We start from the raw sequence: 72,089 nt of genomic DNA, 5'->3' as shown, positions 1-72,089 counted from the left end.
TGATTTTAACAGAAGTTATTCACATTTTATTTTTAGTATCTTCCAGCCGGGTCAGGACTGAGCAGGGTCATGCTCTTGTGTTGTCTAGGGAGGAGGAGTGGTTGCTGCTGCATAAAGTGTGCATGCCCTGGTCACTCACCAGTAATCTTCATTACTCTGAGTATTGTCTTCCTTGCCACATGAGTTACATAGTGAGCTTTAGATCCACACCAGAACCCTCTAAAGCAAATTAGTATCCCATGCTTCCCATCCCTCTCCAACATGGCCGACCACCGTCACCCTTGACCCAGTAAAAGGGGAGGGTCGACCCATCCCACTTCATGTAGAACTACTAAGCCCCAAGAACCACATGAAGCCGATAGTCAAACAGGGAGGGAGGGATGGAAACTCATGTGGTGAGGAAGACAATACTCGGAGTAATGAAGATTACAGGTAAGTAACATTATCTGAGACTGCGAAGACAAATTTATTGAAGTATAGTCCATGCTTTTCGTACTAAAAAAAATCAATCATTATGGTAACCATAGAGGTATATGTTGAGCAATGCAAATTGCCCACTGTCAAGCTATGAACGAATTTCTACAGAATGAAACATTTATAGTACATTTTCTGTGATTGCCTGCAGCAGAATGTCAAGACTGTTTTAAATTGATGATGCAAAATAAGGTTCATCTTTATCATTATGCAGTATTAACTTGAGTCTGCCAATACTCCTTTTGCCTGTGATGGCTCTTCTGTTAAGGTGGAGGAGCATCTCCCTGCTGCTCTCGAAACAGTGTTAAAGGAAAAATAAAATGATTTTAACAGAAGTTATTCACATTTTATTTTTAGTATCTTCCAGCCGGGTCAGGACTGAGCAGGGCCAGGCTCTTGTGATGTCTAGGGAGGAGGAGTGGTTGCTGCTGCATAAAGTGTGTATGCCCTGGTCACTCACCTGTAATCTTCATTACTCTGAGTATTGTCTTCCTTGCCACATGAGTTACATAGTGAGCTTTAGATCCACACCAGAACCCTCTAAAGCAAATTAGTATCCCATGCTTCCCATCCCTCTCCAACATGGCCGACCACCGTCACCCTTGACCCAGTAAAAGGGGAGGGTCGACCCATCCCACTTCATGTAGAACTACTAAGCCCCAAGAACCACATGAAGCCGATAGCCAAACAGGGAGGGAGGGATGGAAACTCATGTGGTGAGGAAGACAATACTCGGAGTAATGAAGATTACAGGTAAGTAACCGGGGCATTACCTCCTCGCAAGTCTTTCTCGCCACCAGAGTTACATAGTGAGCACATACCCAAGCCAAGAAACTTCATAGAAACTCACATGAAATCACGGACAATGGGATAAGGCAAAACAAGTAGGCACCATCCAAAAATGAAACAGACGGACAACAACCAAGAAGAAGCACAGAAGGTGAGATCCACAAGTGCTGGAAGACCTAGCCCAGAGAACCACCCAGTAAAGTCTCCTGCAGAAGGAGATCCAAGAACCGGTGCGGGGAAGACCAGGAAGCGGACCCACAGACACCAGCAGTGGAGACCCCCTCGAAACACTCCCAAGAGACAGACAGACCCCCAGGAGACTGACCCACACTGGTGCAGACCCTACCGAACCCTGCGCAACCTATGACAGCAAGAGAGGCCGCATAACCCACCAACACTGGGAGGAGAGAGAAAGCAAAAGACCAGAACAGACAGGACCAAAAGTGACAAACCAGCTCACACAGCAGAAAAAAGATGTCTGCTCCAAACACAGCAACACCGCTCCATGGTCATCCAACAGCCTTTTGGGAATGGGGACAAGCGAGGGGACCCTGATTAGGATCCTAACACAAAAAATACAGACTGACATGACCTGCAAGAACGGAGGAGAGCACAGCAGGAACCTAGCTCCCGAAGCCAACAGACAAGAAGGCCACCAAAATCATCACCACTAGGGTGGGGCATATGATGGCCCGGGACCCCAGAGGCACACACGGACCCTCCTGAAGGGCCCGCAATACCAACGGATAACCCAGGAAGGCAAATGCCCCTGGGACGCGGCAGAAAACAACGTTGAGGCAACCAGGCCTCCAAGGAACCAAACCCTAGACAGAGGACAGCGGTATGCCCGAGAGGTCGCCCACTGAGCCTGAAGAGCAGAAGGGACCAGGCTCAAGGCCAAGCTATCAGAAAGTAAATCAAACACCCAAAATGGAAACACAGAACAGAGTTGAATCCAGTAGAAATACACTAACAAGAAAAAATAAACGAAAGGTGAGAAAACAAGACAGAAGAGCCGCTGGGAAATGGGAGCCAAGAAGCAACTCCACAACCCACAAGCCAGTAGATGACACAGAACCCCCACTGGAAGAGGAGGGCCAAGTAATGGGCAAACAAGAACCAGGAACACCCAGCACTGCCGGACAGACATGCCCTGCAGCAGTAGAACCCAAGGGCAGTGCCCACAGCCGAGTAACTACCAACAGAACCAACACCCTGTCCTGGCGAATCGTGCACAGACTTGTGGAAACAAAGGAATCAAAGAAAAAAGAGAAGCAGGCAGCCCGGCCAATGGAACAGCAGTACACCCAGCCAGCAGGCCTCCCCATATGGGAGGAGAGGATTGAAGTGAGGCAGGTCAGCAAACAGAACCACAGTTGGGCACCCAAACCGGTCTGGCAACAGACGGAACACTGCCCCCATCAGGGAGAGGTAAGCCACGGAAGTAAAAAAACCTGAGCAGGGAATCCGCTACGCAGCTCTCCCATCCCGGGAGATAAACCACCCTGAATGACAACACCGTCACCCCTGACCCAGACAGAATCACTTGAGCAAGTAGCCAAAATGAGCGAACCCAGGAACCCCCTCAGAAAACGAGACAGTCCAACACGATAAGTTGACAGCTTCATTAAATCACAGACGGACCTTAATCCAGGTCCGACACAGCAGAATTGCAGAGAACAGAAGAGAGCAGGTGCTGTCAGTGTCAGGTTGGGATGGAAGTAGGCCCAGAATGTCCAACCAGACCAGAACATGATGAACCAAAAGAGCGGGGCAACACCCTTGAGGAGCCAAACAAAGGACCACAATACCTGGAAATCCAGTAACACTCGTGCCAGGGACATCACCGACCCAGCACAGATAAGGAATCCAACGTCACCGGCCCAGCGCCATAGGCCGGCATCTGAAGAAACCACCCGTAAAGGGGACACTATAAAAGGAAGACTCATGGAGAGAAAGGACTCCACCAACCAACCCAGAGTGGACCCAATCACAGAGACACCACCGCCGGCAAAATACAAACCATGGACAAGGAGCCCACGGGGCAAGAGAAGGCACACCAAAGGTCACAGATGCAGACAAGCCCAGGGAAGCACAAGGAAAGTCGCAGACCACAACTCTTGCACCAACAAACTCTGAAGGACTGGGGCAAGAAAAACAGCAGCAGAAAATGTGCACCCAGTGCCACATGCGCAGCACGCAAGAGGCGTCTTCAACTCAGACCCACGAAACACCCACAAAATGCACCTGGCCATTCCGGGGCACAGAAACACCAACAGGGATGAACAGGTTCCTCATGCCTCAGACCAAGAAGTCCATGAACATGTCACACAGTAGAGAGCAACGCCCCAGATAAGAGAAATGCTAATAAAACAAACGAGGAAAGATGGCAACATCCCAGACCACCTGGGCACCCGAGCACATGGCACGTTCGGAATACAAACACCAAAAGAATGCTGAAAAATAAAGGCTATGAGGTGGCACCCCAGATAAAACAAGCTCCAACAACCCAGACTGAGGATGCCAGAGCCAAAAACAAGGTTACTGAGGCCAACAGAGTGAAGAAAAGCACATGCCGGATGCTGTGGTATGCAGGAGACAAGGCTCGGATTATAGTGAAAGTTTGCGCTTACCCACCCACAACGCTAACAGACAAATATCACTCACAGTCATGCACAGGTGAATGCAAGCATAAAAAGCAAACACAAATAATGGACAGCTTTACAGTCCAGAAGAAAACCAAGTCCAGATACCCAGACGGTAGGCAAAAAAGTTACGAATGAATGCAGAAGGTGTATCTAGCGGGCAGAGTGTGACGAAGCCAAAGGCATGTGAAAACCAAAAAGCGGACAACCACAGCCGTAAATGGCCGAAACCACACACCAGACATCTGAGAAACACATTTTTCAACCACTGAATCACCAAGATTGGAACACAGAACCCCTGGCGGAAGATTCAGAGACTGTAACCGGGGAGGACAATACCACTAGGCCCCAAGGACTCATTCACACACGCAAAAACGGAGAGTATTATAGCATCAGCTGCCCATCCAGAGTGAAGAAATATAGAGTGGGTATCTGTAATGACTGGATTCTCAGACCAATTCTATAGCTCACCATCCATAGGCTACCCAGTCACCACGTACCACCACCCTTCCCAGGCCCTATAGGACATATCACACAAAACACCTACCTGAGAATGGGGAGATGACTATCTACAAGGTTATATAGTCAAAGATACTACTAATATCTAGGGATTTCCACATCACATCCTATGATAAATCACATTTATAGTCTTACGACTTAACAGCAATCACTATTGGTGATCTCATTAACACCAATCACTATTGATGATCTCACTAACACCAATCACTATTGGTGATCTCATTAACGCCAATCACTATTGATGATCTCACTAACACCAATCACTATTGGTGATCTCATTCACGTTTATAGTCTTACGACTTAACACCAATCACTATTGGTGATCTCATTAACGCCAATCACTATTGACGATCTCACTAACACCAATCACTATTGGTGATCTCATTAACACCAATCACTATTGGCGATCTCTTTGCTCTTCCTATATTATACACTGGAGTGGAAACCCAATCACACCACACAGAAATGATGCCTGCACACACTTTGAAGCTATTCCCCAATATGATCAACACTCTCCCCTATTATCAGTTGTCTTCCCAGAGGGGAATTAAGCATCCCTCTGTACATCAACACCTGGCTAGAAAGAAAGGTTAACCCTATCACAGAAACAACTTCCAAATGTATTCATTCAACACCTCTTTCTTAACAAACAGGGGAAAAGAATATGGTTAAACATTTATGAATGCCCAAAGAATAAAGAAAAGAAAAAGAATAAACAGTTACACTACACTAGCTTAGAACGCCTCACCTTAGGTGTGCGCATCCTTGTATGGGGCATTTAGACCGGTTCCTCTCTCCCTCTTCTCTGGCTTCGGTTTTCTCAGGACTCTGCTCTGCTCTGCCCTCACGAATGTATGTCTGCACCGCTACGCCTCGTCTGGTCTGCTACTGCTCCAAGATACTTGAATCCTTCGCTGGTCCTCAGCTACACCAACCCTGTACGATGTCATTACAGGATTCTCAATCACTCTCCTTCAACCTCCAACTCTCCGCATCACAAGTCAAGACTTCTGACTCAGGCTGTAGCTGACTTCTTTCTGCCCCTCTGCTCTCTTGCTCTTTGATAATATAGAACAATCTCTCCTTCTGGAAATTTCCAGTAGCAGGCTGACTCCCACCGAATTCCTGTGCCAGCTCCCAGGCTCTCCGTGAACCCACAGAGGCCACCTGCGTGTTGCATCTGAGGCCCAGGAGACAAACACATTCATAGCACTACGCTAAGATGGCTGCGGATCATAGTCACTACTAGCCAGAATAGAACAAATTATCCTGTCACTACATTCCACCCTTGACTATGTCTACTAACATCGAAATTAAAAACAAAAAGGGTGGGGGGGCTCAAACAGTACATCAGTAGAAGAATAATAGGAAACCATACTAAAAGATCTAGACATAACTCGTGGACGGAACACATGGAAAAAGGATGGTATACACTGAATACAACAACACATAGCAACTAAAAAACTAATTCCTAAAAGAATTCCACCTAATACTTGACGTAGGGAATGCAAATCTGGCAACCAATTGAAAAACCAATCAAACCACCCTTGATCTAGATGTTTTCGAACTTCTTGGGTCAGTTCATGTAATTTATTAATGTGAGATCTAATTGATTGGGAATGATCTGATAGATTAAAGCAACAAAGTCCCTCAAAGTCTGAACAGCCGTGGTCATGCTTTAACAATAGATAATCGATGGCGGCTCTGTTTTGTAAAATAGCATGGCGCTCACCTTGAGCATCTAATAACAGGTCAGAAAGAACTGCAGAAGTATTGCTAAGCGATTTCACCATCCAGCAGGCAATTTTGCCTATAGTATTGGCATTATAAACAGACAATGCAGGAACACCTACAATAGAAGAAGCTAAAGTAAGATATTCAGTTTTGGAGAATAACTGCAATGAGGAATCGCAATTCTCTGCTATCATTGGAGCACTGCGTACTGTACGGGATAATGCACTAGCATTGGAGGAAAACATTAACAAACTAAGTCGTGTTAGGGCACATGGGCCCCCAGAAATATTAGCTGGAATGTAGGACCAAGAAACATTGCCACATGAGAAGAGCCAGCCAGGCGGCAGCAATACAGTATGATAATGGCTGGCAGTCACACACAAGACGTTTACAACTCATATGATTTGTAACTGAGATGCAAGCAGCAGGAGTCCTTGTAATACATAAAAGTTTTTCATGGGTAGATAATGAACTAATATTGTTTAGCCGGAGTTGAACACATATACCAGAATATCTAGGGTTACAGGTCATATCGTAGCATATTTCTCGTTCGGTTATATTATATGTTGAAATTTTAAAAGTTGATGGGGGTTCCGAATCAGCTGAAACAGTGCATAGGGCGCAGAAATCGTATGCCGAAAAGTCAGTAAATATAAACTCAGGGCGAGTTTCGGACACATTAAAAAAATGTATCAATGACATTTCAGATATGGGAACGGCCACAAGACATGTGGTAAGAAGATCAGTAACTGATTTCATAGAAGCTAGACAAAAGTGCGAAGCATTTGCGATGGAGCGTGCTAGGTCAGTCTAAAAATTGGTGGCAGTGTTCCACGATGCAAAGGAACAGAGTCCTCTGTTCAAATAATCAGTCTGATTCTGTGTATCCTCTTGACTCTCGACGCAGCAAGCCGAAGGGGTTCCAACTGCGACACATCCGGCAGCAGCAATCCATATGATGATCTAAAGAAAGTATTCAAAAACAGGCATTATTCATTCTCGCAAGTAACATTTATCTGCTGGGACTACATCCCAGCTGTCCTGCCCTGGTCTCATCACCAAGATAGTATTATCGGATCCTGTTGCTATAATTTCATCCTGTTCAGGGGGACTGTTAGGCGACTGAACCCACACTTTAGCTCCTGGGTTATCCGAAGAACCAAAGCCACCGGTCCCACGCATCGTTAACAAGGTCGGGGCAGTGCCTTTTTGAATTTCACCACTGAAAACAGGCATAATGACCAATTGAGCGACTCGATCTGACTTTCGAACCGTTATGTCAGAATCACCACTATTCAACAGGATGATCTTTATCTCTCCCTGATAATCACTGTCAATCACGCCACTGAGCCCCTGGATGCCTTTTAAAGCTAAACCAGATCTCGGGACGATTAGGCCAAAGTGTTCTACTGGTATTTGAACACCAATTCTTGTCTCCACTATAGCAATGTCTCTTGTATTGAGGACAAATTCTTTTAAAGAGTGCAGATCTAAACCTGCAGATCCTGAGGTAGCTCTGCATGGAGCCAAGGCTCCGGGGCTGATTTTCCAACATGACACTGTACTTTTAACACTGTTGGGTTTACTTTCAACTGTAGGAGGGAATAAACGCATTAATAGTGAATTAGCATGCAAATACGGTCTATTATTTAAAATTAGCAGTGCCTCAAACAGGTGGTCTCTCCAATTCTTTAGGGTGCCGTCCGACAACTTGCGTAGTTGGTCCTTTAACAGAGCGTTCATTCTTTCAATCAAACCCGCAGCTCGTGGGTAATAGGGTATATGAAACACCCATTCAATATTGTTTTCTGAGCAATATTCCTGTACCAATCTCCCTTTGAAGTGTGATGCGTTGTCAGATTGCACCTGAAGTGGAGTACCATAATACAACGTTATCAAATCCAATGTCTTGATGGTATTATGCTGAGTAGCTACTTTGCAAGGGAATGCAACTAAAAGACCGCTATATATATCAAAAGCTGTACAAACATATTGGCACTTTCTGCTCATAGACAAGGGACCAATGCAATCTATTTGCCATATCTGTGCTGGAGATTTACCTCGATGCAATTGACCTTTCACTATGTGGGGCACCTCTCTCTGTCGAGAGTGCTGACATATGGGACAATGAAGTATAGCTGTTTTAATCAAGATCAAGGGGAATATAAATACCCCTATCGGTAGCCCACCTGCTAGTGGCTCTCTCTCCAAAATGTCCTGCTTTCTGATGTGCCCATTTCGCCAATCCCGCCAAATCCGAATTTTGGTAGCCCACCACCGCCTCAGAGATTTTGGATTCCCCATCTGTAAGATGTTAAAAAATGTATCAAGGGAATCAATGGACGAATAAGCGTCCACATGAAAGACTGTCACCTTACTTTGAGGAAGTAATTCCCAAATTTCCTGCCACAACTCTTTACCCCAAATCTCTTTTGTGTGAACCTTCCAATTATGGGAATGACATGTAGGCAACCAAACTGCCAAACCATTAGAAGTTGACCATGAATCAGTGAATATATGACATGTTCCTGGCAATTCTTGTTTTAAAACTTGGTACACAGCATACAATTCAGCAAATTGACTACTTTTTCTTCTCCAGTGGTGCTCAACAATTTCTGTGTAATGGGATTATACGAAACCGCTTTCCAGTGTCTCTTCTCTCCTATGTACCTCGCAGAACCAGCCGTAAACCATGCATGTTTTCTATCCTCCGTGGACAGATCATCGAACGGTTTACCCCACCCAACCGGGGATTCCTGTACTATACGTACGGCAAACTCTTTCTCTCCCTCACTCACTGGCGCCAGTGCCACTTGCTCATGCAACATTGCAACTCCCTTCGGACCCACACGAGCCCGGTCTTGTATATACCATTTCCACTTAATGATACTCACTTCTTGAGCATGGCCAATTCTATGAGTTTTTGGCGAACTCAAAGCCCACTGCATGACAGGAATTTCAGGTCTCAAAATCACATCATGTCCTAATGTTAACTGCTCGGTGTCAACCAGAGCCCAATAACATGCAAGCAACTGTTTCTCGAAAGGCGCGTAGCGTTTACCAGCATCAGGTAACTTTTTAGTCCAAAATCCCAAAGGAACCTTAGTCTTGCCCTGCTTTTGCCATAGGCTCCAATTTGCATACAAACCTTGTACGGACACATTCAAATCCACCTCACCATCACGCACAGGCCACAAATATAAAGCATATTGAATCGCTTGTTTTGCCAAATCAAACGCATCTTGCTGTTGTTTATTCCATTCAAACTCATTCTTTTTGCGTGTAACTTTGTACAATGGGGCCAAAATCTGACTTAAATGGGGAATATGTTGGCGCCAGAAGCTGAATAAACCAATAAATCTTTGGGCTTCTTTTCTATTTCTAGGAACTGCAAACTCTGCAATTTTCTGCTTCACTTGTGGGATCACTTCTCGATTTCCCTCGTGCCAATAAATGCCTAGAAATTTTACTCTTTGTTCTGGGCCCTGTAACTTGTCAGGATTAATCTCCCAGCCTTTGCTCTGTAAATGCATGACAATTCGATCTAACTGAGTCTGAACCTGGTCCTGGGTTTCACCTTATATCAATATGTCATCAATGTAATGACATACTTGAATCTTTGGATCTATCATTACCTCATCCAAATGTTCTGCCACCAGCCGATGACAGATTGTTGGACTGTGTACATAGCCCTGGGGAAGACTTCTGAACGTCATCTGACGGCCATTCCATGTAAAACTGAATTGTTCCTGACATTCGGGGGCAATTGGAATGGAAAAGAAAGCATTAGCAATGTCAATGGACGCATACCATGTTCCTGAATGTTTCTGAATTCTCTCAATCAGAGTAATAATGTCAGGTACTGCAGCAGTCAAGGGGGGTGTATATTTGTTTAATTCGCGATAATCAACTGTCATGCGCCAGGAGTTGTCACTCTTACGCACGGGCCACACAGGATTGTTCCAAGCCAAGGTAATTGGAATCACAACTCCAGCATCCATCAAATCCTGAATAGTGGCACTAATTTCTTCGTGTCCACCTGGAATATGATATTGTTTCATCAAAATCACTGTTGTAGCTTGGGGAATTGTAACCGGAGGCATCTTTAAGCGTCCAACTCTTACAGATTTTGACGATATGTCATTTCTGCTTCCGAACTTGTAACACCCGTCATCTAAATGCAATGTCATGCCTTTTAGAATATCAATGCCAATTATGTATTCATCAAGGGGTACCACTAATACAGAATATTCTTTTCGGGGAATCCTACCTATTTTTAATTCGAGTTTAGTTTGTACTGCGGGGTTTCTTTACCACCTAAGCCTGTAGTAGTAAAATGCTGTCCTCTAAACTTCTTGGGGCTTGCATATATCAAAGTGGCCTCCGCTCCGGTATCTACTAATGCTCGGGCCGTTTGCACATTACGATGTCTCCAAAAAATTTCAAAGTCTATATAGGGTCTGTAATCTCTGCGGGCCCAATTATATACTGGAGCTTGACCTATTTCCTAGTAATTTTTACTGCCTTCGGATGCCCAAGACAAATCAGGATAAAGACTCTCATATCTTTTTGGCAGTGTCATCTCTTGCTCAAACTTTCTCCCCTCGCGAAAAGGATTTTTGTCATCTGAAAAATATTGTGATTTTCGATCAGGGGATCATTGTCGTCTATCTCTCAACCTCACCTCAGGAGATCGATTTCTTCCATCTCTGTCTCTATATTCAGTATATTCTCCTTCATCTTTTTCTCTCTCTCTCCTACTCTCTCTTCTAGAATGAGAAGATTCCTCTCTTGGTCTATCCCACTCTCCCCCCCCCTCTCTCTCTCTCTCTCTCTCGTCCTCTCTTCGAGGAATAGTCATCCTCACTATCATCAGAGAATCTACGGTCATGGTCTTATTTATGGACTTTCCTAGCCCCTTCTTTCCTGTCCAACCCCCGTTTGCGGAACAAAGCCCACAACTTCGCATTTGATTCACCATCAATCTCGTCTCGATTCACACCATCCTTGATAAGGGCAAGAAACATGTCACGTCTAGTGAATTTGTAGTCATTAGTACGACCCTCGGGTCTAGATTGTCTCTCAGGTTTAATCCATTCACCCAACTCACCCAGTTCAAGCACAGCTTCAATCACCTCAGACAAAGGATTACCAGTCTGATTGATCAGCAAAGTCATCATCACCTGTTTGTAAGCAGAAGGGGCAGTACGAATAATCCTATTCCTCACAGAAGCATTAAGCAAACCATCCATCAATCTATCGGCCGTATCCAAAAAGATAGCAGTTTTCATCACTTCTTCCTTCAATCTCTGTGAGGCATCTCTCAAGGTGTACCAAGGCTTTTCATTAATAGGCCAATCAGATTCAGTAGGATATTTATGACTACAACCATCCACCGCCAACTGTAACAAAGTGACCTGAGCAGCATTAGCGTAGTTTCGAAAATGTTCCTGTACTGTAGGATCAGAACTCAGCGTGCAAAACTTCACAGAATCACCCTGGTCTAACATGATCCCTGCAGCACCCAAATCAAAGATACGAACCATCCTTGTGAGTAAGGACTCACCCGACTTCTGTCGAAACCTGTCCAATATGTCATTGATTTCCTGTTGTGTAAAGTCCTCTAAACTGTCAAGCGGAATCCCTTGGGGATTGTTAGGATTACCCTGCAATTTCCGACATACAGTCATGCCCAGTCCGGAAAGATTCACGTTTACCATTCTCTTCAGCCGAAGAAAATGAATCAGACGAATTCCAGATGTCACCATCCCACTCATCAGGGTTCCAATCGATCCCTGCTTTCGCAACAACCATGCGCACCTTTCTCATGCTAACTCTCCATCGTCGATGTTTGTATTTGTATTTAGCAATGCGTACCGCAGCTCTTTCTGAAACAGTCTGGTACGTTTCCAACTTATCAGATAGTAATTTATTCTGATACATCAAAAGGGTATTAGAATTTTGCATTTCAACAAACTGTTCTTCCGATTCTTTGCAGGCACGCTGCAATTTAGCATATTTTTCATGTATAACCCTGTACGCATTCAATAAAATCCAACCCCTTCGTCCTAATATAGGAAGCTCATCACCTTTTAAAACCGGCACTTTCTGCAAGCATGAAACCACTCGAGCCGGTTCTGCATCTTCCAAACATGAATTCCAGTTCTCACTCAAACCCGTAGAATCAGCCCACTCATAAGCCAGCGCCCCATAAGCGGTCAATTCCCACCCTGGAATCTCCAAAGGCAATTTAAAACTCTGTTTCTGTTTTTTCGAAAACATAATGAAACGGACAAGCGTCGAACAAAAAGGCGCTCAAAAACAGAAAAGAAAGAAGAGAAAAAGTAAAAAGCTGAAATATCTACAAACCACCTTCACTGCACTAAAAGTCAACGTATCACGACGACAAAGCACAAGAAACACACCCGGTATGTGACGCCAAATGTAATGACTGGATTCTCAGACCAATTCTATAGCTCACCATCCATAGGCTACCCAGTCACCACGTACTACCACCCTTCCCAGGCCCTATAGGACATATCACACAAAACACCTACCTGAGAATGTGGAGATGACTATTTACAAGGTTATATAGTCAAAGGTACTACTAATATCTAGAGATTTCCACATCACATCCTATGATAAATCACGTTTATAGTCTTACGACTTAACACCAATCACTATTGGTGATCTCATTAACGCCAATCACTATTGACGATCTCACTAACACCAATCACTATTGGTGATCTCATTAATGCCAATCACTATTGACGATCTCACTAACACCAATCTCTATTGGTGATCTCATTCACGTTTATAGTCTTACGGCTTAACACCAATCACTATTGGTGATCTCATTAACGCCAATCCCTATTGACGATCTCACTAACACCAATCACTATTGGTGATCTCATTAACGCCAATCACTATTGACGATCTCACTAACACCAATCTCTATTGGTGATCTCATTCACGTTTATAGTCTTACGGCTTAACACCAATCACTATTGGTGATCTCATTAACGCCAATCACTATTGACAATCTCACTAACACCAATCACTATTGGTGATCTCATTAACGCCAATCACTATTGACGATCTCACTAACACCTATCAATATTGGTGATCTCATTAACGCCAATCACTATTGGCGATCTCTTTGCTCTTCCTATATTATACATTGGAGTGGAAACCCAATCACACCACACAGAAATGATGCCTGCACACACTTTGAAGCTATTCCCCAAAATGATCAACACTCTCCCCTGTCATCAGTTGTCTTCCCAGAGGGGAATTAAGCGTTCCTCTGTACATCAACACCTGGCTAGAAAGAAAGGTTAACCCTATCACAGAAACAACATCCAAATGTATTCATTCAACACCTCTTTATTAACAAACAGGGGAAAAGAATATGGTTAAACATTTATGAATGCCCAAAGAATAAAGAAAAGAAAATGAATAAACAGTTACACTATACTAGCTTAGAACGCCTCACCTTAGGCGTGCGCATCCTTGTATGGGGCAGTCAGACAGGTTCCTCTCTCCCTCTTCTCTGGCTTCGGTTCTCTCAGGACTCTGCTCTGCTCTGCCCTCACGAATGTATGTCTGCACCGCTACGCCTCGTCTGGTCTGCTACTGCTCCAAGATACTTGAATCCTTCTCTGGTCCTCAGCTACACCAACCCTGTACGATGTCATTACAGGATTCTCAATCACTATCCTTCAACCTCCAACTCTCCGCATCACGAGTCAAGACTTCTGACTCGGGCTGTAGCTGACTTCTTTCTCCCCCTCTGCTCTCTTGCTCTTTGATAATATAGAACACTCTCTCCTTCTGGAAATTTCCAGTAGCAGGCTGACTCCCACCGAATTCCTGTGCCAGCTCCCAGGCCCTCCCCGCACCCACAGTGGCCACCTATTTGTTGCGTCTGAGGCCCAGGAGACAAACACATTCCTTCGATAAGAACCAGTCTTCACCGACTCCTCACTAGCAAATAACAGGCTAAAACCTAAACATTACCTCTAACCTACAAGCGCCTCAGACAGCCGAGGCGAGAATCAAGATGGCTGCTCTCTAGCTTTAGGCCCTTAGGCCCGAAAATGGGTAAAGAAGGCACGAAACCCTGTCAAAACATATAAATGAACCCTACAAATAAGCGCAAATAGGACTAACATAAGGGATTCATAGCACTACGCTAAGATGGCAGTGGATCATAGTCACTACTAGTCAGAATAGAACAAATTATCCTGTCACTACAGCATCCCAAAGCCCAGTTGAAATAAAAAGGCCAAAGCAACCCCATAGTAGCCAACACTAAGGGGCACAATCATGGAGGGTGATCCAAAAATGAGGAACTCTGCGTCACTGTACGACGTCTTCCACTACCAACCTGACACCAGAAGCCCATAGTGTGCCGGGTGCCCACAGGCCGAACCATATGCACCCACACCAGACACGCACCACGGACGGAGGAGCAGGCGTAGGGTGCAGTCCTCATGTCTGCAGTGAGGGGAAAGGAGGGCACCTCCGGCAACAGAGACGTGTGACAGGGAGAATCTTAAACAGAAGGGAAGTAGCCAGGAACAGTGCCAAAAAAAAAACATGCGCCCAGTCAGTATGCATGGGCAACTGGGAAGCCACACTGTGTGTGTATACCCACCATTCCAGAGCCAGTACCGTTACCCGGGGCCAAAGACTGGCTTAGAAACTCCCCCATGGCAAGGAAGTGGCTACTGAGCGACGTGGAGAAAATCCTAGTCACGGGACCTCCAGCCACCAAACTCCAGCAGAGATGTGGGAGGAGGAAAGGAGGGGCTGGTGTATGATGTGGAAGCGAATCAGCAGGTAAAGGGAAGGGGAAGCACCCGAGCCACCGCTACGCCCGCAGACCCCAAACAGGGAGATCAGCCTGCATTGCTCCCACAGCAAAAGTTAACCTGATGGGAGCACCATACGACTGCTGCTTGGCCTGCCTGCCGCCACCAGGAACACAGCTCCCAACCCTGCCACTGCCTCTGCACAGAAGAGAGCCAGTTGCACCTAACTGGCACGAGAGCCAGGCAACGGCTGCTGCCCAACCTGTGCACAGGCCTGTGACACCCCTGTGATGCAGGCTCAGCTGTCAGGAGGCTGCCGTCAAACCCGTACCAGTGCCCATGCTCATAGAGGAGCCCCGACACAGTCACAGGTACCACCCGAGCATCGGGAAGAAGCCCATGGTACTAAGTGCCGGAAGGAAGTGGGGAGACAAACAGCTGAAAGCCCAATTTACCAGGCAACACCCAAACCAAGGGGGAAGCTGGTCTTGGGAGGGGCCGCCAACTGTGAGGGAGGACAGGCACGAAGACCGGAGGTCAAAAACTTCCGATCGCATCGGAAAAAGAGACACATGGGAGAACGTTTGCGCCCCACCTCTCTAACAGTGCAGGGCATAAACACTGCTGCAGTCCATGTCCCGACATTGGAGCAGAAATAAAAGAGGTGAGTCCTCTAGTGCAGGGCCATACTAACACCAAAGAGCCCACAACCACCAAAGCCCGCTAGTGCAGGGCTTCAAAAATAAACAAGCGCAAGGGCTGCAATCCTCATGGTGGGGGAGAAACCCAGTGAATTAGCCCGCTCGTGCAGGTCCTCCTCCCCAGGGATGTGGGACGTGCTAGAGCAAGACCTCACCCTCATTTACCTGAAACACGGTATGGAGAATTTTCAGCCCAGAACAAAAGACACAGGAAGTGGGATGGGTCGACTCTCCCCTTATACTCGGTAATGGCTGATGGTGGTCAGCCATGTTAGGGAGGGATGGGATGCATGGGATGCTAATTTGCTTTGGAGAGTTATGGTGCGGAGCTAAAGCTCACTATGTAACCCTGGTGGCGAGGAAGACTTATGAGGAGGTAATGAAGGTTTTGCCTGCTGTATTGGGCTGACCAAACAGTCATGTGCACTTTGCATGGTCTCCACTTGGCTGTTATGCACAGCCTGGATGTGGAAAATGCACAAGCTATCAGTATCTGAAAGCCAAACTATGGTGCTCAGGCCAATCACAAGGCTGCTAACAAAGCTGACGAAACGAGCAATGAAACGGGATTGGTATACCCCAAGAGGTGCCAAAACAAAAAATGAAAGAAATGCCATTGGTTTGCTTCACCAAATTTTCTGGAATAACTAATGTAGTGAAGAAAATCGTTAAAAGAAACTGACACACCGTGAAAGGTCTAGAATGTAAAGAGCCTCCAGTTTTTGCCCTTAAAAAGAACAAAAGTATCAAAGACCAACTGGTAAGGGCAAACACCAAAGAAAAAAATAACCCTGTCACAATACAATATATGATGTCTCTTCCCCCCATAAAAGGGCACCGCCGCTGTGGGAATTTCACCTCATGTGCCAGTACCATTGAAAGAGGTCAATTTGAATATGACAATAAAAACATCCACCATAAAGAATTCACCAACTGCAACACGTCTAATGTTAAGTGTGTTGTTTGCCCCTATAAAATGGCTTACATTGGTAAAACCACTCAACCAATCAAAAGAAAAATCACCCAACACAGATCCTGAATAAAGTGCAAAGTTCCAAATGCGCCTATGATCCAACATTGTGTAGAAAAGGGACATGGTCCGCAAGACATCAAATGAACAGTGTTAAAACATGTGAGAGGCAGGGGTTCCAACTCACTCCTATTTAGATTCAAAGCCAAATTTATTCTGCGCCTGGGCACGACTGTAAGTGGTCTTAATGAAATGACAGAGATTATGCACTGTATATAATATCCCAAGTGCACACAAGGAAAAGCAAAGACAACTTGGATCATGCACAGAAATACGTCCTAGCTAGATAACCCTCACAAGAACTGTGCCTTCCAATAGATCGTAAATCTAAAGTTGGCACGCCATAATAGGGTATCTTAAGAAAATCTTCCAACACACAGAAACTGTGTGCATAACCACAAAAAACAACGAAGAAACATTTCTTGTTCCCATGACGACAGTAAACTACAAGCCTAATGGGAAATCAGGCGCGAGTCAGCTAACGCGGCCAGACGCGTCATTACGTTGCGCGCACGTCCGAATTCCAAGAAACTATTAATGCGGAAGTGCAAGCCACCCGAATACCTCTCTTGACTGGAATCCATTCCATAGAAGAAGGAAAAAGTTGAGGAAGAACTGTATCCGAAGGACAAAACGTTAAACAAACACCACCAGATAAATCAAAAACGGGTATAGCAAATCTGTTTTGAGCTCCAAAGGCACCACACAAGGGGGTCACTCATTAGCGACGATACCACAAGTCAGTCTGCATGCCGGAAGTCACAAATTACTACATAAACAGCACAACGATTGTGAAATAGCCACTCTAGCTGCATTATTACCGGCATTTTACTAACAACGAGCTCCATAACGAGGGTAACACGCTAGCCTCACTAAAACCGTCACAGGTTCCCCTCCCGAAAAAATGTACAAGCAAAGCATATAGAACTGCTGTCCCTCACTGTGGTTCATACCAATGTTTATTCTTCAACCTCTAGAGACAATACCTAAAAAGAGAAAAACAGGACAATACAGAACCCGCCACCTTGATGAACTAGCATCCCCCTTTTGTTCCCCAACATATGGCTTAAGACTATTATGCCATAAATGCGGTATGTATATGTAAACTACATGAAGCGTAACAAAAATCATACATATCAGTATAATACCCTCATGCTGCCTATTTTATAATTATAGTGCCCTACACCAAAGCCCCTTTAGCCCCGAAAATACTAACGGTCCCATCAAGAAGGTTGAAACGCATCAGCACATCCGGCATTGAGGCCAAGAGTAGCCCCCACTTTCAAATAGTGGCTCATAGGACAGAAAGTCTAATCCAGAATAACCTGGTATAGTTAAATACTAAATTGAACATTACTCTCACCTCATTTGGACCTCTGATTGAGTTAGTGTCGAGGAGATCAAGGAGAAAGATCCTGATACAATAGAATAAAATTGGATAGATGAAACTCTTACCAGCCTATCGAACATATGTTTGTCCTGTTTGATTTGTTAGTAGTATGTTGTATTGTTTACAATGTGTTATGTTTAGCATCTGTTAATCAGTCTTTCCGTGTATGGGTCACATCAGTTGTTTTTTCATTTATGTAAATGTATTGGTGTGCTTCTATTAATGTCTGGTCTAAGAATGTAAACGATCAATAAAGTAAATGTACATGTGATATAGTAAATGTATATGAAATAGAAAGAATATTTGATACTAAATTTCACTTGTTGTACCTTGTGAATTTTGAGATGGAAAAACAATGGCTTGATGATAAGAAAATAATAAAAGCAATCTATGTTCATTAATTGAACAGACGAGGGACGAGCAAAAGACCTCCAAGTTTAAAAGTCTGAGAATCCATGGTCTGAGAGGCACCCACTAGATGAAACGTATACTTGATTCCAGCCTCCTAAGTCCTAAACAGATTCACTCCCATTTTTCTTAAGCTTATATGAGTGTAGGCACCTGCCTACGAGGGAGGCCCCTGAGAAAGAATATCTTAGAGGCAGCAGCCTTTTTTCAAGTGGTTCTTGAATCCACTATAAGTTTGTTTTTCCATACACCGCCTCTCTGTTGGTAAATTCAAGAAGACTCCCAACAGATATTACGTACATACCGCCCAAAAACAACCCTGTAATCAGAACCAAAAACTCTAAGCTATAGAGAAGAAGATATAGAAGAGCTACTAAAAAGACCATCCACACTCAATATTGGGAACACTACCACCAACCCACAACAACAGTCAGAATTAGAGAAAATAACAAGGCTCAAGAATAAACAAATTTGTACAACTTTACACGGTGAGGTTCTACTGGAACATCTACGAGCAGGAACAATCCCTGTTGGACTACAGGTAAAAAATGTCCCGGTCATCTTCGTAGACCTGCCAGAGTACTTTGGACATTTTAGTCATACAAGAACAAAAAGTTTGCGTGATTGGATGTCTCTCTCCATTAAAACAGCCGAACGTCTCAGCCAAGAAAAACTGGAGTTAATAAAACAGCTAGAAGAAGCCCTCATGACCAAGGAAGCCATTGAGAATATACAAGCATTGTTAACTAAGTTGGAAAAGGAAAACATCCCATTTAAGAAAAACACAGAGGATTTTAAAAGTGCGAAGTAGCAAAAAGATATCCTCTAGTTCTGCGAGAAAAGGACTTCCCTATATCTGGAGAAGGAATATTATAAACAACCCATCAACACATGAGTACTGAGAACATACAGCGGCAGGAGTAAAAGACAATTCACTACCTTTTCGGATGCATCATCATACTCCGATAGCTCAAGAAACACTGCACCATCAACCAGTGCAAGGGGCAACCAACAAGTACATTTCTATCAAGGCCAAGAACCTTTTTTAAACATAGGCAACAGACGCTCCAGAGTAAGAAATCGAGCAAGACAATGGTACAACTCCAACCTCTACCAATACCAGGGAGAAACAGTGACGCGGAGGAACATATACAGATGGTAAGGAGTGAAGCAAGTCCTATTTACAACTTAACTAACTGCAACCTAATGCCAGATGAAATGCAAGTACTGACCAAAGACTTTTCCTTTATACCTTCAACAACGCTAGATACGAGCCAAACAAAATTGGAAATGATGCAACTATTTTGAAAGATGCGCTTGAAGTCTTTCTTTGCGGAAAAACCTAACATTCAGGAAAGGAATTACTCAGGCCTAAAAGAACAGTCCATGTTTTTCCTACCAACTGCAAGTATACTGATGGAAATCCTCATTTTTTTGTAAAAAAAATCATGAGAAATCTGGATGTCCTAGAAGGAAAGCACAAACATATGAAGTGGAACATGACCAAGAACGAAAAGACTTCCCTTGAAAGTCTTAAAAGCAATCAAGAGATCATAATAAAGCCGGTCGACAAAGGCAGAGCTATTGTGATTATGGAGAGAGGGATATATGAGGCCGAAATTAAACGACAACTTGGTAATCAAGACCACTACCGCAAACTGGATGAAGACTGTTCTAAAATGGTACAAAACAAATTGACTAAACTGATACAAACAGTAGAAGAATATGGATGGATATCCAAAAAAGAAGCCAAATATCTCTTCAACAACAACCCAAGGATGCTACTAATGTACGTCCTTCCCAAGATCCATAAGGACCCAGTCAACCCCCCCGGGAGACCCCTCATTTCTGGGGTGAATTCCATTCTGGAGAGACCAGCGAAATACATAGATATTTTTCTTAAAACTCTGGTCGGATTACCAACAAGCTATCTCAGAGATACCATGCAAGCGATTACGATCTTGGAAGGTCAGTCCTTCCAGCCAGAAACAGAGCTCTCGGTTACTCTAGATATAGTTAGCTTATATACGAACATCCCACAAGAAGCTGGACTGGAAGCTTTATACTATTTTCTTGAAAAACGAACCAGACCCCATAATGTACCAACTGGGTATATTGCTGAAATAGCAGAAGTGTGCCTTAAGTATAACTTCTTTCAATTCAATGAAGAACAAATTTCACAAAAAAAAGGGACCGCAATGGGGTGTCCATTTAACCCAGAAATGGTGGTGATGTTTATGGCCCTGTATGAGGAACTATCGGTATATAACAACAACCCATTGATGGGCACATTAAGATCTGGTGTCGATACATTGACAACGTCTTTATGCTCTGGAGGGGTACTTTGGAAAAGCTAGAGAAGATCCACGCATGGCAGAACCGGAGGAATCCAAATATCCAGTTCACACTTAACTCTAGCAATGTCGAAATAATTTTCTTAGATCTTTTGGTGAAACATGATGAAGGAACGATATTCACCACCCTCTACACCAAGCAAACTGATAGAAACATGCTGCCACACTTTTCCAGCTTCCATCAATGCAATCTGAGTGAGAATCTACCCAACAGTCAGTTTCTTACTATCAGGTGCAACTGCACCAAAAAAGAAGACTACTTTCAAAACGCCAAGATCCTTCTAGAGAAACTAGTGGAAAGAAATTACCCTCGAAAGCTGTCGAAAAGAGCAATGAAATGGGCTTGGTATACCCCAAGAGAGACACTATTAATGCCAAAACAAAACATAAAAGAAATACCATTGGTTTGCATCACCACATTTTCTGAAATCACTAATGAAGTGAAGAAAATTGTTAAAAGAATCTGGCACATAGTGAAAGGTCTACGTATATTTAAATAGCCTCCAGTTTTTGCCCTTAAAAAGAACAAAGTATCAAAGACCATCTGGTACGGGCAAACACGAAATAAAAAAATAACCCAGTCACAATGCAATCTATGAATTCTCTTCCCCCCATAAAAGGACACCATCACTGAGGGAATTGCACATCATGTTCCAGTACCATTGAAGGAAGTCAATTTGAATATGGCAATAAAAATATCCACCATGAAGAAATCACCAACTGCAACACCTCTAGTGCTGTTTGTCCCTGTAAAATGGCTTACATCGGTAAAATCACTCAAACAATCAAAAAAAAAATCACTCAACACAGACCCCGATTAAAGTGCAAATATCCAAATGTGCCTATGGTCCAACATTGTGTAGAAAAGGGACATGGTCCGCAAGACATCAGGTGGACAGTGTGAGAGGCAGAGGTTCCGACTCACTCCTGTCTAGACTCAAAGTCACATTTATTCTGCCGTTGGCACGACTTTAAATGGTCTATGAAATGACAGAGAGTATGCACTGTATAAACAGCACAAGTTCACACAAGGAAAAGCAAAGACATCTTTGATTATGCACAGAAATACGTCCTAGATATTTAACCCTCACAAGACTTGTGCCTTCCAATAGATCGTAAATCTAAAGTTGTCACGCCGTAATAGGGTATCTCCGAAAAATCTTCCAACACACGGAAACCGGTGCATAACCACAAAACAATAACGAAGAAACATTTCTTGTTCCCATGGCAACAGTAAACTACATGCCTAACGTGAAGTAAGGCTCGAGTTAGGCAACGCAACCAGACGCGCCATTATGTTCCTGCGCACGTCCGAATTCAAATAAACTATTACCGCGGAAATGCTAGCCACCCGATTGCCTCTCTCGACTGGCATCCATTCTCGAGAAGAAGGAAAATGTTGAGGAAGAACTGTATCCGGGTGACGAAACGTTAAAGAAAGGAAAGGCGGGGCCGACATCGGCCCCGCTGTAGGTATGGCGGGGTGCACAGGCCCCCACCCGCTACCCGCTCTCGATGTTGGGGCGGGCCCCCATCGTGTCACCATGACGCAGCGGGTACGCCTTAACAGGGATTGGACTCCGGGTCCCCTAGTGACCCGGAAGCAATCGAATCACTTCCGGGTCACTATTGGAACAAAGGCCAGGCCGGTTAGATCCGGCCTGGCGGATGAGGGGTTAAAAGGCCAGGGAGCGCGGGAGTCTGCCTCTTTGACTCCACGCTCCACGGCCTGCCCCTCTAGCCTCTAGTAGGCTGTAATTCTTTTTCGGGTCCGGGCCACCGGAGGCCCGTAACTAAGTTTTCTCTTTGTTTTGCAGTTCGTCGGACGCTGGAGGACTTTATACAGCAGCTGTTGAGAGTGTGGATTAGTAAGCGAGCCTGAAAGGAGAGATCAGTTTTCTGAGGGAAGTGCATGATTTGCCAACTGGAGCAGAGAGCAGAGTGGTCCCGGTGTTATCACCGACCACAGCATGGACGATCGGCGCAGCGGGGCAAAGACTCGTGGCTCCTGCATTGGCTGGGTACGTAGTGCTTGAGCGGTGTGGGGAGCCCATTCGGGGTTGCATCATGTGGTGCAGTGCGGGGTGAACCCTTCCCCTTTCCAAGCCTTTTACCATGCTCAGTTATACTCCATAGTAGCATTGGCGTTAGATAAGTAAGTGTTTCAGGTGTTGTGTCGAGACTGCTCATGATAAAAGCACACAAACAGCCACCGCCATCTCACCGTCAATGTAAGCGCTGGAAAACATTAATATGAGCAAATGGATGTGCGAGTGGCATCTTGCTTAGAGGGCTACCAGGATCCTTGGTCGCGAAAAGCGCTCTCTTTTCGCCACATGGCCTCAACTGAGTTGCAGTGGGCCCTATGAACTCACAGCACAACCGCAAGGACTCCTCAAATTTGTTTGAGTCATTTCAGAATTACAACTTGAATCTTAAAATTGCCCCTTTTAAAAGGCACGTTGGTTGATGAATTTGTGCCTGGACCTGTGACCTTGCACATAGTGTAGGATGACAGAATCCGTGTTTCAGAGGCTTTACCGATGACTACAAAGGCTGCCCCTTGGCAGCCGTGAGTGTGCCCATGAGTTTAGACCTCTGTTGGAGGCCCTGGTTGATTGTGGTTAATATGCGTCTGTGGTATCTCTTGTAAGGAAGCTCCGTGGGCATATCTTACTTAATATGGCCTGACAACAACTCCTGCAACTTGGAAACGTGGTGGCTGACATGGCAATAAGCACGCTATTTAGGAAATGTGGAGAATGGTTTGCAATCTGTGATGTACCTATTGACTGGGTCAATGTAGAAACAGATCAGGTGTATGTGGCATAGCCTAGTGTGGCAACTTGAGAGGTGGTATGGCAAAGCAGGTTTTTCATACTGGCATAGTGCAGAAAGTAGCATGACTACATGTGGAATGTGGCATGGCAATGCGTGCTTCATATACTGAGGTAGTGTACAAATTGACACGGTAGAGTCTGCGTCATTTATTTAAGTTACATGTACACTGGCATGATTGTCTGTGCTTTGACTACTGGAGCAGGAGAGAGTCAGTGTCACTTGCTGCACTCACATGATTGGTGCAACATGGGTGTTTTAAATTATTGTACAGGCCTCCTTTAACTTCCATGTGCATGCAATCCAGTTGCTACCATTCCGGTTTAAGACACGGATTCCTAAAGATGGGGCAATCCATTCTCTAAACAAACTATGTGTAGCTAGGAGGCCTTAAAAAAGTGTATTGTATTCTCATAGAAATGGGGAAAACATTTAACAATCTTCCTCAATTTAATTGTCTCTACACATTGGTAGCACCCTTCCCACAATAGGGCTGAGCAAACCAAGCAATTGATAGGGAGAGATTACACTGAGCCGAGCCAGGTATTTGGCTTGTCTTTAAGGCCCGTGCAGGAACAGGCCTTGAGAATCTTTGTCATGAAGTTCCTGCAAAAAACATTATGTATTGATATGACAACTTCTCTTCAAAAAGTATTTAACATGCATAAATGACTACATGGGTGAGACAGACACGAATGTTAGGTGAGTTTGCTGCACGGTGTAATGAACACAGGACAGGCACAAACTATAATTTCCAGTGTCCTTGTATATTTTTGACACTGGATACACACAACACATTATGCTTACTACGTCTGTGGGTGCCCGGCTGGTGTCGCTATTGAGACAAAATGCCTGTCGACTGGTGACGTTCTTTTACTAATGGCTCAGGCGGCATTGCCCCCAGTAAGCGATATTGGAAACTGGTTGACTTGATGACAGTTTCTAATTACATTGTAGATTTGTAAATGCAATCAGGATACAGACCCTATGGTTATCATATATGATTGAGCTACCTCCATTTACATGTCCTTATGCACAGGATGTAACAAACTATAGATAGAGATAATATTGTGTGAAATTAGGAATAGAATGAAATTACATTGTATACTGCATTGCAGAAGCGTGTACGCAATGGGGAACACAGAAGGGTTAGACATGTAAGCCAGTACTCGGCACCTTTAGATACAGCATATACATTTGCCCCATTCCAAAAAATGCATTAGTTGGCTAAAGCAACCCCTTGGACGGTAGTATAAATAGTGGAGTACCACTGTAGGAAGCCGGGTTGAGGGAGGTTAAGGGCATTTGCATGAAATATTGACGAATAAAGTATGCAGTGATGGGAACAGTGTATTATAAGTCAGTTTTGCTTCATGGTTTTCAGCAACAGCATCCATATAAAGCGGAACAACATGGCCTAAATGTCCATAGGTGGATGTATCTGATTTACTGGAACTATATGGGTGGGTGGCATGGCCTATAAGTCAAATGCTGCTAGTGGGCTGGCACCTCGGTGGGGCCACCCGTGGGGGTAGCCCCGTAAATGTATTTCAGACCTATCACTGTAGGGTCAAGTTACGCAGTTGGTGAATTGACAATATGGTCTAAACCTTCCTTTTATTCGTTACATATAAGTTACCTCTAGGGAAGGCTCCAGGAATCTACATTGGGAACATTACTTACTGGGTGAAGTATGCGTGGCATATTACACCGATTTCTTTACATGGTGGGGAGGTCAGGCCTACTTGGCGATGGCCTCGGGGTCAGTATCGCTGGTATACTCCAAACACTTATGTCAAAACAGTACACCCCAGGCCCTTTTGCCACACCTTCAGGGGTATTACCGGCGCGCAGTGTGGTGGTACATAGGAATTAGGTGCCTGTGTCAAAGCCCTAGGCACTAGGTGGAGGTACACGTTGGTTTTGGGGGGCGTTATGTCACGTGGGGCCTCTGCACTTGTCCGCTCTTACACAGATGCGTTGTATGCCGGTGTCATCCACACAGTATCTATACACCCTCGAGCGTACACGTAGGCACAAGGATGTATCATATCACACGATGTCTCTCCACCCATGTAACTATCCTGTGAGATCCGGGGGTGGCACATGGTGCAGTCGCACCCTTAGTACAGGGAGGTGTGTCTGGAGTCACTACTTTGCTGACGATTTTAGGCCTCAAAAACCAAGCAGGTATTCATGTGGTGTCCTACGAGAACACCATCCCCTGGGGCCCGGTACACACTAGGAATATTTGGGGGCCTAAGTGATCAAATTGATTGGATGCAGGTGCATTAAGCGCAGCATCAATGCATCTGTTGGCCGGCGAAGTTTACAACACACCTTTGTCGTTAAACAGTAATTTTTTATCATTGTGGCACCTGTGCTCGCAGGTGCTATCATAGTAGCAATAGGAGCTGCCACCGAAGCAGCAGCTAGTGGTTCACGGACTTCATGATATGCTCGTAAGAATTATTGGGGCCTGTGGTGCCCTGGCTAGACTTCCAATTGCACCAACCTTTAGTGTCAGCATCCAGGGTACCGTGGCTTACCGGGCACAGCGTGATGCCATCAGTTGAGCCCATCTAGTGGCCCCATGGCGGCGGGTTACTTTCCCTGAGTCAGCCAGCCCTAGCATATCTCTCCCGCACTTGGGAGGGGTTGGGGAAGGACTGGGTACGCCTGGGTAGGAGGGTGGGTCAACATGTCTGTGCCCAGGGTACACCCAGACATTCCAGAAGCTTCAAAAAGGGTGGGAGGGTGTCTGTGAGGCCATGTGGCCACTGGAAACATCTACCTTGTAACAAACTACTGAGGCTAGCTAGGGCTTGACACTTTCAGACTATAGCTCAGGGGTGAATCTGGGGGAGTCGTGCTTCTTAAATAACGGCGTCCATTCGTCCACACCTAGGGGTGAAATTGTTGCAGGGAATCTTCTTGCCTAGTTAGTGGGGTATAGGGACAGGGCATGACCTTGTAGTGTGTTGGGTAGGTTTGTGAATGTTAAGGACAAGGCATGACCTTTCAGTATAGGGAGGATAGGGGGGCCAGATAGTCGGTTAACTACGCTGGCCTGTGGCGGAAAGGTCATGATTGGTGAGCAGTAAATTTAAGGTCCTTAGAAGGCGGCGCCATTCTTGAATGGGGTCGCCCAAGGGGAGGGACAAATGGTCTCTCCTAGAACTCCAGGGGCAGGTACAACCTTTTGGCTACCTGGGTGCGGGGGAGGGGGGAGTCACGCTTTCTCTAGGCTTGTTGGTCACCCTGCACGTGCACAATGACGCCAGTAAACGGCGTCGAGATGCAAGGGCCCCCTTTAATGGAGTTAATAGAGCGTATGGGGGTAACCGGGGGGCGGAAGTACCCTCACGGTAAGCGGGCCCTCTGCGCATGCGCACTTCGATGGAAGGGCATGGCTAATAGGGCGTACGGGGGTAACCGGAGGGGGAAATACCCTCACGGTAAACGGGCCTTCTGCGCATGCACACTTCGATGGAAGGGCGTGGTTAATAGGGCATACGGGGGTAACCGGAGGGGGAAGTACCCCCATGGTAAACGGGCCCTCTGTGCATGCGCACTCTGACAGGAGGGTCTGGTTTAAGTGATAAGGATCTGACACCAGTTAGTGACCTTGCCATAGGCCCAAATAGGATACGCAGAAAATAAATATTGTATAATATGATTGATACGTTAGATTCGGATAGGCAATACCTTGTACTAGAGTTATGTTCAGGTTAGCCATCTGATATCTGTATATATCAATTGTAATCAAATGTTGTTTAACGTTTTCTGCGTAATTGTGTAAATATTATTTATTTCAAATTTTGATTTATTTTTATGTTTTAAATACGGCGGGGGTTGGACGACCCCCGCCCCCAAAGAAAAGAAATCCCTCTCATGTCCTTTTAATAATGTTTGTTAATGAAATGGGGGGGGGGTCCTCCGGCAGTCCCTGGCCATAAGGAAAGGCGGCCCGACATCGGCCCGCCGCAGGTATGGCGGGGCACACCGGCCCCCACCCGCTACCCGCTCTTGATGTTGGGGTGCGCCCCCATCGCGTCACCATGACGCGGCGGGCGCGCCTCAACAGGTATTGGACCCCAGGTTACCTAGTGACCCGGAAGTGATCCAATCATGAGAGGTTAAAATGCCGGGGAGCGCGGGAGTCTGCCTCTTTGACTCCGCGCTCCACGGCCTGCCCCTCCAGCCTCTAGGAGGCTGTAATTCTTTTTCCCCACCCACCATCCCCTGAAGCAGATGATTGTTATTGTGTTTTATGAAGGTTTCACAGGTTTGTTCCAAATGCATATAGATGACAGGTGTGTCGTACTAATATGTTTTGTTCCTTAGAACTTTATCCCGTTTACAGGTCATCAATCGTCATATTTATTGCTATTCCTTGGTCAGGCGGTAAGGTCAAGATTGGTGAGCAGAAAATGTAAGGTCCTTAGAGGACGGCCCCATTCTTGAATGGGGTCTCCCAAGGGGAGGGACAAGTGGTCTCTCCTAGAACTCCAGGGGCAGGTACAGCCTGTTGGCTACCTGGGTGCGGGGGAGGGCGGAGTCATGCGTTCTCTAGGGTGGCTGGCGACCCCGCACGTGCTCAATGACGCCAGTATACGGCGCAGAGATGCAAGGGCCCCCTTTAATGGAGTTAATAGAGCGTACGGGGTTAACCGGGGACGGAAGTACCCTCACGGGAAGCAGGCCCTCTGCGCATGTGCACTTCGACAGAAGGGCGTGGTTAATAGGGCGTATGGGGGTAACCGGAGGGGGAAGTACCCTCATGGTAAACGGGCCCTCTGCGCATGCGCACTCCGACAGGAGGGTGTGGTTTAAGTGATAAGGATCTGACACCAGTTAGTGACCTTGCCGTAGGCCCAAATAGGATACGCAAAAAGAAATGTTGTATAATATGATTGATATGTTAGATTCGGATAGGAAATACCTTGTACTAGAGTTATGTTAAGGTTAGCCATCTGATATCTGTATATATCAATTGTAATCAAATGTTGTGTAACGTTTTCTGCGTAATTGTGTAAATATTGTTTATTTCAAATTTTGATTTAGTTTTATGTTTTAATAAATACGGCTGGGGGTTGTACGACCCCTTCTTCCAAAGAAAAGAAATCCCTCTCATGTCCTTCAAATAATGTTTGTTAACGGAATGGGAGGGGGTGGGTCCTCCAGCAGTCCCTGGCCATATCACCACCAGGTAAATCAAGAACAGGTTATAGCAAATCTGTTTCGAGCTCCGAAGGCACCACACAAGGGGGTCCACGAGTCAGTCTGCATGCCTGGAGTCACAAATGACTACCTAAACAGCGCAACAATTGCCAAATAGGCTCTCTGGCTGCATTATTACTGCCATTTTAATAAAAACGATCTCCCTAACGAGGGTAACACACTAGCCTCACTAAAACCGTCACAGGTTCACCTCCCGAAAAAAATATTATGTTTAGCAAGTGTTGATCAGTCTTTCCGTGTATGAGTCACATCAGTTGTTTTGTCATTTATGTAAATTTATTGTGCTTCTATTAATGTCTGGTCTAAGAGTTTAAACGATCGATACAGTAAATGTACATGAGAAATAGTAAATGTATATTAAATAAACGAAAATTTGATGCTAAATTTCACTTGTTGTACCTTGTGAATTTTGAGACGGAAAAACATTAGATTGATGATAAGAAAAAAATAAAAGTAATCTATGTTCATTAATTGAGCAGATTTAGAGGGAGGAGCAGGAGACCTCCAAGTTTAAAAGTCTGAGAATCCATGGTCTGAGAGACACCCACTAGATGAAAGGTCATGGTGACAACAGCATTGTGATTGGATTAGGGGAACCTTGGTGCTGCCTGGAGCCAGCAGAACACTGAGGACTAAGAAGAGTCTGCAGCTGGGTACCGGCAAGGTGACTAGCAGGTAAGTTTTTTTTTCCACCCTCCTTCCCCACTACAAGTTGCCACTGGCTTTTGTAGGTGTTGATTTTTTTTTTAAGCTTTGAGGTGATCAGGCCTTTGAGTGTAGACAACCAGATGAATAGAATTTTCGGAAAAGACTGCTGGTGTTGAGAAGATGTTAACAGAAGATATTTTATGTCGCTGGTCAACAGCATTGAAAGTGATCTAATGAGATGGCAAGACAGCCTGGCTACCATTGCTATGAGTATGTGTGAATTAGTCTAGTAGTACTACTGACTTCTTAATTCCAGAAGGTAGCATGGAGCTCTGCTGGAGTAAGTTGAGGTTGCGTTCAATATTCTATTCTGTAATTGTCCTTTAAATGCAGCTTATAGACTGTCAAGGCTGATACAGACAATACTCCACTTTTCTCTATATTCACGACATGGCCCGTACTACCCTTATTACATTAAGCACTTTAAGAAATTATATTTTGTGTATTTTCTGGAATGGTTTAGCCGCTATGCAGACACACACCCCTACAATTGTCCGGCAGGGGAAACATCCTTTACAACGCAACTTTTACCACGCAGTGCCTTTACAACGCAGGTTTTACAACGAAAACCATTACAACGCATTGCGCTGGGGGGCGCTGTAGGATAGGGAATAGATTTAATTTACTATCCAACACCTTCCCTAGTGTCCACGGGGACTGACTGGAGTTGGAATAGTAAATTAAACTATTCACTATCCAGCACCCCAAAGCGCTATGCGTTGTAATGGTATGCATTGTAAAAACCGCGTTGTAAAAGCATGCTTGGTAAAAGCATGCGTTGTAATGTCATACATCCTCCGGCAGACATCCCTTGGAGAGATAGCCCTGCAGAGAAAAACAAATAATTTGGACCTATTCGACCCTTTTTATCGTCCAATTTTAATTAACCTTTGATTCCTCAATTAACATGTGTCATCCACCTTTTCGTCTCCTACATCGTCTTGCATTCAATTTTGCCTAGCCAGTGGTCTGTTCTGCGGACACAAAGTGCTCAAGGGAACAAATACGAATGCGAAAAATTATGGATTTTTAAATAGCAAAATTAAGTTATACAGCCAAAGATTCATAATTTGCCGATGTTGATGATTGTCACACACCGACAAAATCCATCTTAATTGTCTTCTTAAAACTTAAACTAACAATTGCATGGCCTAGAGGTAAATTCAAATTTCTGCACCGTGCACAAGAAATTGTGTCCCTAGTTCGTAGGTCAATGAAATGAAGTTTTGCAAGTTAAAAAGACACAACGAGAGGGTTTGCGAAGCAATACAACACAGTATAGTTCCAAAGTGTTTGAAATATTGCAGATCCAAGGTAACAGAGGCATTTACTCGAAAGGAGGCTCGGAAAGAACCTTGCGCTTTTGCATAAAAATGCGCTAAAAGTCACATGGCAGCATTTCCATTACATAACAACCGGCGTGCATGTGAATACATGTGGTACACAGGCACTACTGATTAATGGGAACTCCACACTGTTAACCTGATATTAAATGCATGCCGCAATATTCTGCAAGCAGCAAGATATCACAATATGTATTAGCAAACGTAGTGCCACCAAAAATGGAATCTGTGTGTCTTACAGTTCAGTTTTGCTACGTATTTGAAGCACTATGTTTAGTCATATCACTCCACTAACCCTAAATCATTATCCAACCCCAGTTTTCCTACCTTCTAACCGCACCAAAAGTAGTGTACTCCAAACAAATGTGAAATGTCTTTTTTGGGGTCTATTTGAGCATGTGTGGCCATCAACCAACTCCCTGCCTCAGCATGACTGACACTCGCTCCATAAGGAATGCCAATAGACCATCACTGAATGAAGGAGGGCGCTGCAACTCCAAGGACTACTCCACCCTGCAGCCTTCAGGGGAGGTTATCTGACGTGTCTGTGTAGGCGATGGAGTAACACCGGCAGAGCTACGAGTGGGAGGCAGAGCAGGCTACGAGCGAAGAGATCGGGACACCCACACACTTCTCTGAGTGAGATACAGCTGCAGCAGTGATAGAGTGACTGTCAGTATGAAGAAGCTGGACTCAGAAGCAGGTCAGCTGCATAGGCAGAATGATGTGGGGCAGACTCAGCAGTCCGAACTTTAGTATTTGCATTCCGATACATATTAATGTTTTTATATATATTTATCAACAAGTTTACAATGGATACATAAGGTGCTCGAATGGATATATTGTATTATTCCTGTTCTGTCTCTTGACAACTACAATGAGTAGCTCCACTATCTTTATGCCATGTATATGTTGATTTAACTTTTGTGATTTTATGCAAATCGAAATAAAGTTATAAATGCATTCCGATACATGCAGTCCCATTTTGTAATAGAATGAACATATCTAAAAGACTACGGCCCAGATTGCTAACATTTGGTGCGATGCAATGCAGCAATCAACATGCTGTGCTGCTTCAATTGGAGAGAGCAGGAATGTTCCATATTTACTAAGATGTGGTGCATTCTTGCTCTCTCTGCGCTGGCGCACTGAGTGGTGCCTGGCGCCAATGCAGGCACAATTGCACCCTGGTGCAAGGGTGTGTGCGTTACAGACAGGATTGGATTGTTTTTGTGCAGGAAGGTGACCTTCTTCTACACAATACCTCAGATGTATTTTCTTCATTCGATGTGTGCTGCAGAATGCAGCGCATTTAGATAGAAAACATAAGGATGAGAAATAAACATATTTCGTCTCATTAGGCCTCTTTTGGGATGGCCTACCATATTGATGAATTCTGAGGTTTACTATTCATAGTAAATCCGGCATTGCACCATAATCCAAGGGTGGATGCGTGAGAAAGCTCACACTTCACCCATAAACCCCTTCTAAAAGCAAAGTAACGTAAAGCAGTGACTTGTGCTGCCTTGAGTTACTCTAGATCTACTTAACCAGGCAGAGTCACGCAAGATGGCTTTGTGTGGCTTAGCTATTCTGATTTAAGGGCATACATTGTCTTGCGTCGCCTTGCGTGAAACAAGGAAAATGCAGGTCCTTGTAAATCGGATCCTCTGTTTAAATTCATTGGTTTACATTGCAACAATCCACTGTTAACAGAATTCTCAAGCCTTTGGGCTAAGGACACTAACCAAAACTAGCATTAACAGAACGCAGGCTATGAAATAAAAAGTGTGGGGCTGAAAGGGCAGCATGTCCATAGGTGAGATAATTTTCAGAATCCTTTGCAGGAGAGTATTTTCTTGTGCAGGCTTTCTGTGCCCTATAGGATGTTCGTTCAGCAGCCCTGCTGCTGTGACTTGGTGCTGCCCTCGCCTACTGGTGGCTGATCTCATGGATGCAAGAAGACACAGGAATTTAAGTATAGGAAACACATGGAGGGCAAAAACAAAACCGTGTAATGTAACTCACAGAGTAATGGGCAGCACCTCCGTGTTCGCGTTTCTCAGCATCCCTGGGCCACTAAAAGTGGAGTGGTGCCCCCGGTAATCGATCTTCTGCTCCAGGAAACACTGTGGAAGGGACAGGCAGTCCCTCGGGTCATCTTCGTGGCATCACTTGCCTGCATACTCAAGAGGAAGTAAACACCTATCTTACCAGCTGCACATACTTCTTTTAGTCTGCCGAGTAGCAGCTTTAGGTCCAATAAAAAGGGGGGGGTTGATGGACATAGTTTCTAAATTATGTGGGATTTTTTGTAAAAAGGTTGGGCTTTTACAGAAGCAGGCCCGGCTCAAGGATTCTGGATCAGGGAGGGCCATGAAGCAGCATGGGTGGGCCATGATGATCCTCTTCTCTCTCCATCTCACCTTCCTCTTTCCCTGCCTCGCCTTCTTTTTCTTCACCTCATCCTCCTGTCTCTTAGCTGCGGCCCCCTCTCTCTCTAACTAACTCTACTCTTTGCACCTCACCTTCCTCTCTTTCTCTATCTCTATCTCACCATCCTCTCATTGAGCATCAACCTCCTCTCTCGCCACCCTCCACCTCACCCATCTCATCCTTCTCACTCCCCTCTGTCGTTCAGACCCACCCTTCTTCTTCTCTTCACATTAACAAGTGCCAAATTGTGCGATATATTTTAGTTTAATCCCCATGTCCCGTGGTCTCTGATTTATGTTTCGTGTGGTCCTTTGACACCAGAGCATCTCACTTAGGTGAATAACACACAATTTCTACATTTTATGGTCACTGTGTGCTCATACGAGCCTTTCAGTTACAAGAGGCTGGGAGAACACATTCTGCATTCACATTCCTAGAGTGGCTGGCGCATGATCATTTCAGATCTTAACTCGGAAGTGTGCTGTGCATGACTTCTGACATGACTCATCTGCATTGAGATTTGCAATAGAAGTGCCCCCTCTACCAGGATGATGGGGGTTAGCAGGCCCTGAAGTTGTTTCTAATCACACACGCACAATGCCATTGATTGTTCTGGGCGCATTTACTTGATTGCCGTAGACGCCTGAGGCTGCAAGTCGACCACCGAGTGGCTGCCTTTTGTAATTGCTTACTTTTAGAAAGCTATTATAGGGCTTGAATGATCGGGCCTTTCCTCTTTACATTCTGTTATTGCGCAGCCATACAAGACTACCGGTCCTTGTAACAAAGTTTCCAATCAAGTCCCCCTCCACTCCTCTGGACTGCCTGTAATGCATACACCTCCACATTGACCAAGGGGAACACCCAGGGTCTGATTAGGAGGTCGGGAATTGAGCACTGGGCAATGTGGAGTGGTGTGGCTCACTGGTTAGAGGCGGCAGACTTGTAAGCAGAGAACGGCCTGGGACCAGAGTTCAATTCCCGACGCGGCAAGGTCGTAGACCAGGGTCAAATCGGACTCGATAATTCTCGCCTCGGTGCCTACTCTAACCAGGGAGCACACTCGGCAGCTCTTGGCATTAAGCTTGCCTCATCTCTACAACGGCCCCCCACAGACGCTGGGGATGCCTGGTTTCACCTTGGAGATACCCAGAAAGGGACCATCTCACAGGAAAAACCAGGACGGGTTCCCCAGTGGTCTTCAGCGCCAGGATACTCCTTGGAGTCGCAGTGCGCTTTACAAGTACACCCACATTTACATGTGTCAGTAGCTGACGCCCAACTTTGGGCTGGTATTTTTTCGCTCAGTGCCTCGTCTGTGTAAATCCACCTCCCAGGAACACCTCATACAATCGAAAGCTGTAGTAGCATTTCACATAGCCTGGTCGGACCCACTTCCTTGTACAGAGTGACACCACATGTGAACACTTTGCCTCCTCCGAAGCCCTGACCCTTTGCCTCTTCGAACTGATCATGTGCTTGGACCTATTCGTCCTCTAGTTGAATAAAGCCGCTTTGTTGCGCTGGTTTCCTGCTAACGATAATTGGAGATTTAGCAGTTTCTGCTGGCAATAAAGTGTTTTTGAATGACACTGGCCTCTCTTTGTGTCTTTGTGGTGTGATGTGTTAATCAATCAATCAATCAATTATTTGTAGAAAGTACTAATCACCCGTGAGGGTCTCAAGGCGCTGTGGGGGTGTGGGGGTGCAGCTATTGTTCGAACAGCCAGGTCTTGAGAAGTCTCCTGAAGGTCAGCAGTTCCTGGGTCTGTTGCAGCGGTGTGGGGAGGGTGTTCCACGTCTTGGCCGCAAGGTAGGAGAAGGATCTGCCGCCGGTGGAGGTCCTGTGGATGCGTGGGATGGCAGCAAGGGCGAGGTCAGCGGAGCGCAGCTGGCGATTCAGTGTGTAGAAGGTAGGACGCTTGTTGAGGTATGCTGGTCCGGTGCTGTGTAGTGCTTTGTGGGCGTGGGTGAGGAGCTTGAAGGTGATCCTCTCCTTAACTGGGACCCAGTGCAGGTTCTTCAGGTGGGGAGTGATGTGGGTGTGGCGGGGTATGTTGAGGATGAAGCGTGCGGAGGCATTCTGTAAGTGTTGGAATCTCTTTTGAAGTTTGGCCATGGTTCCTGCGTAGAGGGCATTGCCGTAGTCCAGCCTGCTGCTGAAGAGGGTCTGTGTGACTGTCCTTCTGGTTTCGGTAGTTTGGAGGACATACGGTGCACATCTCTCCATTTCCATTTGTATCTCATCTTGTGAATATAAGAGTTCTATCCAAAGGCTCAGTGATCCAATTATTAACACCTTGCGCACAGGCGGTTTTCCCGCTGTGCGCTGGGTTTTTTGAAAAAACGCGTTACATGACGAGCTCAGCTCGTCATAAGCGTACGACAGGCGTAACTCATGACGAGCTGAGCTCATCATGAGCGTGGAAGGGGTTAAAAAGGTCAATTGATGCATTCCCTTCAGGAGGTAAATCCAGTATAGAACTTTCCAAGGCATTTTTTTGTTTCTGAATGTCAAGTCGAGACCATGGACAATACTCAGACAGAATCCACTTTGGAGACACCATAGATTTAAATTCATCTCTGTACACCTTATAGGTTATGGCTCCTATTCTTTTAGGGCTCCCCAAAAGTTTTCATTGATTTTTGAGTCCTTCATGCCAGGACTGAGGGAAAAGAAAGTTTTGGGAAATGTGCTAATCTTCTGTTGTTGGATCTTCCAGAGAAGCGATTAGCTGTATTGGCGGTGAGCACTGAACAATATTGGAGTAAAAGTATGAATAGGGATAAATTGAGTTTGTGAATGTGTATTGAAGTATGAGATTTATTTATTTATTTATTTTATTTATTTATTTAACAAGTTTTGTATAGTGCAAACCTGACCTGAGGTTATCAGAGCGCTTTACAGAGGTAGCACAAGCAGCAAATGAGGTGCATAAGGAATACATAAGAGGAATACAAAATACATGAGGAATACTGTAAACAGTAGGATATGTGAACAAAATAGATCTGAGGCAGATAAGGTATCACAGCAGCAGTTTCATGAGGTGCATAAGGAGTAAACATAAAGAAATAAAATACAAAGTGGAAATATATAAAAGAAGAATGCAATAGGCAGAAGGTTATGTGTACAATTTAGATCGGAAGTACATTTGGTAGCATGTTTAAGGCCTGGGGTGTTGAGGCACAGTTTCTTCCCAAAGTAAAGGTGTTCATGCTCATTGGGCGGTTTGAGGGGGGCGCAACAAAAACCGTAGTTTGTTCAGGGGGCAGGGTTTAGGTATTTGTTGAGCAAAAATAATTTATGCTTTTTCCTGAAGTGAAGGAATAAATGAGTGTTAGGGAAATCTTGAGGTAGAGAATTCCAGATTCTCTGGGAATTCCCGGAGAAGGAGCAGGTGCACCCTTTTTTCTCTCTTCATTTTGGGCAGAATCAGGAGTGGTGTGTTAGAGTTCCGAAGAGGTCTCTTTTGGCTGGCTTTTGATAGTTTGTCTGTGAGGTAGGTTGGGTTTTTATTTTAGAGGGATTTATAGATTATGCAGGCAGTTTTGAATAAAGATCTTGCTTCAATGGGTAGCAAGTTGAATCTACTAAGTGTGGAAGTGATGTGATAGAAGTGACTCTCCCCAGAAAGTAGCCTGGCCGCTGCATTGAGTTTAGCTTTCATAGGGATGAGGTGTGACTTAGGGAAGCTGGTGATTGTTGCATTACCCTAGTCCAGATGGGGGAGGACTAAGAAATGCACCACTGTCTTTAGGTCTTCAAGGGGGATGAAAGGTTTGATTGTTTAAAAGGTTTTCAACGAGTAAAGGGAACATTTAGCTGAGGCATTAATATGCTTCGTGAAGATTGTGGTGATGTATCTCTGTTTCTGTGTTGATTGGTTCAATATGCAATAATGATTGTGAGTTCGAATGATGGATTGATTACTGTTGTGTTAATGTATTATATTTATATTTGCAATCACAGTTTTAACTCTATTTGTTTATCAAATTGAAAGAAGTTGGTTATTGAATTCATCATAAATCCAAGATTTAACGATATTGGTTATTTTGTTTGACATTGTATTGTGTAGTGAGATGTAGTGTAATGAGGTGTCACTTACACAGCGATAAAAATTCTGTATTACATTTTTTTCTAGGTTGTTTGTTTAATTTTGGGAAGTGTAACCTGCTCCCAAGTGCATGGGAGCAGACATACTGTCTGAGAAAGAAGACTAAGTGTGACTAGTGGTCTAAATAGAACTGTGGTTTCCCATCTCTAGTTTGAGCACTAGTATTAAACATTCTATGTTATATACTTGACTTTTATTTCCTTTGTAAAGTAAACAGACAAAGAATTATTCAGGTATTTAGTTTGAAAAAGGTTTTGCAATCATTTTCCGCTTCACTGATAAGTCATGCTGTGATAGATTACACAGCCAGGGAGGTGTGATAAGGTTAGTGATATGCCACACAAAGCAGTGCTTTGAGTGCTTGGTTACTGTTACTGACAATGCTGTACTGTGATAGGTTTAGCTTTCCCAGAGGGTAAAGAGAAAACACAATAGAATGATGAACAAGCTGAAGAGGCAGATGATGATGATACATTTATAGATGAGCTTTCCAATTCTAGACCTCCTCTACATACAGACAGACCAGCAGACACAACCTATGCTACTGTAGGGGTTGACAGAGGTGCAGGGGGAGATAATGCCATAGTGCAAACTCGTACAGGAGCACTACAAAGTGCACCAATGGGAATTACAGTGACAGTGATAGTGCCTAGTACAAGTGGAAAAGTTCTGCCAGGGACACAGTCACAAACTACTCCTGCTCTAGCAGTGGTAGCTCAGCTGCCACCAAAAGCAATTATTATAGGTATTTTGAAAACTGAGTTTGGTTAAATGTTGCCAGGGAATGTGGATTTGAACAGACAATTGGCTTACAGACCTAATGAAACAATATGTTTAAAAAAAAGAAGCTACTAGCTACTAGGTGTACCAATGAAGCACAGGACAAATTGGAAGAAGTAGCTGATGAATTAGAGATTGACATTAGCAAAATGAAAAATCTGAAGAGAAAGTTTAAAACAATAGATTCAACGCATGATGAAATTAAAGACATGAGCTTGATTTCCTTAAGGACTCATATTAAGGATTTAATTGAGAATTCATGTCACTGGATTGATTTGAAGTAATATTGAGAAAGATGGAAGAAAGGGACTGCAAATAAAAAAAAATCGAAAGGTGTCATAAGAAAAGCGAGAAATGATGCAAGTGATTCTGATGTAGAAACAAGTACAGTTTTGGAGTTTCCTTTAAGCCAAGTTCATGAAGGGAATTTTGTGCTTGTTCCTTGAATAATGCCTGATCAGGATGCATGTACACATCATTTCCATAAATTGAGAGAGGGTCCAGCAAGACACGCAATTCTCCAATGTTGTGGATGGATTTGAATTTGCGATTTTAAATTGTGGTCCCTGGTGATTTGTGGCTGGACTGTTGTTGGAAGGCCTACACAAGAAACAGCTAGACCTAGCCCAAATAATGGACAAACTACAGATATAGTAGACAAATACAAGGCTGTAATTGAATATTTGACAAAGTTCATGAGATGGATATTAATTATCATAAACGTTTGAGAATCACATAGGAGCCAGAGGAGTCAATTCATTCCATTTATGAAAGGTTGATACTTATTTACAAAAAGCATAGCAGAGTTGAAGATTCCGAGAAGCATGAAATTAGTAGTGTCATTTCTGCTTTTGGGAATGAAGGGCAGAGATTAGTAATCATGTCAAGCGGAGTAAATTGTGTTTGCAGTGGAAGGGCATAGGCAACAACTTGATGTTGGCAAAAAATAGTTGTGACTACTTGAAATTAAAGCAGAGGAAGCTTGAGGAAAAGCTGATGATTGCTCAGACATGACAGTTCGAGAAAGGATAGCGGAATCAAATGGGTTCAGATATGAATTTTGTCAAGAATGGAGTGAATGGAATGAATCGGTTAACGTAATGTGATGAAGGTGATGGAATGAACATGAATGTGGAGATATTAAAAAAGTTTACAGTATTTTATTTTTGTCGGAAGATCGGCCATTGGGAAAGGGAGTGTTGATAGATTCCTAATAGAATTCTGGTAAATTCAGCGCAAATTCTACACATAGCCAGGAATAACATGATCTTGAATATGCAGAAGAAGAATCAGAAATCATCTTTCTTTGTTAACAGCCCCAGTAATGCAGCAAAACACGAGAAATAAGATGCCATACAATACCAGGTATCATCAGAATACAATGATTATGAATCACAAAATGGTAGGGGGTAGTTCACAATGACGGTATTTGAGGGGGAAAAGCATTGCTTACCTGAAACAGTCCGGGAGGTAGACCAACTGCCCCATAAAATTACGGAGAAATAATGGCTACCCTATTTCATTTAATTTTTGATTGACATGGAGGCTACCCATTGTACAGTACAGTTTGTGGAGGTTCAAACCTTCCTCTCGCAAAGAAAAGTTCAAGTTGTAGGGATCAGTGGTAAACAATCTGTTAGCCAGGTTACAACATTTGTTCCATTTAAAATTGGTCAGATGGAGAAAAAACATCACTTTATATTATGTGATTTGAGTCCTGTAAATTTTGTCAGGAGAGGTTTACTTTGCAAGATGAACTCTGAAATGTCTTGGTGGGCTTGGCCAGCATCCAATGGAGTAGGAGCCTTCCTCAGGTGGTTCCCACCAGCCAATCTCTATTCCGGTGTCATCCTGCAGATTGAAACCACCCCGGGGGCTCCATTTACCCCCCCAGGACCCCTCGTAATACAGGTCCCCAGTAAAACAGGAGGAGGAAACTGAGAAATACTGAACAGCTAGGGATCCAGGGCTGGAGGATAATCGAAGCCAGAAACAAAATGGTGACCTCCACGGCATAGTGAGCTCTAGGAGGAGCTCGGACCAGAAAAGGAGAAGGAGAGGTATCTGGGCCTTCCGAAAGGAGGTGAGGCTCTGACAGCAGACCCCAGCGGGGAATCCGAGAGTGCCTGTGACCACACTGCGAAAGGTGGGCTACGAGAGGGGAGGAGACTGCTCCCTGGCAGGCAGCTCTCAGGTCAGAAATACATTGTGATGAGAGCCGGAGCCGTGCGAGGCCAGTGGAGCAGCGAATGTGAGTGGCTGAGGGGGGAAGAGCAAAGCTCCCCCCCTGGCCAAGCATCGGCCTGCCAAGATCAGGGAGATTCCCAGAGAGGCCCGATGATCCTGAAGCAAAAAAGCTGTGACGAACATCAGGGGGCTGCACACTATGTTCAAGCGTACTAAAATTCTCTCCTACCTGAATAAACGGGGGTCCGCATAGCCCTCCTACAGGAGACTCACTTATTAGCTGAGGAAGGAGAGACTCTTCAACGTAGATGTGAGGTCAATTACACTACACATCATACTTTGCTTTTGCTAGAGGAACTATGATTTGGATTAGGGCGGGGGTCCTGTTCCAGTGTACTGGGGAGGTGATAGATACAGACTGCTGGTATGTGGCATTAACAGGCCGACTAGACGACTGGTATATAGTAATTATTCGAATATATGGTCCTAACTCATACCAGGGGACCTTTTTGACTAAGATTACAGGCACACTGGCGACCTATCTACCTCACTATGTAATCATTAGGGTGACATTAATTGCATAGCTCAACCCTGGAACCACCGCTCCCACCACCCCTTAGAGACACTCCAACAAATAGAATAGCGAAGCATTCACAGACTGGCAGAGCAGAAGGGGCTTAATAGACTCCTGGAGACATGTGAATCAAGAGAGCAGAGATTAATCCTTTTATTCCACAGTGCATGACTTCCATGTCAGATTAGACATGTTCCTGTGCCACCCGGACATACATGCCCAGACCCAATAAGTGGAATACTCAATACATACACTGTCAGACCACAACTCAGCCCTCCTAAAAATGCGGTGGAGACACTTGCACCAGCGAATACCAACATGTCTCCTGAAAATGGAAGCATTGGAGGACCGGGTATTACCTGAGGAATTCAGAGGGTGCATTGTGAATTACTTTGCTGACAATGCAAATACGAATATATCTAGGCTGACCGAGTAGGACACTTTTAAAATCGAACTCAGGGGCAGGTGCTTGGCGTCTTCTATGGGAGTACAGCATAGATGTAAGACAGACCTTGAGACCACAGACCAGGCCCTCCGTACAGTAGAAATACAAAGACCAGGACATCCTGAGTCTAGCCAAGCCCTATTGGGTGCCAAAGAGGAAGTGGCCAAGCAAACGGAAAGATTAGGGGCTTTGACTACAAGAAATATATGGAACGCACTCAAGCAGAAAGGGACCCCTAATGGCTTGGTTGGCCAACCCGGCTCAGAGGGGATCCCCAATACTCAAAGTAGGGGATATAGAGGGACATATACTATATCGACAGGAGTAGATAGATCAGAGATTCCTGAGGTTCTACACCAACCTTTATAGCACTCTAATCAGGCAGGAAGAAGGATTAGTCAGGTAATATCTAGCTGCTATCCCACTCCCCACACTAGGGGCTGAAGAGGCAGATGGGTTGGGGGGACTCCATAGACAAACAGGAGGTAAAAGAAGCGACTAAGGAACTAGCAAGGGGCAAAACATCCAGAACGGGTGATATACCCATTGAGCTTTATGTAGCATGTAGTGAAGAATTGGCACCCAGACTAGTGGAATTATTTGAGGCGGCACTGGAGGAGGGTCACTTTCCAAACTCCACCGGGAGGCAATGATAGTTCTTCTCCTCAAACCAGGTAAATCCCCCCTGGATTGCGAGGCGAGGCACATAGGTCACTATCAATGCTTAAACAAGATTTTAAGACACTCAGCAAAATACTAGCAACCAGACTCCAAATATTAATGTCTGACCTCATACACCCGAGCCAGGCAGTATTCATCTCAGGACGAAACACAGCCCTCAATATACTGTGCCTCATAGCACTTATAGCAATGGATGATGGGAGGGGCAGATAGGGGTGGTCTTTGTGATAGATATGGAAAAGGCCTTTGACAGTCTTGAGTAGGTGTTCCTGTATGGAGTCCTGAATAAAATGGGTCTCGGACAAGGCTTCTCAAAATGGGTCACGTTGCTTTACACAAGACCATTGGCTTTGGTCAGAACAGGCAAGTCCATCTCAGAGCAGTGCAGAGTGGAGTGGGACACACAGCAGGGGTGCCCCCTTTCTCCTCTGCTGTTTGCCTTAGTTATGGAGCCACTGCCTGCCTGGCCAGAACAGACTTATGGTATCGGGGATCCACCTTGGGAACAGTGTACATCATATAGCCCTTTATACTGATGACCTTCTGCTGTTCCTGAGGAACAAAGGAGAGGACTTGCCCGGTGCTAAGGGACTGATGCCAGAATTTTGAGAGATGTTCAGATTAAAAATTAACTGTCAAATATCCAAACTTTTTCTGCTGATAAGCGACAGAGTCCTCCCGGCCAAACTGGGCAATCTAAATGGGAACCCAGGTGCCTAGAATTCCTAGGTGTGAAAATATACCACTCCCGCTCGGATATATTTGAGGGTAACCTGGGGGCAGCTGTGCGTTCTTTGAGATCCAGCACGGAGTTCTGGAATTGTCTTCCGCTTTCATTAGCAGGGAGGGTGGCCTTTTTAAAAATGGTGGCATTACCACAATTACTATATTTTTTTAATATCTATGTTACTATATTTATTGCCCCCGATATGGATATCCCAGAGGTGGCACATGGACTTATACTCATTATTTTCGAATTTCCTGTGGGGTACAGGCCGTAGACGGGTAACCCTGAAATGCAGTGCCCAATGGTTTAGGGAGGGCTAGCGGTACCTGACTTTGAGAGATATTACCTAGCTGCCCACCTACAATGGGTTGTGCGATGGACGGTAGATCAACAATCCCAGGCAGAAGAGGCAGTCCCACTTACACTGGACCAGCAAAACTATAGAGATTACTGCTGAAAGTAGACAGAGCCTCAACAGAGGATCCTGACATTGTAAGAGTTTTACAGCGCTGTCGTTGACGCTGTCTCTGAATGACACATACGCGTGTCCCCTACTGACCTGACCTCCCTGTGACACTATTGCAGGTGCTCCCACATGGAGGCTAGTGGGAGGGCCCCGGAGACTGGGTACAAGCAGGGGTGACATGCCTGAGAGACCTGTATGGCGGCAGGGAGCTCCTTCAATTTTAAGACTTCAGAAAGGTATTTGACAAGCCTTGTGGACACTTCCTATTAAATGCGGGAGTCAGGGCGGCGATCCAAGCACACTGGGGAACGGGAATGGCTGAACACCACAGCCCTCTTCCTGTGGAATCATTGGATCCACGGGGGGTAGAATTAAAGCAGTCACATGCCTCCAAAGGGCCCGGGGTAAAGATTCCCTGAAGGCCGCAGACCGAGCTTCACAATATATGGCCGAAGACTTGAACATCCCCCTGGAAGACAAATCTTGGGAAAATATTCTGATCAGGATCCCTAAGACTCTGAGGATGACCCGATTCTGACTAATTAATTGTTTTTATATTACACAGTGCATACCTGTCCACAGGGAAGATGCAAGATGCCCAAGATGTGGAGAAGTGGGGGCTGAACTCTTCCATATGTTCTGGGCATGCCCTGAGTTAAAGAACTACTGGAATTAAATCACTACTACCATTGTGAAAATAATAGAGCACCTTGTTTCATGTGGACCGGCACACTGCCTCTTGGGACTATTCCCTCACAACTTCAGGACGTGGGTCGCTAGCAGGTTCCAAGACCTGGTCTTGATACTGGCTAAAAGAGAGATAACACAACATTGGAAGTCCCCAGTGGGGCCCAGAACTTCAACACGCGAAAGAGAGTTGGAAATATAGGCAGGATGTGAGGGGAGGGTGCTCCATAGAAATGACCGACGGGGATTGGCTCATTAGAGAGAGCCAGAGCTTGGGAGGCCATGGCTGATAGTGCAAGGAACCCAAAACCTGCATTGGGAGAGTCCCCCCCAGTGTAGAGATCACAGCAGGGGAGCCCGGAGCGATAGAATCGGTGTGGGGGACACCTAACTAACTCAGACCTACCCGATCACAATTAGAGATGGGACAGCACAGCTTGGATAATATCAGGACTGTTGTACTTGGCCCTTTTTGCAGGCTCATCCCAGAACTTTTTGCCTTCCTCCTGTATATTTTGTGACCTGTTGTTGGTGGTTTTAGGATTCTGGGCACTTTATCACTCATGTTCAGTGCTAATATGCATGTGCTCTCTATGGTAAACTTGGTAAGATTGGTTTACACCTGTTTGATATATTCAATTTACCTGTCAGTCCCTTGTACAATGGTATCTCATATACCCAGGGCCAGTAAATTAAATGCTACTAGTGGGCTTGCAGCGCTGCTTGCGGCACCCACCAAAGTAGCCTTTCAAACCTGTCTCAGACCTCTGCTACTGCAGGACCTGCACACACAGTTTACTGCTACTGTGACGTGGCACATAAAGAGGTTGCCACATCTGTAATTCCCTTATACTACATATCAGTCACCCCTAAGGTAGGCCTGAGCTAGCCCTATGGGCAGGGTGTGGTGTAGGTAAAAGTTAGGACATGTGCCTTAACTGTGTGGCATGACCTGGTAGTGACAAACAGCCTTTTTGGTTTCTCAAAGCTGAGAGGCTGCCCGCTCATAGGAATGCATTGGGGATTCCCTGATATGTGCTTCAGTGGCAATTCCTGACATGAGAGGGGTAGCGTGATCAAGTTTGGCATGTCTGGAATAGTGGTGATAAATGCTGCGTATAGGTGTTCGCTGATTTATTATCACTATTTTAGAAATGCCACTGTTAGAAGTAGGCATTTATGTGTGCTATATGTCTTGGTGCCTACCTGTTGTGTATTGACTGTCTGGCCTTGGAGTGACAGGTGCTGGGGAGGTGCAGTGGCTCTAGAGAGTCTGGATAAGTCAGCACTATGTTGAATAGGCCTGGTCTGCACTTAGAGTGATGGGAGGAGTAGCACCTGCACCCAAATAGGTCTATGCCTGCCTTCCAGAATGATTGCTCCGCCCCCTGTGGTGTGTCTAGGGCCAGGGCTTACGCTAACAACGGAGGTTGTTGTGCACTTACAAAGTGCCTCCCAGAACTGGTTTGGACTAGGCTCACCGTCTGCTCCAGGGGGAGAACAAAGACTGTAGGGCTTTAAGTACTGGGGCTCCGACCCCATGCTTGCGTGGAACTGAAGAGGAGGCACTGCGTGGGCTGTAGTGTACCAGGAGGTACTGCCATGGGGCTCAGTGACTGCCTGTTGGTTGGTCAGAAGGACTGCTCCCTGCCTGTGCTCTGTTTTCTGGTCCATTAATTTACTAGGGCTGCATGAATGGCCCCGGGTCCATTGGAAGCAGTGCTGGGTGAGCGCTGTGAAGTTTGGTGGGGAGCTCCACTCTGGGAAATCCCCTAGTACTCTGCCCATGGTGATTACTGGAAAAAGTCCTGCCTGCTCCCTTTTTGGTCTTCATGTGGGAGACAGATTTAGCACTTTTTATTGCTGCTGGCCAACGTGTGCTGAAACACTGATCAGCCTGGGGTGTGGGCTCCTACTGCCATGGAGCACTTCTTTGTTCTGCACCCCACAAGCATGTGGTGGGGGCTAAAATTAGTGCCAAAGACCAGGAAGTGGGCTCACTCACAACACGTGCAGTAGGAGATGCTGCAGATACAACATTCGGGTGGGAGCCTACCCCGCATTCTTGTGCCAGGAGGAAATTGCGGCTTGTTGCATCTACAACCGGAAGCCAGGCGTGACGGCACCTGGTTGTGGGTGGGGCCAGCAGGAGGGACTGAGCGGAATCTTATGGGCTCCTGTGGCCAAAGGAAGGAAGTCAGGACCTCCACCACCGTCCCGCATTGCTGTGCGGGCGGAGTGGTAGTCGAAACAGAAGTCAGCCTGGTTGTGGGTGGGGCTCACGGCCATGAGCCATCTAGCGGAGACGGGAAACCGATGGAGACTTTGTCTGTGATTGAGGACCGCCCCTTGGAATCCTGATTCACTCGAGTGAGGGTGATTTTGGGCTTGCGGGCAGCTTTGCCTTTACGGGGGGACCAAGTGAGGTCTTCTTGCCCTTGGGCGCACCATTCTGCTCTTTTCAGTGACATCACGGGGATCACCCGACCTCAGAGGCACGAGGCTGGGCAAGGTCTCCAACGTATAGGGCTGGCCATAGCTGCACCGCGTAAGTCATGGCAGCTGCCAAATTATGTACACTGCTGGGGGGCTTTTCTTTTTCCTGTGGGCACAAGGTCTATAAAGTGTGCACCGGACCAGTGGTTGTTCTAGCGCATGGTGGACTACGTTTATACTGGGCGGTGTTAGTCCCGGATGTAGTTAGGCTGTGGTGTTAAGTCTACTGTGGGAATGATGCTCCTAAAGGGGGCATGATGTATTTATGTTGTGTACCCAGCAGAAAGGGGGGCTAAGGTGCACTGGTGATAATACGCCTATTGGGCTATACTAAGCACGGTTGTGATGTTTATGCCTAGGAAGTGCTCATTATATGTGTACTGCAACTGTTTACTTTGGTGCACTGTTGCTGATACTTTTGCCTATGCCAAAGTGCAATCCTGCCAGTATTTGCTGGGGACGCTAAATGTTTATGACAGTGGCCCAATTAGACAACGACTTATGTAATCCCTGTAGAGCCATAACAAGTGCCTGGTGGCACAGTGTATATATGTGATGGTGTTTTTATGTGTTTTATGGATAATGCAAAAGCTATACTTATATACCCTTGTGTGAAGTTTTTTTTTAGAATCAATAATTTTTATTGTGTGGTGGTATGGTTGTGAGTACACAGCTTAGAGGCCTACATCAGGGTGCTGGCAGAGCGAAAAATGCTTAGAAATACACAGCGTTCAGGTCTACATCCCGGAGGGCGACCTCGCGAAGAATTCAAGCATTAGTTTAGTCTTAGCACACCCAGCAAAGACTACCACTTTTATAAAGGATCAACAAAACAATGAAACGGGCCAGCCCACCCTAACCCTGCCTCCACCCTCCCTCCGCATCAGTTCAAGCCCTACCTAAGCTATCTCACCGCAGTTGACTATAACAGTGGACAATTATCCAGCATCCTTGCCTGTGGATGAACCAGGTGGTTCTAATGGAATAAACTGCAAAATTTGCAAATATTTCGTGCACATTACTTCTCTCATATCTTTGGTAAGAATCTGCTAGTAAGGGGCCCATAACTTTGTGAATTTGTTGACTTTCCTCTCCACGCTGAGCGATAGGCACTCCATGGATAAAAGTTGCCAGAGCCAGTGGATCCCGTCCTGTGGCTCAGGTACTGTCGAGGACCCCCATTGCACTAAGAGCACCTGACGTGCTGCAAGCAATGCCATTGCGATCTGTCTGCCCCTCAGTGACTTCAGCGGGAAGAACTTAGGATGGGAAAGACCCAGTAGTGTATGTTCAGGAACCCGTGGCAATATAATCTGAAATGCTGCATCGATATCATCAATGATCACTGACCAGTATCACACCAGCTTCGGGCAGTGCCAGAGTAAGCGAACTAGGGTACCAGTTAGACCACACCCCCGCCAGCAGAGGTCTGTCTTGGACTTGTCCCAGCAGTGAATGCGCGCTGGTGTATAATACCAGTAAGAAACCACATTATATGCAGATTCAGCTCCTGCTGTGTTCTAAGCAGTGTGATGTGCTTGGTAAAAAATGAGATCCCACTCTTTAGACGATAAGGGCCTCCCCAGCTCAGTCTCCCATCTTACTTGTGCTTTTGTGCGGTGCCCCTTCGGGTGCATAGTAATCATGGGGTAAAGTTCAAATATGAGTTTGTGATCATCCTTTTTACAAACCAGCCACTTTTCAGAGCAAGTCAGGGGATGGGACATTAGGGCAAAGTACTCAGCTAGTGTAACCCAGTGTGCGACTTGTTTGTAGTGGAAGGCATCAGAATGCCGTAAGTCATAATCTTTACACAATTGGGCAAAAGGGATCAAACCCTCAGTATCAAAAAGGGAACCCACTCTCTTGCAACCCTCTTCCCGCAAACAATGAAAGACCGGGGACGCTCGTCCCGGCTGAAAGTCAGGGTTATCTTCAATAGGGGACATGGGAGAAGGAAATGTGGTCCAACACTTCAGGCCTGCTAGGCGATCTTACACCTTAAGTGTCAGGGAGGTAACCGGTGATGAGTCCAGCCCCATGCTCAATGCTTGCGTGGGAGCCACAATTCTTGCCATATGTTGTGTCCGGCCACTGCTTGGGTAATGAAGTTCCTGTGTTTACTGGATAGGGGCCTTTTCCATTCAACAATGTAGCGGAGGCAAGTCGCTTGGTAGTAAGCGCCCGCCAACCGGAAGCCTAGGCCTCCCTATGTCTTCGAAGAAGCAATGTGTGCAAGCGAGAGGTGAGGTTTCTTACTCTCCCATATAAACTTATTGAGTAGCCCTTGCAATTTCTTAATCATGCCCGGCAGTGGGGATAATGATAGCAGTTGGAAAATGTAAAGGATGCGTGGGAGCACTGTCATCTTCACCGCCGCTATTCTCCGGCACTATGCCAGCTTGAGACTCGACCAGGAGGCCAGTGCCTTGGTCGTTTGCTCCATTAGCAAAGCATAGTTGAGGGAGACCGTTTTGGCAATGGTTGAGGTTAGTCAACGGCCTAGGTAAGTAATGTCAGTGGAAGCCCAGTGGAATCCAAAGTCTTGCTGTAAATCCGCAACCTCATTCTCTGGTATTGAGATATTGAGAGTCTGCGACTTTGCGAAGTTAACCTTGAACCCTGCAACGTTCCTGAAAGCAGTAAGCTCCCTAGTCAGGGACTGCAACGTCAGCCGAAGTTGAGTGAGCGAAAGGATGATGTCGTCAGCATACATACTAATTTTATGTACGTCAGCTCCAAATTTGAGACCAACGATGTCAGGATTTCACCGGATCCGCTGGGCGAATGGCTCCATATAGAACGCAAATAAAAAAAGATAAGGGACATTGTCTGGGCGATAGGGAAGAGGGCCGATTTACATCCGTTAACCCGCACCAAGACCTTGGGGGGGGGCATATAAACAACAAACCCATTGAATAAAGTTATCACCTAAGCCATACGCGTGCATCACCATGAACAATTACTCCCAGTCAACACGATCAAAGGCCTTCTCCACGTCTATTGAGAGTAGGAGGGCCTGTGTTGGGGAACGATGTACGAGGTCAATGAGATGCAACAGTCATTTAGAATTGTCACCCCCTTGTCTAGTAGGTATAAAACCCGACTGACCCGGGTCTACGATATCAGCCATAAGGGGGTTAAGGCATGAAGCTAAAATACCCGCAAATAACTTTGCATCGATGTTAAGGAGCGAAATTGGCCGGTATATTTATTTATTTATTTATTTCTTAAGCTTGTAAAGAGCACTGCTACCCCCAACGGGGGTGTCCCGGCGCTGCAGACAGCAGGCTAAAATATAGGATGGAGGCAACTAGGAGCTAAGGAACAGCCAGGTTTTCAATCTACTCCGGAACAATGATTACGAAGAAGTGAACCTAAGGTCTAATGGAAGGCTGTTCCAAAGTTTAGCGGTCACAACCCCAAACGCTCGACCCCCCATTCTGGACCGGCGAAAGCGCGGGGTGACCAGGAGGCGGAGACTGTTGGATCTAAGATATCTGGTCGAATAGACAAGTTTGAGCCTTTTTCTCAGGTAGCCTGGGCCAAGTCCATTAAGGGCCCGAAAGCAAAAGTCAATGCCTTAAACTGGATATGCCGGGAAACTGGCAACCAATGCAGCTTCCTCAGGTAGGATGACCCCGAGTGGCGATAAGGGATATTGCCAATCAGTCTGGCCGCCGCATTTTGTACGATCTGCAGGCGTTCGATTTGGTAAGCAGGGGCACCAACATATAAGCTGTTAGAGTAATCTAGATATGAGGTGATCAGGGCATGTATAATGTTCCTGCGAGAGTCCAGCGGGAGGTAAGGAACATTTTTCCTGATCATACGCAGCTTGCCGAATCAAGCTGCCATTACCTTATTAATTTGGGTTTTGCAAGATAAAGAGTTATCGAATTGAAAACCCAAATTTCGGACTGCTTGGACTGGGACCGGGGGGGGGATTTAGCTCTGTCGGCCACCACTGGATGGCTTGCAGTGGAGTTTTCTGATTGAAAAATAAGACCTCCGTCTTGTCAGTGTTAAGTCTAAGATGATTGGAGGTCATCCAGGAGGATATGTTACTGAGGCAGTGGCGAAAATTAGCCAAGTTGTTGTCAGAGTGATCTCTAAAAGAAAATACAAGCTGAGTATCGTCAGCATAAGAGATCACTGTGACCCCCCAGGATTCCACCACTTTTGCCAGTGGTGCCAGATATACATTTAAAAACAGTGGGCTCAGTGCGGAGCCCTGCGGAACACCACAGAGCAGAGGTTTTTCTTCTGATTCAAAAGGTCGAAGAAGGACCTTCTGTGTACGTTCCGTAAGAAAGGATCTAATCCAGGACCAATATGGCCTCCTCGCCCCTATTCACACATTCTCGAATAGACTCCGACACCTCTAGGAGTGCCGTCTACATGCTGAAGCCCGGTCTAAAACCTGACTGAGAGTCATGCAAAAGTTGATTAACTTCAAGATGTTCCGCCAATTGTTTCTGAACTACCTTTTCTAATATTTTAGCTGGTTTAGGAAGGAGAGATATCGGACAGTAATTACTGAACAGGGATGGGTCAGCATCCGCCTTCTTAATAATTGGAACCAGCATGGCCTGCTTCCACGTGGCCAGAAATTGGCCAATGCGTAGCGAGGTGTTCCAGATCGCAAGGAGTGGGCTAATCACCAGGGGAGCAAGTTTGCCCAGCACCTTTGCTAGAGCAGGATCCAAAGGGGACCCCGATTTGCACTGGTCAAACAGAGTCAAGTCAGACTCAATAGTGAGATCTTTAAAAGATGTCAGGGACGCCTTCAGCATGACATTAGAGTCAGGCGAGGGCGAAGCCCTATCTTGAGTAAAAGTGGATGTTATCTTGGCAATCTTGTCATGAAAGTAGTCAGACAGGCCGTTACATAAGGCCTGTCTGACTACGTCTATGACACCAAGGCTGGGGGATTAGTAAACTCCTTTATAATATTAAAGAGGGTTTTAGCTGAGTTATCAGCCCTCTTAATTTGTTGAACAAAGAAATCCCTCATAGTGGACCGTTTTAATTTATGGAAATTCTTTAGTGCGGTTTTGTAAATAGTTTTTGCTTCAGTGTCATATGCCAGTCGCCATTTTCGTTCCAATTTTTTGCATCGACTCTTCTCCTCACGTAGAGCAGAGGAGAACCAAGGTGCCGACGGTCTTAATCTAGAGGAGGCGAGGTGTTGCAATGGGGCAATAGAATCAATGGCTGATGAGAGGGAGGTATTAAATTTAGCAACGTGTGCATTCAGATCGTTGAAGGTATGCCCTATCTGTTTAGAGAAGATAGGATCCAAGGCGGCACAGGTGACCTTGTGCCATTTTCTCCCACGCTCCCTAACTATTACTGAGAGGCCAGATGATTGCGGTAAAGCTAACTCGAAAGGAATTATATGATGATCCGACCATGTGAGAGGAAGCGGGGGGAAGTAGTAATCCCAGGATGGTTAGTAAATTTTAGGTCAACGGTGTGGCCCGCTATGTGGGCGGGGCCCTGGACCAGTTGAGTCAGGTTCAGCCCCTGCATGGTCTCTAGCAAATTGGTAGCCCGTGTGCATGAAATATCATCAATATGGAGATTATACTCTCCCAGCACCATGAAGTGCGTGTGTCTGAGTGAAAGGTCCGCAGTCATGCGTAGCAGTGTAGCTAGCGAGGTGGATAAAGCGCATGGGGGGTTGTACACCAGAATGCCTGCCAGAATGACTGTGGATGTATCTGAGATGGTGAAATACATGGCTTCAATGAGACCTAACTTCGTGATTTTCCTAGTGGTCATATTAAAATGTGCCCATAAGATAACGGCTAAACCCCCACCGGTTTTAGCGCCCTCTCGATTGATTCCCACCAAACGATAGCCCGAGGGGGTAGCTAAGTGAATGTCTGGTTTGGATGCCTCTTATATCCAAGTCTTGGTTAGAAACAGGATATCCCAGGCATGGATAGATAGTGATAGCCAGATATCACTGGTATGACGAGGGAGGGATCGACAATTAACCAGTCCAGCCTTAAAAGTTTCAGGATGACTAGCCTGTCTGGCCTGACTCATTTGCTGGTTGGTCCATTTCGTGGAGGGTATTAAGGTGAAGGAGCAGTGTGAACAGTTAAATGACTGTCCCTCTAGTCTAAACGGGCAGCACCGTGTTGCCAAGGAGCAAGCACTTTGTCTCAGATTTAAGAGCTGGGATCTAGACCACCAAGTCTGGGTAGTCTTGGGGCAACCGGCATAGTGGCTGGCGCTGGTCGCGGGCCAGACGCGGACGGGCGCAGATGAGCTTGCATTGGCGCGCCCGCTGCGCTCATCCGCTACGCTTCGTAAACTGCATGGAATTAATTAGTCTGGTTCGCTAACCCTGACTCCACCCTCGCGACCGGAAGTGTAGCACGGTCGCCCTCCCTACCCTCCACAACAATCGGGCGAAGCCCGTGGTGGACCGGGGTAGGAGGGAAGGAGGTGAGCGTTCAGGTAGGCGTGCAAAATAAGCTGCAGTGCAAACAGTGCAATATTTTCAAATCACTTTTTAAAAGTCTAAAATGATGGCATATTGAATTAACAGCATTAGCAGCTAGCGCGTCCAACCAAACATTTAGCGCGCGTCCACCGCGCATTCTTTGGGCTCTTTCCCAGTTTTCAGGATAACAGAAATCGCAGCTTCAGACATTGTAGGCATTAATTCCCTGGTATCCAGAAAGGAGTTAAAAAGCTGTGTCAAAAAGGGAGACAGCTCCACACAGAATGATTTATAGAACATGACCGGGAAGCCGTCCGGCCCCGGTGACTTAGCCACCTTTAACCTCGAGATCACCGATATGACCTCCTCTATGTGAATGGCTGAGTCTAAATTATCAGATGTAGATTTGGGTAAGGGAGAGACATCGCTGGAGCCCAAATATGTCTCTGGGTCGTGCAAGGGGGCATCTCCCTTGGCATAGAGGCGCCGATAAAAACTGTGAAAGGATTCAACGATAAGGGCATTTGTGGTGTGTTCCATCCCTTCCTGGTCCCGTATGAAATGAATTGCGGACATTTGCGTTTCCGCCCGTAGTCTGTGTGCTAGCATTTTCCCACACTTATCCCCACTGAGTTAGAATTTGTGTTGCAACCTCAGAAGAGCATGCTCTGCCCTATCTAGGTCCAGGTGTTTCATCATCCGCCGCCGAGTTTCTAATTCCCTCCATACCCTCGGAGCTCCCGTACACTTATGGACCACCTCCAGTTCTCCTATCTCCCTTTCTAAATCTGAGTGTTTCTCTCTGCGTAGGCTCAAGAATGATGCGGCAACCGCAATTAATTCTCCCCGCACTACCAACTTCAAATCTTCCCAAACCACAGCAAGCGGTGTAACCCCTTGATCATTGTCGGAGAAATAGTGTACTATAGTATCTCGAATCCGCTTCAGAATGGAGGAGGAATTCACAGAGTCTCCAACCCGGTGGGGCTGAGCGTGAGCACCACACCGGCAGAAGCACTGAAATGAGAGCATGGTCTAAGAGGGAGAGGGGGTGATGTCTGCTGTGTGCAAGCTGGGGAGAAGGAATGAGGAGGCTAAAAAGTGATCAAGACGCGCATATGTTTTGTGCGCTGCAGAGAATTAGGTATAGTCACGGTCATTTGGGTGCTGTATTCGCCACACATCGCACAACCCACAGTCATCCAACCACTGGTTCCCAGCCTGCGAAAGCACCCCTGTTTGATGCGATCTCTTTACCGATCTATCCAGGTCCGGATCCATTACAACATTTAAGCCCCCCCCCCCATCGACCAAAAGCATCGCATCAGGAGAGGCAAGAACCTTGGTCAGGGCAAGGCGCAGGAAGGACTCTTGACGTTTGTTAGGTGCATATAAGGAAACTATTGTAAGATGTGCATCCCCCCATTGCACCCTAACGGCCATGAACCTGCCTTTAACCTCCGCCGGTGTTGAAACCACTTTACATTGAGAATGTGTGCTGATAAGAATCGCTACACCATTTTTCTTGGACGGTCCAGACGACCAGAATTGTTTACGGGAGCGCTTATCACACATGCGTCCAGTCTCTTTAGCTAGGAGGTTATTGTTATTGTTATGTTAGATTTATATCGCGCCAAATCACCTACAGGTCTCTAGTCGCTCGGAAATCAATGGAATTTATACAATAACTTCATGCAACACAAAGAGGTAGTGCAGCAGCCAACTTACATTGCACCCAGAACCTTTCCAAACAGCAATGTTTTTACGGACTTTCTGAACCGCAGGAGATTCACTTCTCTGCGTAGCCCCTCAGGCAATTTATTCCATAGCTGATGGACCAACACTGAGAAGGCTCTCCCTCCCTTGGTTACCAGTTTGTACCGAGGGCAGACCAGCAACTGAGAATCAGAAGATCTGAGTGTTCTTTTTGGGCTATACACTTTCAGACGGTCTCTGATATAAATTGGTGCATGGCCATAAATTGCCTTATGGGCCGTGCATAGACTCTTAAACTCTACCCTCTCTTTTATGGGGAGCCAATGCAGGCTCTGTAGTAGGGGAGAAGCCTTGGTCCTTCTGGGGAGTCTAAAAATCAATCGCGCCGCGTCGTTCATCACAACCTGCAGTCTATTAGTCAGAGTTTTGGGGAGGCCTAGATAAAGGGCATTCCCATAATCTATTCTTGAGATAATTGCTGCCGCTACAATTGTTCGCAACATGGACTGAGAAAGAACGGGGGCTAGCTTGCGTAACTGCCTGATGATATTCGTGCAGCTCCCAACAACAGAGGAGATTTGGCTGCCCATTGACAAGTCACAACCCAGCTTAATCCCCAAGCTCTTTACATTTGCGCTTGGCTTCGGAGTTGGCCCTATATCCTGTGGCCAGTAGAGATCGCTCCAAGGTGAGGTGGTAGATGGAATTACCAATACCTCGGTCTTGTCCGGATTGATCTTCAGCAGATTTCCAGTCATCCACCCAACCGTATACCTCAAGATATTCTGCGCTTGGGACTGCGCGGCCTCTGTGTTATCGATACTCAGCACAAGCTGAGTATCATCAGCGTAGTTAAAAACTCTGCAGCCCATATTGGCCAGAGATGCAATCAGAGGTTGTAGGTAAAGATTAAACAGTAGTGGGGACAATGAGGAGCCCTGTGGCACCCCACACTCTAAGGACCCCACGTTTGATATCAAATGCCCCAATTGTATCCTCTGTGTCCTTCCCAAAAGAAAGGATTGCAGCCAATTAAAAGCCAAGCCTTTGGCCCCAAAGTCATCCAGTCTTTCCAGGAGCAGGGCATGGCTGACAGTATCGAACGCCGCTGACAGATCTAAAAGAATCAGGGCGCTCGGTTTCTTAATGTCAGCCATGCCTCTTAATTCATCCAGTACCGAGAGCATCACCAACTCGGTGCTGTGATGTGCTCGAAACCCTGCCTGTCGCTCGTGGAGTAGACAATGAGACTCCAAGTGAAGAGATAGAGACTTCAGGACATGCTGTTCTAGAATCTTAGAAAGAAAGGGCAGCTGAGAGATTGGTCTATAGTTCTTCAAGACCGCAGGGTCCGCACCGGGTTTCTTCAACAGGGTCCTAACTCGCGCTTCCTTAAATTCAACAGGTAGGTACCCCGTTTCTAGTGATTTTAAGGAGAGAGATAATGCGCTCCTCCAGAATGGGGCGTGCCATGCGAAATACACTAGGGGGGCACGGGTCTGCTAGGGAGCCAGATTTAGTTCTACCCATCAATTGCTCCAAACTCAGCACATCTATCTCTGGGAACTCCACAATAGTACAATCAGTGGAATTATGGGGGTCAGGGTGTAGGACAAGCCCATTCACCATATTACTTTTTATTTCCAAGATGATGTTCTCCACTTTTTCTAGGAAATATCCCTGAAAGGTATTACAATTTATAGTAATTTCTGAGCTTTCCGGTTTCTTGCTCAGCTCAGATAGGATTTTAAAGGTCTCTTTCTGGATATTCCCAGCCTTGTTTAAGCGAGACTCATAATGCTCCGCCTTTGCTTGCAGTATAAGTTTTTTATACATATGAAGGGAAACTTTATACTGATCCCTAACTATGTCGTGTTTAGTTTTCCTCCAGGATCTCTCCGAAGCCCGAAGCTTCCTTTTATGTTCCCTCAGGAGCGGGGTGAACCATGGAGCTCCTTTGCCTGGTCCTTTAATGAGCTGTGTCCTTTCAGGTGCTATCTGATCGATAGCTTGACACAAGCTCCACGTTAAATCCGTGTATTCCAGGTCCAAGTTGCTTCCAGCACCAAAAGGTCGGGCCACTTTCGGAAATGTCTCGGTCAGGGTTTTTAAATCAACCTCATTCCATTTACGGATTTTCCTAACTCCCCAAGACAAGTGACTTAAATGGCCATCAATATGGACTTCACAGTTCACTAAATAATGGTCAGTCCATATACATGGTAGAACGTCTCTGAGAATCACGTTTGGATCTGAGGTCCATACAAGATCAAGGGTGTGACCCTTGATGTGTGTGGGTACTTCCACGAGTTGTTTGAAGCTCAAAGAGGACATTATGGTATCCAATTAGCGTGTAGCCAAATCCTTATGAGGATTTTCCCAATGTAAATTAACCCCTTCAGCGCTGATGACAAAGCCAGCTCGTCATGGGCGTTACCTGCGCTACGCGCATGATGAGCTGGCTTTGCATGAATAATGGGATTCATAGGAGGTCAGCGCCCAGCGGGAATTGCCTTAGCAGGCAAGGTGTTAAAGTCTCCAGCTACCACGATTTTTTTATATCTCGTGCAGAGGTCAGACATAATGGGAGCAAATAGATCATTGAATAGTGGGGTAGAATTAGGTGGACGGTAGACCGACAAGACTACCAGGCAAGAATTATTCAAGGTAATCTTTACCCCTAGCAGGTCAGATAGGTCCACTGTTTCTGACAATATTCTTCCTACTGACAGATTCTTTTTGAATAGGATCGCTACTCCCCCCCCCCGTGCACTTCCTGCACGGTTGTGCCATATCGCATCATAGTTAATTGGGAGAGCCGCAATAATATCTGGCATGGAGTTATCACCCATCCAGGTCTCTGTAAGAGTCAGGACATCAATGTCATTATCCTGAAGCAGGGTATAAATCTCCACATAATGTTTATGGAGCGACCTAGTATTTAGACTGGCTAGCTTTAAAAGAGAGGGCTGGGCTCTAAGCTTGCCATTGTAGGGTCGTTTGATGGCATACTTATTCAGCTTTGCCAGATCTGCAAGGTCTGATAGCAGCTCACCGTTATCTAGTTGGAACAGCTCCTCCGACGAGTAAACTAGCCGGTGGCCAGAAGTCCTGGCCCCGGAGCCCGTCCGTGCGCGGACGGGCGCAGACGGGCTGGACTCTGGCATGACTCCGGCGATGCTCTGGCGAGCCCGCAGCGCGTGACCGCTGCGCGTCAGCATGACCAGTTTAAGTACCGGTCTAGCGTCCTTGTGACGACTAGACCGTGCAAAGCTTCTGGGCCTTCACCCCCTACCCAAGATGTCCGCCGCAGTGCTGCTCGAGGGAGAAAAGGACCCGCACCAAACACGGTGTATTTCAAGTTTTATAGTGCAAGTGAGTGGCCGATTTTAAAACAGGGTAGAAGGTAGAAATTAGCACAAAGCAAAATGACAAAACGGGAATTTAAAAAAATGCTTGCAATAGCTCCTGCAATATCGCCCCTATGAGTGCGCTACGCTCTGGGCTGCTCCTTGTAGTTGCAGAGTAGTTTCCGGGAGCAGGCAGATATCGCTATTGGCATTCTCCAGAAGTGAGAGTATTGCTGAGCGTTTTACAGGATTATTCAACCCTCGGACGTTCAGGCTAACAACTTTCAATCCCTACCTATCTTACAGCTGGCGGGGGGGGGGGCTAAGCACTTGCGCAAGCCTAAATGACACCAGCGCAGCAAAGGCTAACCAGTACAGTCTAATTGCCTGCCATTCTTACGCATGAACTGATGCAGAGCCGCAAAATAACACCAAAGAAACCCCAACCTCAAACAATAAGAAACATCTAAGCAGTGAAAGGAAAAGGGGAAAACCAGGAAACATGACAAAAGTTTGTCTCGGTGATCAATGTCCAGGGGGACGTAGCAAAAACGCTCCTATCACTCCAATGTCCTTGGAGTGGCACCCACTACTCACAGTCGGACTGTTCCATCCTTGCGGTGCCAGTTGGTGAACCCAGGTGGATGCCACAAATCAGAGGAATCAATGGGCTTCCGGGCGCTCTGTAACTTGTGTCACTGAGGAAAGGGCCGTCTCTCTTTCTAATTTGCTAGTGGTAATGTCAGGTTTGGAGCTTGGTAGTGGTTTCCCGACCCGTTGCCAGTCCGAGGAGCGCCATCTTCTATGAGGGATTGGCTTGTCATCCCCTGCCGAGGCAGGGATCCTCTAGAGACCCAAGGTGTCATACGCTTCCTCCTAGGACGGAATCTGCAGGAGTTTGCCTTGGTATTTGAATATTAGGCGAAACGGCTGACAAGAGTAGGGAAAGTCTTTTCCTTGGAGGTGGTTGGTAATAGGCTTGAATTCTCTGCGTTTAATCAAAGTGGAGTCCGCCAAATGTTGGAAAAGTGCATGTTGGTGACCACAGTACTGCCCAGGGTTAAGGTCTCACGCCTTCCGGAGGATACATTCTTTCAATTGAAAGTCAGGTACGCAAACAAGTATATCGGGGGGGGGCTTTAGCACCATGCGGGAGACTCACTCAATGGACTTGGTTCATTTGAATCTTCTGCACCTCTTCTTCCCCGAAGATCTGGTGAAACAGGGTGCTGACATAGGCACGAAGGTCATCGCCTTCCGCTTTCCAAGGGACCGATCGGATCCGGATGTTCTTACGTCTGGAGCGGTTCTCCAGGTCCTCCGCATGAGCCTGTAGATCAATATTCTGCTCTCGCAGGTGTAACATCTCTTGTTGTATCTGGTGTATATCATCTTCCCTACCCAGATCGTGCTCCTCCAGAGTCGCCCCCCTTTCTCCAATGCTGTCAACATGGCGCCTAACCTTTCTCAGGTCCACCGAGAGCAGGGAGAGGAGTTCCTGGATATCATCCTTGATAGCCGAGAAGAGCTCAACCATTAAAGCCTTAGTCACCGGCGTGTCATCTCCTTCGATAGGTGGCGCCTTGGCATCAGACTGTGGTGTCGAGTGCCCTGATGTTTTCTGGAGGAGTTCCTTCAGTGATTTCTCTCTCCGTCCTCTGGCTGACATCATGGTGGATCAACTAGATCACTGCTCTCTGCACCACCCTTCCCACTGCACTACCGGAGAAAACAGTGTTCTAAGCTCCACAGCAGGACCTCTCTCACACTGCCAGGCGTGGTCGACCCAGTCAGAGCACCGTCCAGGCGCAGAATTTAGTGGTAGGCGCTGTTTCACAGCGAGAACCAAAGCCGGCAGCCATATCTTGCTGCTCGCACTCCCCGGCGAACCGCGGGCCGAGACCCAACTCTGGGCTGAGCCGGAAAGGCTTCAGGTCACTATAGCGTGCTGAACAGACCTGGAGGGCACTTCCGCCACACAGCTTCTGGGCTGTACAAAGCTAAGATGAGAGCTCAACTCAATACGTCGCACGCCTCAGTCTTCCATCATTGGGGGGGAGTGTTCTACCACTGTCGCCAGCCGCCCCCTCTCGCAATCCGGCTCATGGCAGTCCTCTAGGAAATTAGGCATCCCCGGTGCCCTCACCGGGAAAAGCACTGCACACGCCGCAGCCCTCCGATGGTGACAGCAGGCCCCTCTTACAGGATACGCCGTCCGCCGATCCACTGACCGAAATCAGTCCTGTACACATCAAGCCCTCCGCTCCTCACCTCCAGCCCTCTGGAGGACAGTCAGGGCTCACTTCAGCCTGCACTCGGTGGGAAAAGCACTGCACCCGCTACAGCATAGAGGAACTGCTGGGAGCCCCAACTTCGGCAAACAGCGTCCGCCGATCCGAGAACTGGGCCCATGCCTGCAAGGCCGCTCCACATCCACTAGGCCCCAAGCTCTCTACTACACAGCCTCTGGGGACCAAACGGGGCTTGCGTCAGGCACCAGGGGGGCCCCATGAGGGAAGGCACTGCCCTCTCTGCGGCCTGCGGCGATGGCCCCTGTCCTCAATTTGCGCCAACCTGCGGACCGGGTCCAGCTCTGTCAGGCCATGCCCCACACACCAGGCCCACCGCTCCCCACCTCCGATCATCCAGGGGACCGTTGTCTCTGTCAAGTCAGCATTTCAGGGCCACACCACAGCTCAAGAGCACCTTAACGGCTTTCCGGGATGCCAAAGCGTTGGGATCGGTCTCGATCGGCCCCTCAGGACCGCCAGGCTCTATCTCCTCCGGTCGCTGGCTGCTCCAGGCACCCAGTCAGGCCGCGATAGGGGAACCCAAAAGGACGCAGACTCCCAGCTCCGTTCCAACTCCCGGGGAAGAGCCCGCTAGTGAGGCGCACCTCTGCCTCCTCTGTCGGACGATCTCGGTGTGCGATTGTTCCGGGGCTTCATGGTGATCGCAGCCCGTTTTGGGCCCGCCGGGCCGCAGCAACGCCGGGGCAGGAAAGGCCACAGAAAAAGGAAAGGCCACAGAAATCTGGAAAAAGAAGCTCGCCATCGGTATCGGGTTATCTACCTGAGCTGCCACACTCGCCGGTAAGCTCAGCTGGTCTCCAGTATAGGTGATAATGCAGGGCTAATGAGTGGCGGCGCCGGAGGGACAGGAACACACGTTCTATCTAGCTGCCATCTTGGCCACGCCCCTGAAGTTTTTTTTGTGGTATGCCTAGTGTGTCGCTCTTGTGTGAGTGTGTTGCGCAAATTCTTTACACATTGCCTCTCGGAAGAGCTTGACTGCTCTGCCAAGCTACCAAGGGGTTGATATGGAGTTATCTTCAGTTTGTAACTCCTGTGCCCTGACTAGAGTGGGGGTTTCTGCCTAAATTAGGCTCATGCCCTAGCCAACCAGATATCTTATTTCTAACAATGACTAATTGCAAGAACATCATCACATTAAGTCCTTTGTTACTAGTAAGGATCTGCAACAGGGTGGGAATCTGGGAGTTGGGGGGTTTAGAGGGTTTTGGCGGGAATGTTCACTATTGTATTGGCATGGAATACCATTAACTGACTGAATAAGTCTGAGACAATACATTGGGGACATAACATGAGTGTGATACAGAACGTATAACTGGAAAGTGATGTGTAACTTATGACAACTGAAAAATGCAATATAATCTGTTTTTTTTTAAAACTGTGAAATGTATTGTACACTGGATGGTGTTCCAGCTGAAACACATGATTGGGACTTGGGGGCTTATTTGTGAGAGCCCTGCGTCACTTTTGCCCCACAAAAAGTGGTGCATGTGTAAGAAAGGACTCTCATTTTGATATTAAAGCCACACAAAGCAACCCTGTGTAACTTTGAGTGGCCTCATAAATCATGAGTAAGGCGATGCAGGGCAAATCACTGCTTTGCCTTACTCTGCACTTGGGAGGTTTTCCATGGGCATTGCAGTGAGTTTTCCCATGTAACACCCATGGAATATGACAATGCCCCAGATTTACAAAGTGATATAAATGTGGGAAAGCGTCAAATCTGTATGCCTTCCAAGGTGAGGTATAATGAGAAGAAATTTGTTTCTAAGAGGAAAACACATCTTAGGATTGTTTCTGTGCAGGAAGGCATCCCTTCCTGCACAAAAACAACCCTGCATTCACCATTGTGCAAGGGTGCCTACTTTAAATGGTGCTCATGCAGAGAGAAAGGAGAGGAATGCACCACATGGCTTAAATAGGGTGCATTCCTGACCTTTCACTTTAGCGTAGGGCAGTTAAAACACCTAGGGCCTCATTTATGAGATTTTGATTAGGGCAGCACAGCAAGGTTGCTGCGCTGCCCTACAACAAAGTGAAAGGACAGGAATGCACAGTATTTAAGGAATACAATGCATTCCTGTCCTTTCTCCATCATCAGGCACTGTTTGGACAGCCTAGCTCCAATGGAGGCAACACAGGGGGCCAAAGGCCTTCGCACCAGTTTGACACATGTGACCCAAAAGAGATAAGTTCAGTCTTTTCTGCATTGATTAAGTTGATTGTTCTCCATCCAATCAGAAACCGCACACACGCAATCGGTGAAAGAAGCTGCAATAGAGGCAGGCATACCTTCAATAGTAAAAACGTGCCGAGTGTCATCAGTGTATGAATTGATTTTACATTCAAACAGCTTAACAACAGAAGTCAAGGGGGCAATGAAGGCATAAAAAAGGGTTGGACTAAGTGAAGAACCCTGCTGGACCCCTGGGTTAACTGCCTTGACCTCCGAGGAAAAAGGAGCGAGCCAATGCGATTGGCCTCTGCACCAATCCCACACAGAGCGCCCCACATCCAGAGACAGTGCAGGATACAGTGCGGTAGGATAGAATGTGGGATGATGCAAAAGGTAGAAGTCAACTTAAGAAGAATCAAGGCTGCATCCGTCCCTGATTCCAATGTCCATTTATTGTGGTCAAATATTTCCAGAACTGCAGTTTCTGTACTATGATTGGGATGAAACCCAGATTGATTGGGATATACCAGTTTACCTTCCTCAATAAATTCAGAGAGCTGAGAGTTGAGTAAATTTCCACCATTTTTGTAAAGGCAGAAAGAAGATAAATTGGCCTTTAGTTGCCAAAAATGCTTAGGTCCAATGCAGGTTTCTTAAGCAGAGGGACCAATTTGGCAAGTTTCCAGGTGTCAGGCAAAATGCTGAAGAAAGAGAGAGATGGAAAATTTAGTTATTCACAGTGTTGATAATGTCTACAGCTTCCACAAGCAGCATTGGTGGGCAGGCGTCAAGGTGGGGCCCAGAATTACATTTCAGAATGGCATTCCTGGACTGTTCCAAGGATATGGACCTACCTCTGGATTAAAAGACATACGGAGAAGAGGTATCAGACTACATTGGAAAAGAGATCAGTTTGACAAAAGGAACAAAACCAGTCAAAATAAAGATTAAACCAGATACAATATTTTCTAGAACAAGACATGCTTGCAAAAGAGGCAGAGGAGGGAAGGAAAACAGTGATTGAACAAACGGCCGAGCAGAGAATTCTTCAATAAGTGCTTGGTAGTCTTCGGTAATGGGAATTTACAAGCAGAATGACAAATGAGGAATCATACATGATTTCCGAAAGATAAATAACATTGTGGTTCCTTGTTGTCCAGTGGTATTGAAACCAGCAGTGATTCTATTTCAAATTCCTTCCGAATCAGAATGGTTTACAGATGTGGATTAGTGGCAAGCATTTGTCTCAAGAACTCTTCATGAGAAATCACAATTCTCTTTTTGTGTTTCATTTTTTGATTACAATTCTCATACGTCGTACATTCCCACAAAGGTATACTGACAATCATTCAATTGTTTTCAAATATTAAAAAGCGATTTACAGTGTCTGAAATTGCAAAGCAACTCAGTCTTAGTGCAGTCTTAGTGGAGCATATTGATGATTTACTGACTGCATCCTAGACAAGAGAGGGCTTTAAATAGGAAACAATTGCTCTGTTGAATCATTTAGCTGAGCACAGGATTAAAGTCTCCCCAACTAAAGTACAGTTTGGTAAAAGAGAAGTAATTTATCTTGGATACCATATGAAAAAGGGTGTGAGGAAGGTACTTGCTTTTGTATTTTTGAAATTTAGTTTTCCAACCACCCAATTGTTGAGCATTGTCATCCGTGGATTTTAAACGTTTCCTTAATTGGAAAACCTTTATTGAGGTTCACATGTAATGATGTTCATGATCCGGTACCATTTGATGACGAATACATTGATTCATTTAATAAATTGAAATAGAGTTTGTGTCTGGCACCCACACTCGGGATGCCCGATTGCTATATGATGTTACTTCTGTTCTGCCATGAGAAAGATTGATGTGCATTTTCATTTCTCACAGAGAAACATGCAGGACTAATGTGCCTGGTGGAATACCTTTCTGGTGCATAAGATCCAATAGCTGTACATTTTAAAGGTTGTTTGAAATCAGTTGCAGCTGTTTGTCTGACAGTTGAACAAAGTGAAGGTTTTGTGATTGGTCATGCTTTAATTGTTTATATCCCTCACTCAGCTATGTGTGTAACCTGGAGTTCCCACTACACTTCGTTATAGAGAGCCTGGTGGAATTATATTTCCATTGGTGCATGCAAGACTTGTTTTGGTGCATGCTGGCGTATATGAGGAGACATGTCAGCTGATAGCGAGAGCAGGCAAGGTTTGCTGGCCTCTAGTGAGGCTTCTGGTACCATATTCATGACTCTGGTGAGCACGAACAACCGTGGCTTCACCTCAAGCAGCACCTACATCTATTAAAAATACGTTTTTGAGTTAATATCCTACACCAATGGACCATTCAAGTTGTTTTATAGTGCGAGAAGCCTTTTTGTAAAAATATTTTTTTTTCAACAAGAGTGAACTGCTCCAGATACTCCAAGTTCCTGTTCCTGGTCCTGTTCCTGTCTTGCAGGCTCATCCCAGTACTTTGTCCATCTCCTGCTTGTAGTGGTGTGTGAATTTATAATAAGGGAACCCTTATGGCTCCTGATAGAATTCATAGAATAGTGACGTAAATGTTAGAGCATAGTGAAGTGACTGCAAGTTTGGATTATTGAGTTCATGGTTACAAACAGACAAATGAAGACATGTTATACTAAGTTCTGTGTGTGGCGTAGTCATTGGCGAATACCCGGGCAGGGGAGGACGCTGCAATTGGTGATGAGATAAGGGGAAACTATCCCAAAGATTGGAAGTGCTCTCTCAGAGAGTTTGCCGTGGTCCAGCAAACTGCTTGTACATGCTACGTGTGCCTCCGTCGTAGTTGGAATCCATGTTTGGAGTATGTGGAGACAAAGCACAGCCCCAGTTCTGTTAATAAAAGCTTCACTGAGTACACATGGATGGCAAAGAACTTACCAGGAAGGTGGTACAAATAGGTACTGCGTCACTATGCAGCTCAAATCCATGCATTCATATAGAATGATAACACTCTAGGCAGATGCAACTAGGTTTTGAAAGAGCCACAAAGTGCAAAATAACACTGCAAGGCAGAGATCAAATAGTTGCCAGAAAGCGCAAAGAGATTCTGAAGGTCAAAGTGATATAAGAAATGGACATCTGCTTACCAGAACTAAGCACAGAGAGTCATCATGCCCCTGCGCTGGAGGGAGTAACCCAGAGAAAACACCTGGGTTTGTGCTTGCAGAGCCATCCATATCCGAAGTGGCACACCATCAAAGCTACTGAGTGGGATTCAGAAAAACTTCAAAAGTTTCAGAGGTGCAGAAAGTCAAGAATGGCGATTGGAATCATGAAAGTTTGTTTCTCCAATGGAGATCAACAAAGGGGTCCCATTATCTGTCATTATGAAAGATGATCCAGAGGCCAGCACATTGCAAGGCCTTAGTGATGGCGTGTATAGACAAGATCACCGCGCAGCATCAGAGAGAACTATATTCTCCACATCAGTCAGTTCCACCAATGGTGTCAATGCTGCTGCCTTCTTTGAACCACCACCGCCATTTGATACCGCCAAAAAGTAGAATATTGGTGACATATGGAGTAACTGCATAGAGACATTTGATGATTTCGTGACATCCATGTCCTGCCATTGGACAGATCGACAAATGCTGTGGAAAGGAGAACCATTTTGTGACAGTGTGCAAGGTGAAGGAAAACGTAAGTGCATTGCAGTGGGAAGACAAAATGGCTGCCCAAAAGTTTCAGAAGCAATGTTCAACGCATACCCATGAGGCCAATCCACCACATCAACTGAGGCAAATCGACACTAAACAAGGTTGATTGACAACTGCATCTTCATCAAAAAGTTTTTCTGTATCAATATCAGGTGAAAATTAACCCCTTTCGTGCGGCCGTGATTTTGCGGCAGTGCGGCACTTCTGCAAAATCGTTGGGGCCGCATCGGCCGTTGGCTGACGGCAGCACTAGCGAAGTAGTGCTCCCGTCGGCCAACGGCCGACAGAAGCACGCATAGGGTTAAAGAAGATGGTTGTGCCATTTAGATGTTTACCTCTGAGAAATGTGCTCATGTTGGACTGGCCACCTGTGAGGAAAAACCCTGGTCCAAGAGACATCCAAATATAAAGCACCAAAGTCATTGAAACGTTTGAAGATCACACTCAAAGTAAATGGTTGTTCAATACTATTCATTATTGATAGTGGTTCATCAATAAATATTAAGCCTGAAGAGAAATATAATGAACTGTCTCCATTGCCCCCTCTTACATCAAATAACAGTATATACGTGGACTGCATCAATGCCACTAAAGATTAAAGGTTCATTTCTGGCAACGATGAAGCAAAAGAAAGCAAAAGTATAAACACAGATTAATATACTTCAAGGTACAGCGTCAAGCGTCTGTTCACTAAGCTGCTGATATGGGACTGATATCTGGGAACTATAACATGAATGCTCATCATGAAATAGTAAGTCAATTCCCTTTGTTGTTTCAGGAAGTGGGAAAACCCAAGACGATGAAAGTTCAATAGAAATTTAATGATGACGTCTGTCCTATTGCTTAAAGACACAGACAAATTGCTGTTCACTTGCAGGCAGCTGTTGAGAAAGATCTTGAATCTTTATTCAAATATGATATCATCGAGTATTTCACCGGTCCAACTCCATGGGTTTCTCCCATAGTTGTAGTACCCAAAAAGGACAGTGAAGGAGCTATACGCATCTGCGTGGATAGGCATCAAGCAAACACAGCAATTGAAAGAGAACAACTTCCAGGTTAGCACATTGCTGACTTGCTAATGCAGTTGCCTGAATCTGAATAAATAAATGACTAAGAGCCTGATTTAGATATTGACAGGACTCCCATCGTCCCTCCATGGCGGTGTTCACAAGTACTCTGTGATGGATTCCTGCCCATCCTATTTAGAAAAAGGGCTGGCTGATCCACCCTCTGCATTGACAGAGTGTTTTCAGTTGTGTAAGCGGTTCACCTCCATCGACCCAGCTAACTCCTCTGCTGTTTAGTACTACTCCGTTGCAGTCAGGAAGCTGGGATCGCACCAAGCTTATTTACATTTCTGAATTGTGCTGGAGTTGTCCTAGCAGAGGGATTCCATCATGGGAACATTGTACTATTCCTGGTGCTTTTGAAGTGATGCTAGCATCACACACCCGATGTGTTTTGAATAATTGTTTTCACTTGCATACCACACTATAAAACACGCCCCATGTTAGACCATGATCCTTTTGCCATTCCACTGCAGCAGAACATTGTTAAGGAGAATTTTTTCACCAAAGTCAGATGTTATTTTCCTTTCTCTGTTTCTTGCTCATTTGTTCTTCTTTCATTCATTTGCTTGTGGGTTATCCATTTTTTTTAAAGATTATTATTTGATAATGGCAGTGAGGAGAAATCCTTGTTTTACTGAGGGAGAATTGGCAGTCATGGTGGGTGAATTTTTTTAGAGTAGAGCCACAGTTTTTTGAAGACCAAGTACAAAATACAACTATGGCTCTGAAAAGACAAATGTGGGCCAGAAGAGTTGTCTGTTGATTTTTACTACATATTTTCTACAAATGTTTACCATTATACCCCTAAGGAAATGGCAAGAGGATCTTGATTGGTCATCCGGTGCCAAGAAAGTAATATATAAAGCCAGAGGATGCACCAAGAAGTGGGACAGAAACCCCAAAAATTTCTACATGTGAAGTGGTGGACAAGGGAGGGTGGCCAACCTGTGAATTGGGCCTAGTATTTAGAAGAATGTGTACTATTCTGCGTGATGCTTATGAAATGATTATTTGAATGACTGTTAAATCAATAAAAAGATTTAAAAAGAAAAAAAAAGTAAAGGCTGTATTCATATGATTTAATAAACAAATTCAAAGACACAATTGCAAGTGTCATTAATGTTGAATTGAAATGACTACAACTACTATGATGCCTTGTTTTTGTTTTGTTAAAATAGTATTGCAATGTTATTTTTGGTCATTCTCTCTTTTCTTTCATATTTTCACATATGTTCAAGTGTTATGTATTTATCAATCTCTATTTAATGCTATGCTTTGAAAATTATTTTGTTTACTTGTGTTTGTTTCCTTTTCTTGTTTTTTATTGAATTGATGTTCTTTGTTTCATAAATCAAATTTTGTTGACTTAAAATGTTTAATGTACATTATTATGTATGCTGGCAACACGTTTTTTTGTAAAGACTGTACTTTGCAATGTTTAAATGATGACTAATGCCATTTATCCTCCTACATTGTTTAATTGTCAGAATTGTAGCCTGCTAGGTCTTAGAATGCTTTTTTGCACATTTATTTTCTCTACTGTGTTGTGATGAACATAATTTCACCTGTTTGTTTTGAAGTTGTTTTGTGTGTATTTTAAACTTTCTTCATTTTTTGCTTCAAACGATGTATATTTGAGACTTTTACTATTTTATGTAATTTATGATTGGTCCAGCACCGAGAGTACATGGACAACCTTCTTCCACTGCTACCTATAATTCCTCTAATCCAGACCAGGAACAAGCCTTCAGTGAGGAATCTACTCCGGCAAGTTCAGATGATGAGGAGGAGGCTTGCCTGTCTGGTCTGCCTAAACAGACAGCTCCAGTGAGTCTCACTTGGCCCACACCAAAAAAAACACCCCAGCTGTTATCATACCCCAGCATCTCGATACCTCAAATTCCTATGTACAAAGAAATATCACTCCAATATTGTACCCACAGTCCTGTCTGCTGTTGATCCAACACCGCCACCACCTCCAGTTCAGCCAGGATCAAGTGGGATGGGGCACACTAGGTCAATGACACATGATAGTGGGGGTAGGGTTAATTATAGGGAATCTATGGGCCAGCAAAGTGAGGCCACTGGGTACATTGTCACCCAGGCACCCTGGCAACCATCAACCAAGTCTTGGGATCCCTCAATTAGTACCAAGAAATGATGGGCCCGGTCCTTTTGTTCACTAAAGTAGTGTATTTCTTCTCCCAATTTGTTAAATGTTTTTGTCTCATCCTACATTTTTAAAAGTTAAAACTAAAAAGATTGTTCATAATAAAGAAATGATATGTAGGTAATGCTTTTCACATTGAAAAAAATGACAAAAAATAATCAATCATCAAATAAAAAAGTATTGTTTTATTAAATTGGACTAATTTTTCAAATTCATTAGAACCCATGTGTAATCCAAATACTTAATGCTACATTTTCGTTTACAGTTCCAGCCCTTGCCACCATAAAAAAATGGGATACAATAAAAAAATGATTAAATAGGCAAATTAGTATTGATTTATGCTATCAACTGGAGCCATATCTTCTGCCTCCAAGAGGAATCCCACACCAATAACATCAATAGTAGAAATCTTGTCAGTATTTCATTTTGGGGCAGGATCCAAAGACGTGTAGCAGGAAAGGCTGCCGAAGTAAGGGGGGTTTTGAAGCATAGCAAGGACCAACAAACATCTTTGGAAGGAGAGAAATATCAAGAAAAAGAAGAGATATCTCTTTGGAAACGATATAGCAGAGTGCCATAAAACCATATAAAGGACCAAATAGCGCTGGACTCACTGCTTGTCTCATTATAAGAGTACTGCCATCTAAAAATTAAAGATTTCCTTGTTTCCAAACCCCTCCCCCCCATTTTTAACACTTCAACCAGTTACAAAACGTATAAGTAGCAGGTCCTGAAGAAGATGGTATGAGAAAAGAATAATCACCATCAAAACGCGCGTTGACTAGAGAGTATGGGATACTCCACCCACAACACAGCATTAGAGGGTTACGTTTGTCACCCCTGGGGAGTCATCTGTGTATGTAGGTTGTTGGTGGGGTATGAAATGTGTATGGATGTAGTGTATGTGATATGCAAGTACAGAGTGCAGAGGTGTTGTCTGAGTGTGGGGGTCCGTAAATATTGATTTTTGTATTAATTTGTATTGCGAAGATATTAAGTAGGTGTAGCAAAAATTGACTTCTTGGTGAAGGATTTTCTGTGCTTGTTAGGATTAATTGTATTTCTATTCACATTTTTCTTACTTTTTGTATAGAATGTAATTATAGATGGTGGCACACAACAAATGTAAAAAATGTAATTGATTTTACACACACAAAAAAATAATGTCTTTTGGTATGAACAGATTGTAATTTATAAATTAGAGAAGTGTGGCTCACTGCTTAGAAGCGGCAGACCCTGAAGCACAGGTCGGTCCGGGACCAGGGTTCAATTCCCGACGCGGCAGGGTCTTGGGTCAATGTCCGCGGACTCGATAATTCTCGCTTAGGTGCCTACGCTCACCATGGGTCCCACTCTGCAACTCTGGGCAATAGCTTGCTTAATCTCCACAACGGCCCTAGCAACGCCGGGGATGCCTGGCTTCACCTTGGAGTGGCCTCTCACAGGGAATGCCAGGACGGGTTCCCCAGCGGTATACAGCGCCAGGACGCCACGTAACGAGGTAACAGTGCGCTTTACAAGTATGCATACATTACATTACATAAAGCAATGTTTTTTAGTTGAAAATATAAAGCAACAAAAAATAAAAGAGAACTTTTTCAAAAAGAATTCTTCTGTGTGGCAGAGCAATGGTTTAATGTTCCTTTATGCCCTTAATATGAGCTTATTTTAGCCAGGAATAAAGAAATATAGGTCTAGAGGGATATACTCACATTAATTTGTACTTTCCTTCTTTCCCCCTTTTTCCTGACCTTTAAATTACTCTCTCTAGGGGGGTGCCTCTACTTCCTCCAGTGTTCCATTTTGTGCCCACAGTATCATTCCAATACATTGTTGAAGCATCTGGTCGAATGTCACAACCAACTTTCAGTGGTGTGCTACAAGAATTTCTTTCTTCAATTATGAAACACATCAACAGCTTTCTCCAGTTTCCACAAAAGACATTAAATAATAAGCAAAGGGTTTGAATACCCTGATCTCCTATGCCTCTTGGGGGGGTCTCAGAGGGCCCCGCTAGGGCCATGAAATGATTCTAAAAAGAAATTTCTGCAGATTGTGTGCTTGAGCTGCAGCTCCCATCAAAAAAAGAGAAGGGCGACTTCCTCCCCATGGGTGTACCAGGTCCCAGAGGCATGCGTCCATTAATAATTAAAACAAATGGGGGTGTTTGCGGATGTAACCCAGGGACTGCCACCTCTCCAGGGCTGTTGTTTAAATAATACTGGGGTGGCCCTAAGGCCTTCCTACTGCCCTGGGGACTGCCACCTCCCTGGAGCTAAAATATAACAATTCGGGCCCCCCCCATGTACCGGGGGTCACCACCTCCTTGGGGCGAAAATCTATTTTTATTTAAAAATGGGAGGGGGCCACGTGGACTCCCTCCCGAGCCTTGCTTTGCCTCAGGGACTGCCACCTCCCCAGGGCAGGCTCTACTATGTCCTGGGGTTCCCATTCCCTAGACATGGCTGTTTGCTGTGGCTCAGTGAGAGAATTAATTCTCCCGCCATGCCACAGCAAATGCTCCACTTCCAGCAATGCTCTTTCTTGCTGGAAGCAAGGGAGTTTT

Source organism: Lissotriton helveticus, chromosome 4_1, assembly GCF_964261635.1.
Source record: "Lissotriton helveticus chromosome 4_1, aLisHel1.1, whole genome shotgun sequence".
NCBI classification, from domain to species: Eukaryota; Metazoa; Chordata; class Amphibia; order Caudata; family Salamandridae; genus Lissotriton; species Lissotriton helveticus.
Note: the sequence above shows the minus strand (reverse complement) of the source record.